Here is a 51,051-nt window from a genome sequence, read left to right on the forward strand (position 1 = left end):
GGGGAAACTGTATGAGGAGTGGCTGAGGTCACTTGGTCTGTTCTGCTTGGAGAAGAGGAGACTGAGGAGAGACCTTGTTGTGGTCTATAACTACCTTGAGAGGGGAAGAGGAGGGGCAGGCACTGATCTCTTCTCTGTGGTGACCACTGACAGGACCTCAGGAAATGGCCTGAAGTTGTATCAGGGGAGGTTTAGGTTGGACATTAGAAAAGGTTCTTCACCCAGAGGGTGGCTGGGCACTGGAACAGGCTCTCCAGGGCAGTGGTCACAGCACCAAGCCTGACAGAATTCAAGAAGACAATGCTCTCAGGCACATGGTGTGATTCTTGGGATGTCCTGTGCAGAGCCAGGAGTTGGACTTGATGATCCTTGATGATCCTGATGGGTCCCTTCCAACTCAGCATATTCTCTGAGTCTATAATTCTAGGAGAATATGTCAGCTTTTGCTAGAGCCAAAACACTGAAATGAATTGCAGACTGGTCAGACCTTTATCTTGATGGAAACAAAGTTACTGAGATTGTGACTTAGTGAGTGACCATGACCTGCTGTAACACATGTACTCAGACCAGCCAGATGTCAGGTGAAAACGACTTATCTCTACAGACAATATGTTTTTTCAAGCTTTCCTGAGGTATTCAATTAGAAGATCTAGAGATTATAATATGTAAGCACAGTCCCTGCTGTGTCAGGCTTTCTACCTCTAATATTCCGTCTCAAATTGTGGATGGTGAAGGGATTATGTTAAGAACAGTACAGTCATGTAGTTACACTGCCTCAAGTTGTCTTCCTGCTTCCTGCACAAATTGTAGCCCAGGAATTTCTTGAGCCATAGGTGACCTAGTTGTCAGTAGTCCTCAGGGAACTTCTATTTCATTGGGGTTTTTTCAGTCCTTTTCTGAGGTGATGTAAAATTTACCATGTACATTATCCAGTGCCAGGAGTGCCAAGGAGTTCCACAGCTTACTTGTGCCTCAGGTGAAGAATCACTTCCATGTACCCATCTCTGATTCATCATCTGCTAGATTCAATTCTTAGCTTTAGTGCTGGAACAGACAGGGCAAAATCCATCCCTATCTACCTTCACTTCATGGCTGATAATACTATAATACTATAAACATCTCCATATTTCCACTCAGCAACTTTTTTTTTTGTTGTTGTTTTTAGGCTAAAGGGTGCTTGTCTTCATAGTTTTTCCTTGCAGAGAAGCTGTTCTATACTTTTGAACATCCTTGTTGCCCTTCTCAGCACTTTTCCACTTCTGCTGCAGCCTCTGTGATCCCTGTGCTGGGGTGCTGAAAACACACAGTGCTGATAATGTGGATGCACTGAGCTGCGTAGGTGTAGATCTCATTTGCAAGTGGTAATGGCCAGTTCAGTTTGCTTTTTCCCATCACTTCACTAGATAAAATTTCAGCTGTTAGTGTAAGTCCAGTCACTCACACTTCTCTTAAGCTCTGCAGTTCTTCGCAGCCAAACCTCATCTTTTTAAACTTGAATAATTTTATGTCTCCAACAGATTTGTTATTTTATTATTCATCCCTCATGAATAAGTCAAACACCCCAGCACAGGTGTCTGACAACTCCACTGAGAAAAACAACCATCTACCTTCATTCTCTGTCTCTTCTTTTAGGCATTTTTTATCCAAGTAGGAACATTTTCTTTAATTTTTTTTAAGTGCCATTGGTGAGACTGCCTTTGAAAGCCTTCTGGAAATCCACATGGGCCACTGTTCACATGCTTATTGAGCCCTTTAAGGAAGAACTGTGGGAACAGCATCTCTTTATAAAAGCCATCATGACTTTTCCCCAGTAATTAGATGTGACCGCATGCCAATCGATTTTTTCTTTATTATAGCTTCTACTAATTTGTTCAGTAAAACCATCAAGCTCCCTGGTCTGAAACCCCCCCCAAAGCCTTTTCTTAAATTGAGTCTGCCTTTAAGAGCTGTTTTAAGCAAAGGTTTCTATGGCACAATTAGTCAGGTCTTCCACCCTTCAGTTATTCTCAGACCTCTGGGGTAGGAGGCATGTGGTTTTAGACCCTGTTGAGTTCATCTCGCTGCTCCATGGTTGATCCTGCTACTGTTTGGACCAGAGACAGTCCTTTTATGAACTTCCCATAAAGAAAGTTTCTGCTGTGGAAATCTCCCAGGCTTTCATGACATGAATACCAATGAAAGAAACCTCTTCATTTTTTTGCCCACCATCAGGTTTTCTTTCTTCTCTGAGTTGTCTTTCCTTACATACTCTAGCCTTTCAGCCTTCAAGATGCTGAACAGCACAGTTCTGAACTGGCAGCAAAGATTGCTGAGAGCAGAAAATAGATTGGGGTTTTGAGGGGATTTTTTTTCGTGGGTAGATGGAAACATAGAAGAAAGAGTCTGCTATTGTGTCGGTATGGAAGCTAAGCTGGTAGTCTCAGACTTGCCAAAACAGATACACATGAGAAACAAGATGCATGCAGACACAGTCATTGCGAAGATAAAGTTGGGGGTGTGGAGAGTTTCTCCAGCGAGCTTTGGAGGTCCTGCTTTGACTGTCCCTCTCTAAAAAGGAAAGCTATGGGTAGGTAAAGCAGGCTGGCAGCAGGGAGACCAATTATCCATTCTGGTTAATGTCAGAGAGTCAAAAGGCACATTCCTTGTGGCTGCCTCTAAAAGAAGCCCAAGTACTCATTGCTCTGCACAAAAGCTGCCAAGAGATCTCAAGCCACCAGCTGTGTAAGGAGGCAGTAGTACCACAGCTGAATAATCCCCCTCCTCACAACAAGATGCTCTCTATAAATCCTGAAGAAACCTTCTCTTTGGTCGCTGACCTTATGTGTCCCAGGAGGTGGAGGAAGCATTTTTCTTCCTCTTCAATCTGAGCCCCTGAATGCCATCAACTTCCAAGACTGTGACTTCCAAAATCCACAGGATTTTGATTTTTTTTTCAGTGGGTGAGAAGCCCTAAATGTACTTTAGGTCCAGAACAGGCAGGCATGCCCTGAGATGGGATGTGTGCCTGGCATCTTGCTGCCTGGTCCTGGGAATCCTCTCTCTCCTGTCTCACTGTCTTACTAGGAGTCACTGCCTCCAAGCACCACAAAAATTATGAAGAATCTGAGTATGGGGCTGAGAAAAAAGATGAGGTGGAGAAAGAGAGCTGGAAAAATACTGATGAGGATGCTGCAGGGTCAGTGTTTCTGTTAGTGGCTTGTCACTAAAACCATGGGGAGTTTTGGGGCTCCTGTGAGAATGCAGAGAGCCAATGTGGCCTTGGGGTGCAGAACTCAAACTGTATGAGCTCGCTTACTTATTCTGAAATCAAAGAGGAAACAACAAAAATGTGTCAAACCTCAGAAGACATACCTGATTTTACTCTAGAAATTGGAGATATATTTTTTAAATAAATCAGGGTGCTTTTTACCTGCTGTAGGTGATATTTAAGCCCCACTTTTCATCTTTTTTTTTTCTACTCAAGAAATTAGATTTTTGTGATGATTAGGACCTTAAAGACATTCAAGTCTTAGGATAGCTTGTTTTTAAAGAGAGATACATGATACAAAAGCTGAGACCTCTGTATTTAACTCATGAGGTTTGATCACACAGCTATTGCCTCCTCCTTAGAGATGCTACCCCTCCTTATCTCCTGAGGGTCCCGTGGAAGAGGGCTCCCATGTGGGGCACCTTGGCAAGTAAGCTCTGCAGGCTGCCCCTGCTTTTAGTATCACAGGCTCCCAGGGAAAGCCTCAGTTTGAATAAATACAGAGACGTGCCTTGCACCTCCTGGCCCATGGGGCCACTGACAAGGGGCAGATGTCCCCCAGTGCCCCACGGCCAGGCTGGCAGCACACACAGAGCAGCTCACGGGGACCCGTGCCCGAGGTGCCAGCCCAGCCGGCTCTCCAGATGTTCCCCTGCCTTACCTCACTGCTGGAGAAGAGCCAAGTGTGGATGCTGGCTGGTTGGAGCTTGGTGATTGCTGCCTCTTGCAGAGGTCTCGGTCTGGGCCCCAAACCCGCAAAGCAGCTTGGATCAAAACAGAACCGGGCAAATCTTCATCCAAATCACAGCTGGCCCCTACCGCGCTGTGGCTGATTCTACATCTGGCATGCTGCAGTTTGTCTCTTCTCCTTTCTCACTTCCTGATGCACTTCTGCCTGGCTACAAAGCATGAACTTTGTTATCAAGGGCTGATAAGCTAAACCACATCCTACAACAGCAAATGCAATCATGAAAGAAGCAGTACCCAGGTGTCCTTGCAACTCAGGAGACCTGCCCTGGGTCATAGTGCCAAATATTTGCTTGTCTTGCTAACTCAGCCACCCCCAGGACTGACAGAGGGGAAATAAAACATCCCTCTCCCCAAAATACTGCTAAACAGGAGGTAGAAGTGAAATATGGGAAGTGAGAGCCAAGTTGATTTAATTGCTAGCCTGCACAAAGACTTGGAGTCCTGTCACTCCCATGGGCTAGGGGGCTTTGGGATTGAACTCCTGCCCGGGGGCCAAGCTGTGCACCACTGGCATGTGGCAGGATCCCAGAAAGAACCAGGCTCTGGAGAGGTGTCATTATCTGTGGCAAGCAAAGGCATGTTTGCCACAAACCTCAGTCCCTGGTGTTCAAGGCTACAGGAGGCACAGTGCTATGAAAGTACAAGGGCTGATTTACCAGCACATCTGTGACCTGGCACTGCCACGTGTAGCTGGGAAGGGAGCTGCCCTTGTGCAGAGCCCATCTGGCACTCTGTTGCTTCGGGTCCTATTTCTGCTTTGCCAGTCTCAGCACACCTGGAAGAAGACACAAGTCATGGCGACACTCCTGATCCCACTCTTGTCCTGCCCCAAGAACAGCTGCCCTGGGAAGTTGCTGTGGGCTCCCTTTCTCTGCAGCCCTTGCCTGCTGCTGTTTGATTTTCTCATTCCCTGCCTCCCTTGTTCTGCTGGTAGTGACTCCTCATTCAGGGAATGACACAGCAAGGGATATATATGCTCCTGCTGCTCATAAATCCTTGGAGGGCACAATAGCACCCGAACCACTGAGCTGCTTCTTTTCAGTGCCTCTCTTTTTTAACCAGACCCCTTTTCTCACTTGCTAGTTGCTGGGATCTTTGTTCTTGTGGCTTTTTGTGTCTCCTCAGTTCCCATCAAGGTGTTGCTACTGATAAAGGCTTGCAGATATGCCACGGGGGTGTCCTTTGCCTAAGGAGTGTCTGACACATTCTGTGGGAACTCCCCCCTCCTCTGCAGCCCTCACCCCTCACACACATGAGCACAGACCTGGCTGAGCCCGGCAGTCCTGACTTTTCCATGTATGAGAAGACAAGGACACAACGGCACCCAGCCCAGTCCATGAGCCCCACAGCATCCTCACCAGCCAAATTCACTCACCTCCCTGGATCTCGGTGCCTCAGCCCACGAGCTCTGTGTCCCCTCAGCAGGGTGGGCTCACACATCTGCCCCTCGCTGTCTCCTGGAGCCTCAGCTTGTGGGGAAGAGCAGCTCAACCCCCAGCGTTTCCTCACCGCTGTCTGAGCGAGCAGCAGGTAAGACCAGATTACTGGGGTGTGTGTTGGAGGCTACACCCTGATGCTGCAAATCCCAACATGCCTGCCACCCCGCAGTGCTGGCTCCAGAAAGCAGGAGCAAGGACCCGGCAGGAGGAAGGATACAGGGAGCCAGGAAGGCAAGGAAAGAGGTGGAATGCACACTACAAGAGAGAGGCTGCTCAGGTCTGAAAGGATGACTGATAAACCACAGTGCTCTTCAGACTTCTTTGTGCAGCAAACTGTGGGAGAGCAGAGCAAAGGGGTGAATCCCTTTATGGAAAAAGCACAACACGGCCAGAACAGCCCTGCTTCACTTTCTGAATGATTCAGACAGGAAAAGCAGAAACCTATGGCTGCAGAGGAGTTTTACCTTCCAGGCAGTGGGAACAGCTGGCACTTCCCAGGTTGGCTGGGGTAATGGCAGTCGTTGTCCCGGGACATTTCAGCTCCCTGGTCACACAGCTCACACTTTCCTGGGCTCCCAGGGGCTCCTAGGAAAGGCGTACCCAATGAGAAGGGGGGCAGCCACCTTGCTGTGCCTCCTAGGAGAAGGGCAAGGGCTGATCTTGGGAAAAGACAGTCCATGGGAAAGAAAATGAGGGAGGTGAAAGGAGACCTGCCAGGGAAAGAGTTAAGAGAGGCAGGGAGCAGCTGGGCTGTGTCTGTTTGCTGTAGCTGTGTGGGCTGCAGGGTAGAAAGAACAATCTCCAGCCTGGAGGAGGCAGATGAGGGAGTGTCTTCAAGAACAGTGGATGTGGATGAGGGAAGCAGCAGGTCTTCCCCTCTCTGCTCCCATGAGCTGTCACTGCAGGGAAACTCTGTGTCCCCAAAAGGTTTGGTGACAAAGCAGTGACGAGCTGGTGGGTCTAACAACAGCTGCTTGGTGCCTCTGGTTCTTCTTGTGCAGAAGGCTCTGTCTGCTGCTGAGCGGGTCTTGGGCTGCCTCCTGCTGAAGAAGTGACTGGACTCTGGAGGAAGACAACCACCTCATCTCCTGACAGAGATGAGACCGTGGCACAGGCCACGGGTGTGACACAGACACTGTCCCCACCCATGTGAGCTCCCTGTGATGGATGCCCACCCCAGAGCCCCAGCTCAGAGCTCTCCCACCATGCTGCCCAGGCTGTAGCATGGGTGTGGATGACTTCTCAGGGCCAACCCAGCAGGGCTCTGCAGGCCACAGGGTCTCTGATGCTGGCAGGCACACCTGGACAGCCCACAGACACTGCCCAGGGCTGGGGCTACCCCTGCTTTGGAGTGCTGGGCTGGAGCTGCTGTGAAAGCTGCTGTTGGGCAGAGGCTGTGGAAAACCACAGGAGGGGATTCAGGAGCTGCAGCGCTGGAGTTGAAGGTAGTGAAGTTTTGGCAGGGACAGGATGGAGCTGGTGTGGCTGTATCTGATGCTGATCCACGTGCAGCACGTCGCTGCCGTGACCTGGCTGTAAGCATGCTTTGTGCTTGGATTGTCTGGGTTGGAAAGCCACCTAGGGAGCTGATGTCTCCAGAGAAAATAGGTTGAGAACAGGATGGAAGAAGGAATCAGGGCAACCAAAAAGCAGAAGGGGCATCTCTTGGAGCATGGGAGGAGAGGGATGGTAAGGCTGAAGAGGTGCAGACCAGAATGAGCAGCAAAAATGTCCAATTCACAGACAACATGGCCACAGCCCATTTCCCTGCCCCATTTCTGCTCTAAGACATGGCTAGAGAGTGTTAGTCCTGCAGAGGTAAGGCCCTGGCTCTAGCCCATCTGCAACTGAACCTCTGCCCTGCCACACAGCTCCCTGGCCCAGCAGACTTCCCTCCAGGCAGTCCTCTGGGACCCCAGGGGCTGTGATGGCCTGACGGGGCTGGAGGAGGAGCAGGTCAGTGTTTGCTGGTGGCAGGTGGAAACCATGGAGCCAGTGAAGCCATGGAGGCGGTGAAGACATGGAGGCGGTGAAGCGAGGCAAGGAGTCCTTGAGTGCCAGTGCCAGTTTCATTCTCGCCGCTGGAACTGCTCCACCCTGCAGGGGCTGCAGGGGCTGTCTTCAGCAAGGCCACCATGCAAGGTCAGCGAGGGCAGGCTTGGCATGGTGTCCCTCCAGTATGCCCACTGTCCCCTTGACACATCAGCCTTTCCTGGGCTAGTGTTGCACTGGACCCATCCCCAGAGTGGCCTGTCCTTCTTCCACATTAGCATTCTGGATAAACTTCTTCCCATTTGGCCAGATTTGCTTTTTGGTCCTATTGGACCATCCTAGGTACCAGTTCTAGTAAATTTACCAGCAGACTGGTAAATTTCTCCCTGACCCTGCCAGCCACTCTGCCACAGAGCCATGTCACTGACTGACTCCCAGCCTTGGGAGCAGCTGCACAGGGCGAACTTCCTGACATATATCTCTCTCGAGCAGTCTCCATCTGAAGGCATCCTTCCTGCATGCAGTAACAGCCTCTTTTCTCACACTCTGCCCCATAAGTGCCTTTGCCCTCTGCAGACTGGTGCCATTGCTTGTCCCACTGCAGGCACATGGGAGTCTCCTTACATCCACCGCTGCCGGCACTGCTTTTGCTGTGAGCCGTGCCTGCAGCCGAGGGGAGCTGCACAGGGATATCATCCCTCATGATGGTACGGCTGCGACCACAGTGTCCGAGGAGTCAGCCCTGAAGGTGAAGGAAGAAGGGGGTGGCAGGGAGCAGGTGGCAGAGGGGAGGGTCCGTGGGGGAGACAGGCCAGAAAAAAGATGCTTTCATTCTCCACAGGCCTTTGGGAGATCCTCTCAGGGCTTCTCTTTCCTTGTCACAAGGCTGCTTTCCCTCTGCAGGTTTCCAGTGGTCAGGCTGCTCTGATAACCTGTTTTATGGGACTGCCTTCTCTCAGGCCTTCGTGGGCAGCCCTAAGAGGAGCCGTGGTGTTTCCTCCAGCCGAGCGCCATGAACCTGCACAACAATGAGACTGGGGGAAGGTAAGGGCAGGAGCAAGGCTGGGAGCCAGCCTGGCTGCAGGGACTTCTCCTGGCTCAGCACAGCTCAGTCCAGCCCCCACACCTCAACAGGCACTTCAGGGCAGCCAGGGCTCCCAGAGGAGTCTGCATCCTGCTGCCTTTCCTAGCCCAGCACTGTCCTGATTACCCTGAGCTGGCACCTGCCTGTGTGGAGGGGGGTCCCAGCCTCCCCTACTCAATTCTGTGCAGTCTCCTTTTCTGCACAGACCCCAGCTATGATTCAGGAAATAATTTACTCTGTTCTGTTCTGAAGGGCTTCCCTGCCCCTCCAGCCTCTCTTCAATAAAGACAGACGTCTGCAGCGGCCGCAGTCAGATCTTGGTCCCTTGAATGTCCTCCACCTCTGGCCAGATCTGGTCCCTTGAACATCCTCCACTTCTGGCCAGATCTGTTCCCTTCCCCACAGCCCTGCAGGCCAGAACAGCTCCCCATCCCTCTCTCTGCCTCAGGGATTTATCTTACAGACCCAAACCATCTTGTTTCCCACAGAGTGGATCTCCTTCTGTTCATATTGGCCTGGATTAAAAAGACACTTTTGCCCTTCCCCTTCCCCTTCCCGCCCCTGATCTCCAGCCCCATGGGCAGATTGTTGGGAGAACAGCAGCACATGGGAGGGAGGTGTTGGGAATGGTGTCCCTGGTCGGGCTGGCATCTGCCTCCTGCTCCTCAGGCTCTCCTGGCCCACATGAAGGTGGAGTGCAAGTGCCATGGCGTGTCGGGCTCCTGCCAGGTGCCAGCCTGCTGGAAGCTCCTGCCTCCCTTTGCCACGTGGGCAACGTCCTCAAGGAAGAGTCTGAGGGGGCAACAGAGGTTTTCCCGAAGAGGGTGGGTTCCCGCCAGCTCCTGGTGCCCAGGAGCTCTCGCTTCAAGCCCTACACGGCTCACGGCCTGCTCTACCTGTGGGCCAGCCCGGACTCGTGCGAGCGGGACCCTCGGCACGGCACCCTCGGCACCTCGGGCCCACAGTGCAAGGGGACATGGCCGGCCAGGGACCGCTGCGAGCTCCGGTGCTGCGGCAGGGCCGGCCCGGGCCGAGGTGCGGGAGCGCTGCAGCTGCAATTCCGCTGCTGCTGCTCCATCAAGTGCAAGCAGGGCCGGCACTCCGTGGAGGTGCTCAGGTGAGTCCCTCAGGGTCGATGCCCAGGGGTGCCATCAGCTCCCGTGTGCTCCCCCCGCAGCCTCCCGCCAGCCGCCGTGGGCTGTTGGCGATTTGAATTATTTTTCCGGGTGGAGGGTTGGAGGACACAGGCCAAATAAACCACGAAACTTGGGGAAAAAACCCAGCCGAAGTGGAAAGCAAAGTGCACACAAAAGCTTCTTGCCCACATGCTGCGTTTGGGATCTGGAGAGTCCCTGTCTCTGGTCCCTCCCCAGTCTCTGGACATGGCAAGAAATGCCTTTTCCTTTGGCTGGAGAAATGTTCCAGGAGGAGTTCCAGCAGCTGCCACAGTGAGGCTCCCCTCATTCAGTCTGATCTCAGTGCCAGGGAATGTTATGGAACGAGTTATCCTAAGTGCAATCACGCAGCACAACCAGGGAATCAGCCCTAGCCTGGATGGGTTCATAAAAGGCAGGTCCTGCTTGGCCAAGCTGGTCTCCTTTTATGACCAGGTGACCTGCCTAGGGATGAGGTAAAGGCTGTGCATGTTATCTTCTATCCGGACTTCAGTAAGCCTTTGACACCACTTCCCACAGCATTCTCCTGGAGAAGCTGGCAGCCCACAGCCTGAGCAGGTGCATTCTTTGCTGGGCTAAAAACTGGCCGTGTGGCCGGGCCCAGAGAGTGGTGCTGGGTGGATTTACATCCAGCTGGTCACCAGTGGGGTTCCCCAGGGCTCCATACTGGGGCCAGTCCTGTGTAAAACCTTTATCAGTGGTCTGGATGGGGGAATTGAGGCTAAGTTCCTGGATGACTGTAGGGTGGGAGTGTTGGTATGCTGGAGGGCAGGAAGGCTTTGCAGAGGATCTGTATAGGCTGGATTGATGGGCTGAGGCCAATAGTGTGAGGTTCAATAAGGCCAAGTTCCAGGTTCTGTTTGTCAGTCAGAACAACCCCAGGCAGCAGCACAGGCTGGGGCAGAGTGGCTGGGAAGCTGCCCAGAGGAAAAGGACCTGAGGGTGCTGGTGACAGCAGCTGAACATGAGCCAGCTGTGCTCAGGGGGCCAAAAAGGACAATGGCACCTATCCTGGATCAGCCATAGTGTGGCCAGGAGGACCAGGGCAGGGATTGTCCTCTTGTATTCTTCACTGGTGAGGCCACACTTGGAGTGCTGTGTCCATTTCTGGGCTCTTCACTGCCAGAAAGACACTGAGGTGCTGGAGTGTGTCCAGAGAAGGGCAACAAAGCCCGTGAAGAGTCTGGAATGGCAAAAGGAGCTGGGGTTGTTTAGCCTAGAGAAAAGGAGGCTCAGGGGAGCCCTGATCACCCTCTATAATTCCCTGAAAGGAGGCTGCAGCCAGGTGGGAGTTGGTCTCTTCTCCCAGGAAACCAGCGATAGGACAAGAGGCAATAGCTCCAAGCTGCACCGGGGGAGGTTTAGGCAGATATTAGGAAAAAAATTTCTTCATTGAAAGGGTGGTCAGGCATTGGAACAGGCTCCCCAGGGAAGTGGTGGAATCACCAGCCCTGGAAGTGTTCAAAAAACAAGTGGTTGTGGCACTTTGTGATATGGTTTAGAGGGCATGGTGGTATTAGGTCATAGGCCTTGACTATCTTGAAGGTCTTTACAAACTTTAATCATTTTTGTGATTGCTTCCTGGTGAGGCTTTGGAACCTCTCTTGCCACAGCTGCACCTCCTTGTGTCCCTCCCTGGCACTCAGCACCCGGTAGGCCATGTTACGGCTGCACTTCACACGAACCACCTGGAGAACCAAGGAGAGCCTGGGTTCGTAGGGCTGCTGCCACTGCCCTTCCTTCCCCAGGGAAAGAGACCTCCATGGTGGATGGCACCTGGAGGCTGGCATGATGAGGGCACCAGGGGGAAGGGGGGAGGACCAGCTGAACTGGCAGCTGCACTGTGTGATTGCTAGGATACAGGCCAGTCCTCTGTCCTGCTCTGGTGATTTGGGGTTTTGCTACTGCTTAGCAGATGGAGGAGATCCTGTCCTTCAGAGATATAAAGGGATATCATCTCTCACATCATCCGTGCAAATCCCACCCAGCAATGACGCCCCAGTTGTGCTGGGTCACTGTTTGTCTCCCCACCTCCCCCAAGCACACCCAACTGTGTCCTCCTAGAAGGAAAAGCGGTGGGCCAGTGAGGCCAGCAGGGGCTTGGGGCTGGCTGTGGAGGGGCCAGCCATGGAAGAGCAGATTGTGCAAAAGGCAGCGTAGCTGCTTCTCACCCTCTCATTGTAGATGCTCTTCAGCAGGCACTGGTAGCTCTTGAACATGCAGTAGTTGGGGTGCTGAACCCCACTCGAGTCACAGATCTGGTGACAAGGGAATGGAGGTCAGAGAAAGAAAAGGAGAAGGAGGGATGGGAGCATCCACTGATGGTCACCCACCTTTCCTGAGCTGTCCACATCTGGGAAGGTTTCATACTCTGCCTTCAGCCAGAGGGTCACAGCAGGGTCGTTACAGCCATAGATGGCCATCCGGCTGCACCAGTATTCCATCCTCATCCCTCTCAGAAAGTTCATGTTGTAGTCATTCAGGGTCTGTGAGGACATGGACTGCAAAGGGTGGGATAAAGTGAGCCATGCTTCTTTCTCCCCCTCCCCAGCTCCCAGTCCAGGAACAGAGCAGCAGGAGGCAGAGCTGGCTCGGTACCTGGCCCTGGATGTGGCTGTGCTGGGCGGAGATCTCGGGGTTGATGTAGGGGGAGAAGGCGCCCGAGTCGCAGTGCACGCGGTTCAGGCTCTCGATGTTCTGGCACTGCTCCCTCTTCAGCGAGCAGAAGGCGCAGTCGGGGCACAGGTCCGCGTGGTGCCGCCCGAGGCTGTCACACACCTGGGGTGCATCCAGCGGGGAGTCAGGGGGGGAAAGGACACTGAGAACCTCCCCACAGAGGAGGCTGAGGAGTTCCCATGTTCCTGCCTCCCTGGCCAGCCAGGTCAGCTTCTCTCAGGAGGTGGCCTGCGCACAGTGGGGGCCAGAGGTGGACACTGGTGTCTTTACCGAGTCTCCGAACCCAAGGACTCTTTTTTCCATCTCCTTCCAAGCCGTGGTGAGCATTGATGAGAGGCAATTTCCCTCCAGCACTGCGTAGCACAGGACCAGCACTGCCTCGTCGTTCTGCAGGGCTAGAAGGCTGAGAGAGAAAGGGAAGGAGGGAGTCATTCCTTGCCACAAACTGAAGAGACGCATCTTTAGTTAAAAACTGAAAACAACTCCAAAACAAAGTAAAAAATCCCTTCCCAAAGAAACCTTGGGCTCTTGGCTAAACTGCACAGAGGAACGGGGCTCTCTGCAGGGTCTGCACGTGCCTGTGTGACAGAGGCTGCAGGGGGGTTGCTATGCATTTGGGGGCATGTGAGAGGCACTGGATGAGGGGCACAGCTCAAAGAGCTTTCCCAGGGCCCCTGCAGCAGCTGCTGCGTAGTTTCATCCATCTGAGTGCACAGTGAGGAGATGTTTGTTAGATGTGTGCTGAGTGTTGAACGTTGGGCAGCCTCACTTGGGTCTGGGGATGTCACGTATTAAGCCTCCCTCCCAAGTATTTGACAGAAATGGGGAAAAACTTGTAAACCATGAATTTACTGTTCATCCAAACTGCCATGGGTAGCTAAAAGTAGAAAATGTAAGGACAATGGGATCAGAGCAATGAGAATATTTGGCATCTCTTAGGAACAATGGAATTTGTAAACATGGTACAGAACTGTTAGCAGACAGGGATGGTTGGTTTCAATCATCATCAATGATGCAGAAGAGGTAAACATGCTCATTAGCTATTTGCCTCTTGTGTCTGGAGACAAAGCCAGTGATAAATAAACAAACTTTGATCTGACAGAGAGTAAAGAAGAGCAGCAACTGCTTATGTTAAAATGCTCTTAAAATGCGTGCATGGGCTAACGTGTATGGACAAGTTTTCCTGAGAATATTTGAAACTTCATGGAGACCTGCAGATTAGCATTAAAAAAAATTAAGAAAAGGTAGAGAACGTGAAGGAAGATCATGAAGATGAGATTTCCTAAGGCCTGGAAAACTTTCACCTAGAGGTAGAAGGTAGTAAAGCATCCCTCCATTAAGCAAAGACATCAGGGGGTTCCCACTCAGTCAGTCAGCCCTTCTACCGAGGAGGGCTTCAGCTGGAAAGCTCTCCTTGTCAGCAGGTGGAAGAGTAATGACTTTGGTGACTGGAATTTGGGGCAAGATCCATTCAAACCAGAAGCAAACTACATCTTCCTGACACCAAAGGTGTTTAGCATGGGAGCAGCTGATGGGTGCTTCCTCCACAGCTCAGAGACTTCAAAAAGATATCCCAAACTTCTATTAGGAGAGGAGTCTGTGGCTCAACCTCATAGCACCGTTGTTTTCTTTGGGACTCACCAGACATGACTTCATGTCCTGTGCTGAGCAGAGCAATTCCTAGACCTGACTGTTAAAAGTGTTGAGCTTCACAGAAAACTGAGTTGTGCCACACTGCCTGAGTTTACCAAGAAATTCTGCTGTGCTCTCTGTCACATTCTTTTCTGCCTCTATCTCTGCTCTCCATCTCTGCTGTGAGGTTTTCTGGCCTCACAGTTGCAAATTTATGAGCTGATTTACCACCTCTGGGTGAGTATAACAGCACTGCTGCCGGTTCTCTCCTATCGCTGACAAGCTGCTGAGCTGTTTGTGGATGCACAGAGGTTTCACCATGCTTCAGGGAAAGGGATGGCTCTATCTAAAGTGAGTTCCTAATGCAAATCCCTCCCCAGATAACATGCACCTCTGCATGTTATTGTCCTAACCACTGCCCTGGAAAAAGCCTAACGGGTACTGTGAGGCAAAGATCCAAAGGGAACATGGAAAAAAACCAAACCAGGATTAAGAAGAACCTGTGGGCCGAGATCAGTAGTTGATCCACGGCAAAAGAGAGAACGTCAGGTAACAGCTTATCATACTTCAGCATCTCAGGATGTGGAAGGACACACAGAGCCTGCTTCAGTGGTATCTCTGAGGAATGCTGGTGAGCAGCACCCGCCTCTCCCACCACGTAATGACAAGGATTTGGGCCATTAGCTTTCGGCTGCTGAGCCTTCCTGATACTGGCTGGCTGAGGTGCAGGGAGCACCTGAGGCGAGCAGAAAAGGAGATAAGGAGAGAACAGCAGCTTTCCAGCACCTGGTAAATTCTGATTTAGGGGGCTTGCTGCAGGAAACTAAAACTGGTTATGAAAAAGCCACTCTTAACAGCTTCAGAAAGAGAAAAAAGATCTTTGACTGCATGCCAGGGCTGGTTATGGGTGATGATAATTCAAAGAGAGGTTTTTTTTTTCCTGGGGACAGTATTTTTAATGAAGGGTCTGGCCTTAAAATTAAAGCCTCTGGGGCTGAAGTAGATAAGCACCACAAGGACTGTTTGGAGGGGTACAGCAGCAGGAGGAGGAGGAGGGGGAGTCATCAGGAGTGTGTGTATCTCCCACTGCACACAAGTATCTCAAGGGTGGGTGCCAAGAGGATGGTGTCAGACTCTTTTCAGTGGTTCCTGGCCATAGGATGAGGAGCAGTGGCCATAAACTAAAAAACAAAGACTTCCTCCTCAACATCAGGAAGAACTTCTTTATATTGAGGGTGGCAGAGCAGTGGAATGGGCTGTCCAGGGACGTGATGGAGTCTCCCTCTCCAGACAATCAAAACCCACCTGGACAGGGTCCTGTGTCACCTCCTGCAGGGGGTTGGACAGAATGATCTCCAGCTCTACAGTTCTGGGATTCTGAGAGGGCTCGGAGAAGCCTTGTGGGGAAGCTGGGCTGACATGAACCACAGGTGAGCATCTACCTGTGAATGCCAACAGAATAAGATCTGGATCCAGGACAGCTGTGGTGCTGAAAGGGGTGCAGGGGTTGTAGCTGACAAATGACACAACACTGGGAAGCTCTGGGAAAAAGGGCAAATGCAATTCTTCCTGCAAACAGAAAGGCAGGGAAGGGAAGCTGATGTCTTTCCATGTACCCAAATGCTGAATCCCATCACTGGGTAGTGTATCCCGAGTTGGAACATGGGCCTGTTTCAAAGGGACACTGAAAGCTGCTGCAGAAAATGAGAGTTGCATGGGCTTTACAAGGTAAGGGCTGCAGAGCTCTCTTTAGCTTGTTGCAAGACTGAATCATGGTTTAGAGGTAATTCCGAGGAGAGGAAATACTAGGAAATAAGGCAGAAAGCACAATAAGGACTAAAATAGCGAATAGGTGCAATAATTTTCATTTCCCCTTCCTGCCCAATGAATGATTCACTGCTACCAGAAAGACCACTGGAAAGTGCTGCATATTCTTCTTGTCTTACTACCCCTGCCCTGTCTCCCTCTAAAGATCTGGCCTCATCAGGCACTATGAAACTGCAATAGCTGCCAGAGCAGCTGCCAAAAGCCAGGGGGTGGATAAGAAGGATGGATGTCCTGCTGGGCATAAGACCCTAGGGAAGACACACAGCTCTGGGATCTGTGCCCATCACAGCCCTGCCCACCTTGTGTGTAAAACCAGACGCTTAATGGCACCTGTGCACGACGACCAGTCCCACCCAGCACTGCTCCTCTTGCTGGAAGGGAAGTGCCTCCAGGCATTCTGCCCCTTTTTTAGGTCATGCTTTGAAGTCCCCGTGAGAGGAGGCGGGATGCAGTGAGCTGCAAAGCCGACAGGCACAGTCTATCTCGCCTTTTTATCCTTCAGTGGGGCTTTAAGCCTTGCTTAGCATGATTGATGGGGCTCAGCTGCCAGTCACAGACATGCAGTCAGCATTATTGGCTTTGAGAAGCTCTGCAGCAGAGCAGCGAGTGTCATCTGCCATCACAGCAGTCCCCCAGTAATCCCAACAGAGCTCAGTCACAGCAAGGCTCAGTTTCAGAGGCAGGGAGAACAAAATCCTCAATGAAACACCATTTTGCCTGAGAGCACATACACCAGGAAAACTTTTTCCAGGCTGTGAAAGCCTCCTATGATATTAGGAGGGAGGATGACACGTGTTAGAGGCTTGCAAGGAGACAGTTATGGCTTTAAGAACACAATGCAGTTCATCTTTACATGCAGAAGTGAATCTCTGGCTGCACTGAGGCAGTGGTGTGCAGCCTGCTCAAGAGAAACCACAGACGTGCAATGAGGCACGAAATCTGTGCGCTTACAGGAACATCACTGGCCTGCAAGAGCATGAAACCAAAATGACTTCTCCATGAAAACCACATCTAGACGCCTTTTTTTTCCTCTTAGTAAGCAAAATAATATTTGCATGTCAGTCAAAGCAAATGGTCCTCAGCCACAAGGTACCAAAGGATCAAAAAGTGACTTTGAGTGAAAGCATAACATCCTTTTGCAGGTCTTTTCTCTGTCACCAGTCCCAGGTACCTGAGGACAGAGGCAAACAGATCCTGGCAGACCAGCTGCGAAGAGCTCAACGTGCTCCATGAGCTCCTCATGCATCCGTAGGCCAGAGGAGCTGAGGAGGATCTGTGAAAGGGCTGCACCTGTGAAAAGCTGGCCTGGGGCAGGGCCCCGTGCTGAACTGCTGTGGTGCTGCCTCCAAAACCAGAATGGGGAACCAGGAACACTCCCCTAGGAAGAGCTGGGCACACATCCAGAGTGCACAGAGGTGCACGTGCTCCAGGAGAAGGAGTGGCCCTGCACAGCGCCCGGCTGTTTCCTGGCTCAGGGCTGCTGTAGCTCCCTTGGGTGAGGACAGAGCATTCCTGGGAGTGCTCCTCAGGCCAGGCTGCTTTGAGAAACATCTGCTTTGCCTTGCACACCGAGAGGCAAGGAGCTCAGCGAGACACATCCCCAGGACCTGTGTTTGCAAGGACGCTGTTTCTGAACATCACCCACACTCCTGGGACAAGTGTTTGGGGGAGGATGAGTGCAGAGGTGATTGCATAGGGCAGATGGCCACAGTGGGGGGAAACACAGGCATGGCACAAAGTCCTGCCTGCAGCTCAGGCCTAGACTAAACTCACTCTGCTCAGGATGCAAGGACAGTGCCATTTTCAGGCACTAACAGTGCTGGATCACCCTCTCCCTGCTCACTTTGTGCTGGAGCGAGGAGTGCCTGGGGGCTCCCCAGGAACATTCCTGCTCTGGATGGGACGGCTTGCTCCAGAACACTTGCCCACCCTCACCAGCTGCTCCGAGCAGGGACGTGGATGCCCTGGGGCTGCTGCCTGGTGTGCAGGAGCACAGCCCTGCACGGGTGGTGTGTGGTACCCAGAGAGGACAGAGTGCCCCTCACCTGCCTCGGGGGGGAGTTCCCTGTTCTGATGCGTGTCCTGGGCCCGAGCTGGTGGAGTTCCAAGAGGAGGCCTTGTTGTCCAAGGATGCATCCAGGGAGAGGGCCGAATGGATCAGCTGCCAGATGCTTTTTCTCAGGTTTTGTTCATCGGGGGATTCCGTCCTGGAGGGTGAGGTGGCAGCCCAGAGATTTGGTGGGTGCATGGTCCTGTTCTTCTGCCAGGGCGTGAGCACCTCTGGTGTGGCTGTGGGGGGCTTCGTGGGCCACGGTTCCTGAGCTAATAGGGCAGGAGAGAACTTGAGAAGGTCTGCCATGCTGTCCTGCAGCAGGGCACACAGAGGGATGGAGCGGCCCAGGGCGGCGTTTGGAGGCTGGACAGAAAGGTGCAGGGGTGCAGAGCAGCCGCAGGAGCCCAGCAGGGGAGCAGGGGAGCCCAGCACAGCTCGGGCAGCCGTACCTGGTGTGACAGGGGAGGCTCTGCCCTCCGGCGAGGGCTGCGCGGGGCTGGAGGGCTCCATCGGGGAGGGGCTGGCGAGAGACTCGCTCGCACATGGGACTCGCTGCGCGGAGGGAGAGGGGGAAACACGACTCTCAGTGGGTTATCTTCCCTTCCTCCTCACCCTCCCATTTCCCAGGAGATGCTCCCCCCAGCCGTGCCACAGCCCGCTCCTCACCTTGATGAAGAACTGCTGTTTGAGGCAGCGGTACTGGGCGAACTGGCAGAAGGTCTGGAACTCCGCCACCTCTGGAAACTGAGAGCAGACTGGCCCTAGAGACAGAGATGTGGGATGGAGGCAGGCCTGGGTGCACCAAGAGATGGGGACCCTCTCGGGTGGCAGCTGGTGGGTGCAGGGAAGGTCCAAGCTGTGTGCCCTGAGGGGGAGATCACAGCCCTGGGCTAGTAGAGCTCCCATTCCAGGCACCACATCCCTTCTCCCTCCAGCCCCCTGAGGGTTCCTTTGTCCTTCTGCCCTTTTTCACACAGTTATCTTCCCTATGACAGAGACACAAACTTCCTGTTTCCGGCATCTGATGCTTCTGTTGTTAGTCCTTGCTGGATTTGAAAAAGAGAAAAAAGGCAAGTAGTGATATAATAGGTTAAAAAGATGAGCAGACCAGGCCTGGGAGCACCAGAGAATCAGAGAATGGTTTGGTTTGGAAGGGTCCTTATAGACCATCAAGTTCCAAGTCCCCTGCCATGGGCAGGGACCCCTTCCACAGGACCAGGTTGTTCAAAGACCCATCCAGCCTGGTCTTGTTGGGTCAGGGTGGGGCTGTGACAGCTCCTCCAGGCAGATGGCTCCAGTGGAGACAAATTCTTCAGGGAAATATAATTTGACATTTATTCCAGCCTTTCAGGGGATGGAGGAGGGTCCACAGGGCCAGGATGCTGCTGGCAAAGCCTGTGCCTGTACACACATAAACTGCAGTCTTGACCAGCACTGCCAGCACGCTGACTCCAGAGCTGCAGCTCTTGCAGCCATTGCAGGAAAGCCAAGGGCATGCAGGAGAGCAGGAAACCCTGAAGAAGTGGGTGGTTTTGTGTTCCCTCTGCTCTAGGAGTGCGTGGCCTGTCTGGCACAGCCAGCCCTGTGAGAGCAGGGGGAGTGCTGCTGAGAGGGAGGGCATTAGCAGTGAAATTGCTCTCCTGGTACTGCTCGTGCACCATCCTTTACCCTGTGCTGAGCAAACAGCTGCACCATCAAAAGCAGGATTTCAGGTACACACCAGTATCCCAGCCCAGAAAAACACCCAGCTTGTAGGAAAAACTCCAGAACCCCACCCCATGCCTTGTTTAAAGCACAGGGTATTGCAGGGAGCACTCCAGCTCCTCACACTGTGCTTTGTTTAAAGCACAAGGTGACTGCCTCCCTCAGCAGCACACCTGAATGGGCACAGCCAATGCTCATGGATATCTGGGTGTAGACAGCACTGCCACAGCTCTGTGAGGACAGCAGAGGCTAAACATGAGAGGGCACACACTCTGCCACATCTGTTCCACCTCTCAGCCTGGCTGAAGCGTGCCAAAATAGCCCCCAAACTGGGAAAAAAGGTAAAACAAAGAGGAATAAATGCTGCTGGGTAGGTGTGTGAGGCTGAGGGGTGGGAGAAAAGAAGGTAAAGAGGGAAACCTGCAAAACTGTCCCATCTTCTGGCATTTCCAGATGCTTCTGTTCTTGAGAACTGAGTCTCTGAAGGCAGCAGCGGTGGGAGGGTGGCTGGACATGACAAAGAGCAGTGCTGGGAATTGGGCACCACGAGGAGAGGAACCAGGGACAGAGCCTGGGTGCACAGAGCACCAGGGCACAGTCATTGCAGGTGCCCAAAAGTGAGAGAGGAGCACAGGGCCCATCCCTGGGTCTGGTGATTTGGGGTGGGACTCGTTCCCCCAACACAGCTGCAGAAACCAGCAAGAAATAGTTGCCCTCAAGCTGCAGTCCAAATAAGCACAGTTGGCTGATCATTCAGCTCATTGACGTTCACATCTAAATATAAAGACATATTTTTTTATGAGAAAATTGCTCCTATTTTTTTTTTCCTCTGAAGAAAAATACAACAGAAGTAGTCCCAAGTTTTTCAGCTGCACAGATATAATTATACCACTTAAATTCTCTGATGCAGGGGTGCAGGGAAAATATGACTGCAGAGATCTGAAGGGTGCTGTTGCTATGGTGCTTTCTGAACTGGGATGTTTCTTGGCTCCTGAAATGTTAAACACTTAAAAAGGCAGCTTATCATCTCAAGTTTTCTTAAAGATCTATGAGAGCCCATGAGCCAAGATTCTGCATTAACCCTCTGATGAAGTTGGGAGGAGCTGGTAGGAGATGAGGAGCTACACTGAGCTTGAGAAAACTGTGGCCACTTTCTCCTCCTGCCACCCCACCAACAGAGATGGGGAGAAAGGAAGGGCCACCCAAGTGCCTGTGGCTCCTTTGGCTTTCCATGACCTGTAAAGAGTGGCTGGGACAGCTGTGCTTGCTCAGCTGGCTGAAGAGGAGCAGTCACAGCAGCCCACAAGGGCTTGAAGGAAACCTACAGGAGGACAAACCCTTTTTGGTGGTGCCAGACAATACATGGAGGGGGGGAGGAACCATGAAATTCCTGCTTAGGAGACTAGGGCTGGCCTTTGGGAAAAGGTGTTTTTTCCTCCAGGAAAGTGGTGCAGCACTGAAAGGGACGCTCAGAGAGGCCACAAAACCCCGTGTGCTCTTGTTCTGCCAGTGTCTGCTCCAAGCTGCTCTTTGGGCCACAGAGCCCGAACCAGCCCATCCCATTCCCAGTGCCTTGCGGCATTTCGGGCGAGAGGAGCATCCAGGCTGCTCCAGCTGTGTCCGTGTGCTGCCGGGGCGGGCGGTGCCCTTACCTTCGGGGATTTCTCCGTGGTTCTCGGCCTGGTCCAGGCGCAGGATGCTGGGGCTCAGGCAGCCGTACGCCTGCCGCAGCAGGCAGAACATGTTGGCCTGCCAGGGCGGGTGCAGCCTGGAGAAGAACTGCTCGTACTCCCGGTCCGACAGCGGGCTGCCCGGCACCGCCGGCACCGGCGCCGCCGCCGCGCCCGCCGCCAGGGCCAGCACCGTGCCTGCGGGACAAACACACCGGGATGGGCTGGGGTAGGATGGGCTGTCCTCGATGGGAATAAGGGGGTGGAGATGAAGGAGCAGCTGGCAGGTTGGCCGGCTCCTGCCCACTGGCACAGAGTGCTGGGACAAACATTGCTGATGCTGGCCTCCATCAGCCCTGCCTGCAGGGTGCTGGGGTAATCGGGAGCCCCAGGAAAAAAGGGGGGAAAGAATGAAAAAGGAAGGAAAAAAAACCCCAAAAGACTTTAAAAGTCAGATTTTATTGTGAGCTTGGTTTGGACGGGGTGGGGTGGGGTGGGTGGAAGTGTTTTTATTTTGGTTTTGTTGTTTCCTTTTTAGGTGTATGTGTGTGTTTGGGGTTTTTTTTGTGTGTGTGTGTGTGTTTTTGTTTTGTTTTGTTTTGGTTTTGGTTTTGGTGGTTTTTTTTTTTTTCTTTGGGGGTGGGGTGTTGATGTACTTTTTTATTCTTCCCCTGAAAAATCCCAGCCTGCAGAGGCACCCACAGCGGTGGTGGCTCCCCTGCCCTCTGTAGCACCATGCTCCGGGCACATCCCTGTGCAGGGGGACATCCCTCCATCTCCTCCCTCCCCTCTTTGCCTCCGGCTGGTGCCCCTCTCCTGCTGCCTCCACCCCCTGGAGGCGCCTCCAGCTGCCCCGGAGCGGGCGGAGCTGGGGGCTGGCATGGCCTGGGGCCCGGGTGGGGCGGCCCTGTGGGGCAGCAGCAGATCGGGGGCTCCCGCCGCGGGCTCGGAGGTGGCCCGGCAAGGGCGGTCACTTACTCAGCAGCCAGAGGAACCACCTGGTGTGTGCCACACGCTTCAGCATCATGGAGTTGCTCGGCGGCCAGGCGGGAGTCACTCACACCGCGCAGGGCAGGGGCGGGGGGTCCGAGCGCTCGGGTTCTGCCCTTGGCAACGGTGGAACCATTCCCGGGCCGCGGCACCGCAATCGGAACCGGACCCCGGACCCCGGGCAGCGCTGGGGCTGGGGAGGGGCTGCGGGCGGTAGCCGGGGCTCGGGGGACGTGGCCACTCGCAGGGAGGGGACACGCCAGGCTCATGGGGACAAGGAGGAGCGGGAGCCAAGCTGAGAGCTTCTCCTTCTGTTTGGGGACACGGTGGCGGCTGGGAACGACCCACAACAGAGTCTGAGGCCTGGCCAGGCTAACCTGAGGCTGAGGGTACCCCAAAAGTGGTACCTAAATGGTACCTGTGGGGTACCTTAAACCCCAAATTGTTTTATGCGGGGGAAAGGAGGCAGCATCTGTTTCATCTGCAGGGCTTTGGGAAGCACCCCGTGCCTTCCCAGGAGTGTCCCAGCACCAGCTTGTTCAGGGTGTGGTGGGAAGCTGGCTTGATCTCTCCCACTTTGTGAGCTCCCGAGAGTCAAGGGAGCACCAGCTGGTCTCCCTCTGCTTCTGGCGCAGGTGCCCTGAGCCCCTCTCTGTGCGCAGCCTTCCCAGGAAAAAGCAGGAAGATTGCCGCCAGCAAAAAGGGTTTAGGCACCACCAGAGCCCCAAGGCCTGGCTCTGAGGCAGACCCACACCCCTGCCCGTTTCCGAATGCCGAGACACCCGGAGCAGGGCACGGACCCCGCATCCCTGGGATGGCCCCGCGGGATGCGGAGTGGGGGCACCTCCTGCGCCACGGGGAGAGAGAGACACGGCCGCAGCCGCACGGGTGAGCAGCTGGCAGGAAAACGCCTAGCACAGCAGCTCCGGGAAGTGCCGGCATCAGCAGAAGTCAGGCTGGCACCGCCTGTCACCCCTGTCACCCCTGCCACCCCTGTCACCCCTGCCACCCCGGCTGTGCGGAGCGGCTCCGGCGGGGCCGAGGAGGAGCTGCGGGCAGAGCGGGCAGAGTTTCCAGCCCCGCTGCGGGAGCCGCTCCTGCCGCAGGTCCGGGGAGGTTCCAGCGGCTCTGCCGCGCTGCAGCTGCTCCGGCTGCGGTGCCGGGCTGGCACACCGCCTGCCCCTGCCCTGTGGCCATTCGGGATAGCAGGGTGACAGCTCACATCACTTTTACGCAGTCTGGTAAAAGGCGTGTGCGATCAGAGGGGCCTGCCAGGAGAGGAGCCGATTTGCTCTAAGGCGTCTTGTTGGAAAGTAGCGTTTCTGAGAGCCTTGAAGCCTGACCATTTATAAACAGCACACTGAATTTTGAATGTTTTTGCAGCTCTTTAGAAAAACAATGATCAGGAGAGTTTTTCCAGCTAGCTCTTGCTACCCATATTAAAACAGGCAACACTACTGGAGATTGCATATTTTTGGCAGCTCCTAGTCTTCCATTACTTAGCTTGAGACATATTCTTATTCGCTGATTTTAGACAATTGCAAGGCCTCCAGCTCCCTAGCTCTGTTAATCACCTCCACTTCTCTGCAACGAAACAGCCAAGGCTGAGCTGTCACCCTGACTGAGCAACTTCCCAGAGATGTTCAGTGCTGACCTCACTGGCTGATGGAAATGTGGGACTAAGGAAAGCACAATGATGGGGCATGTCACAGAATCATAGAATCATAGAATGATTTGGGTTGGAAGGGACCTTAAAGATCATCCCATTCCAATCCCCCTGCCATGGGCAGGGACACCTCCCATTAGATGGTGGCTCAGGGCTCCATCCAACCTGGCTATGAACACTGCCAGGGATGGGGCACCCAAAACTTGTCTGGGCAATGCCACACAGTGCTATTGATGTCTGGCAGGTGCTGGTTACACTGCCTGTGTCCTCATATGCCAGCAAGAGATTTATTTTCCTGAGGACAGGAAAGAAGAACAAATGCAGAAGAAGGGGGACCTGCCAAAGGAGTGCCCCTTGGCTGGTGCTCTGGTAGCAATGCCTGTGGGGAGCTGCTGTTTGTTTGGAAAGGTGGGTACAGATGTGAGGAATGCTGGCTACCCAGCACTTCTCATGCACTGTGGCACATCCTGGACTTGGTTCAGGTTGTCAGAATCCTTCAGAAAACTCCAAGTCCACAAGTGGACTCTCTAGAAGCCAGGGAGTCTCTGGCATGCACCCAGCAGGGCTGGGAGCTGCGGGAGCAGGAGGCACCGCTGTGCTGTTGGATGAGGTGTGTGCCAGCTGGCTGTGGGCATCTGCACTTCAAGTCTTTGCAAAACCAAAGTCATCTCTGGGGGAGGGAGGAGGAGGGGAGGAGCAGCACCTTGTACATCAATGCTGCAGGCTGGGGGAAGTCTACTCCACACTGCTGCATCGAGCAATTACAGCTGTCAGCAATGCGGGGGTGATGCTAATTCCAGCATTTTCTGATTTCTGAGGGCTCACTTGGCACCTTCAGGGCTGTACCCTCAGTGATGCATTACAAGCTGTGTGATTTTTGCAGTGAAGCAGATTTGCACCCTTGTTTTCAGGGCTGCCACACAGCAGAGTTTCCTGCAGGGGTGCTCCTGTGCCAGCCGGGACCCGGCGGGCTGGGGGACACAGCTGTCACCCCAGGCCCACGGAGGGCCTGAGCCAGCACAGGGAGCTGCAACAGCGGGACAAGAACTCGCTGGAGGGGTGTTTTCCATGTTCTTATCCAACTGCATGTCAACCCTGAGCTTTGTAAGAGCCTGTCTTGTTTGTGAGGGACCACCCTTCAGCAGATGAGTTCCTCTTCCTTGTTGTTGTCTCAAATACTTTGGCTGTTTCTCAGCATTTTCCGTGCTGCATGTTCCACCACAAGCACCACCAGCAGCAGCAGTGACTGAAAACCTCATGGAAACTCCAGGACCGTGGCTCACAGGCCTTGTGTCAGCTCAGTGAGTTAAACTGGGGGGTTTGGGGCAGGGAGAGGATGTCTGGCCAGCTCAAAACCCCATAAAGATGGAGGCCACAAAAATCAGGTGTGAGTTCCAGTGGCTTGTCAAGCAGCATCCCCAGAAAGCGTGTGTCTTAAATAATTTGAAATGTGAGCAGAGATGATAGAAAAGTGCTCCCAAAGCCAGCTGGATGTGAATGTGTGCTGCTAGAAGTTGACCAGCAGGCTGCTTGGGGAGGAGGCCACGAGCAGCTCTGCTTGTGTTGGTGTTGGGGTGGTCTCAGGACAGAGCCCCGAGACATGCCAGGCTGTGCATTCTGTGCAGTGCACCAAAGGAAGGGAGGTGTGATTCCTCCATTCCCTAAAACACACACCTAAAGGAGCGGAGAGAGAAGGGGGACACTCACTCTGTTCACAGGAGGAGTTGGACAGTCCTGAGGAGCCTCTCAGCAGAGGGGACAGCCCTGCCAAGAGGCCCCAGAGCCATCACAGGGCAGACAAGCAAAGAGCCCCTTCCCCTTCAGCACCAACTCCTCCAAACACTGCTCCAAGATCCCAGTGCTGGACACCTTCAGCCTGTGGGAAGGACTGTAGGTAGCAGCCCATGCAGAGCAGGGCTTAGATGCCCATCTGCACAGACAAAAGCACCTGGGAGTGGTCTGATTCAAACCAAAATTCTCTAAATTGCTGACTTTATTCGCAGGTTAAATCATCTTCTTTCTGCATTTGTGCTTTATTTTGGTGGGTTTACTGTCATTGGCTGAGAGCTATGCGAATATGCTGATAAATATAGACTTTACATTAAAATTGGCACTCTTTTTAACCTGGTAGATATGTTAATCTATTCCCATTTGTACAAGCACCACACAGTTATAACGTGCATTAATTCAAATACTTAATTTACATTTTATTTTGTTAGGAAATAGTGAATGAAGCATTTTTTACTTGACATTTAGAAAATGGAATATTTAATTGATTGCAAAAACAGCATTTAAAAATGGTTTCTTGAATTATTAATACAAACTAAAATGGAGTGGATACATAAAAGCCTGCTTGAACAAACTGCTGTAGCCCTTTTAGGCAGGTTAGTTTCACGCAAGAACAACCTGATCCAACCACAGTTTTATCCCTAATGTGAGCAGGGGCTTGGAGTACAAAGCTCCAGAGAGGCTTCTTCCCACCTCAGTCTTTCTGTGGTGAGTAAATGGGTTCTTCCAGTGACTGCATCATTCAGGCTTTCAGAACGAGGAAATGCCAAGGTCTCACACTTCTTTTCCTTGCTTGTTGTAATGTGTAAAAAATAATCCCTTTGCTACTCCCAGATGGGGTTTCAGTTTTGAATGAGTTGTTTCTTCAGTGGCAACAACCCAGCCCACTGAAATTAAATGGCACACCTGCAAAAACAGACCGAAGGAGACACCTTGCTGAACGTTTCTGTCACACCAAGATGTAGGAGCTCAGTGTTTGTCACAGCTTTGCCTGCCCTTAAGCCTTGGGCACAAATGTGTTTTTCTAAAACTAACACTCCTAGTTTCTTTTATGTATTCAGGAAAATAAACATAAATTAGCATACATTAATCAAGATGTTTGACTATTTTTATAAATGAAATTCATTTTATTAGATAAAAACAGCTTTATTTCTTCTGATACTGTAACTAATAGGAAGCAGAGTTGGAGAAACTTCCTTCAGTTGTCTTTGGAAGGAAAGGTAGGACATTTCATTTCCTTCTTTTAGTCTTTAACTCTTTCAGTGCTGCAGTCTCCCTTGCTTACAGCCAGATCTTTAGAGCAGATGTTGCCACTCAGGCTCTCAATGTCTTCTCACTGGCAGGGAGGAAGCAGAGCTGTGGTTGATGATAAAAAGCAGAACAGCTCAGAAATTTTCAAACCAGGCAGGTCTGGGGGTAGATGGGCTTATCTTCACTCTGTAAGAGTAAGCTGTCTCTTGGGAATGTCTTCCACTACCAGCTTGAGACCTCTGGGCTGATTTGGGCAACATTTGAACTGAATATATGTGATGGTGAGAGAGTGTCCAGCACACAGCTCTGGGTGGTGGTTGGGTGAGTAATACCTTAAAAGTGCTTAAAGAAAGGCTGGGTGTTGCTGAGCTGTGGGCTGAGTTTATCCACAAGCAGGAGAGGAAGGTGGCCCTGCTGGTGGGAGGTGACAGTCATGGCTGGGATGGCTCCCATGCCATGGACATGGTGGTGGCAGAGCCTGAGGGACAGCAGCCTGAGGAGCACGTCTGCTCCTTGGAAAGGGGAATACTTTGCTGAACATCCTCGTCAGCACATTTGCCCAGCTACTCAGGAAAGATGCCCACAGATGGGGCAATCAAACTGGGCAAGATAAATTGGTCCTTTGTGTGCAGGACCAATTATTATTAATAAAGGGGTTTAACAAGGCTGCAAAATTCTTCCCTCTTGTCACGCTCTGTGGCTCCAGCCTCCTGAAACTCAGACTTGACTCCACTCATCAACTAGGATATTTCCAATCACTCTAAAAGGGCAATTTCTCCAGCACCATTTTAGAAAGTGTTTATGTTGCACTGACAGCTGTTCCAGGAAATCTGCAAGCTAGCCAGTTCTGTAACAGAGTTCATGATTACTTTAACTGAGTATATCCCTGCTTTAAGCACTTCAATTCTAGGAGAAGTAAACTTCTCAGATCCCATTAGCACTACAGTGATCCAGGTAAATATTAACAAGGATCTTAAAAAAAAATCAAGTAGTTTTTGACAGATTTTTTTGGCTACTTCCTGACAATCTGATTTTATTTTGTTGACCTGGATTTCTTGCTTGTTTTAGAGAGAAGCAATTTACTTCCCTGCTGTTCCAGTACTTCACATCTGGACTGTTGTGGCAGCCTTCTTGACATCATTAAGGACCAAAACAGAGCTGGCTCTTTTCCAGCCTCATAGGTTTTCCTCAGCAGTCCAGAGTCTGACAGAGATCAACCCACAGATGCCTCCAGGTGGCTTTCACAGGACGACAAACATCATTTATTGGGGACTGATGATCAAAAAAGTCTTTGCCCCAAGAGGTGCCATTTAAAACCCTTCTTTACTGTTTGCCTAGGAAGTACACCATCGCCATATGACACCAGCACCAACACAGAATAAATATTTACAGAACACTTCCCCTCCTCTCATTACAAACCTGCTATCTCCAGTCAGTAATGGACAAGTGCCATGTTCAATTATATCAAAAACAAAAGGCATTCTAAAAAAAGCTGCTCATGTTTCCAGCCTTGTCACTTACAGGCTTTGTTCCCACTGGCTTCATTTTTGTACTTTGTATTTTCTAGCTTCTGCTGGTCCTTTTCCTCCTCTGGTGATTAAATATCGCACAGCTATTGCCCTTATTCCCTCTTTTCCAAGGTTAGCTTTTAATGTGCTTTCATTTGCATTTATACTTCCAAGCCACTGAAAAATGCCCAGGTTTTATCCAAATTTTGGTCTAAGTTGTCTCATTGTGCAAGTCAGAGCATTCCCTCAGTGGCAGCAGAAGTCCCTGGAATGCTCCTTGCTGCTGGCTGGTGCTTCAAACACCTCTCTGGCCCACAGTTCCTAGAGAGCTTCCTGCTAATGCTGGCCATTAAATCCTGTGTCCCATCCATCCAAACCAAGCTGCTTGGAGCAGTTTCCATCCTTCATCACCCCTGCCCCCTGCCCCAAGCCCACTTTCCAGTTCAGGGCACATCCACCATTTCTTCTGTCAGTGGAGCACCAGGAGGTGTCTGAGTAACCCCCAGCTGGAGAGATGAGCTCTCCTGGCACAGCCTGCTCACCCACTGGATCATGGCAGAGTCTCCCTGTCACTAAAACCATACCAGAGACACAGCCCACACCTTCCAGAATTTGCTTCTCCCCTCTTTAAGAAAGGAAGCCCCAGGAAGTGATGCAATACGATCTGGGGATTGAGATTCAGACTGCGGCAGGGGTACCACAAACCAGATAAGCCACAGCCTGGGGAAGAACTCATCCTTTTTTCTGTGCAGAATGAACAGAAAAACAGAATGAACATGCCTTCTCGAGGCAAAAGCAAAGACTGACTCGGTGCTAACTCACTTGAACAGAAAACAGCACCAGCTTCTGAGCTGAGGGCTGCCAGGGTGCCCGTGCAATGACAAGGTGGGAGTAGCACTGATCTTAGCCCACACTGTCCTCTGAACCCGAGCAGAGCTTTGGCTTCATAACTAAACCAGCAAAATCCTCCATGGATCCTCATACAAGTAATTTGGGTGAGGAAAACATTCCATGTTTCAGGTGAAAGGCTTAAACCTTCCTGGTGAGCAGACCACAGGGAGGAAGACGACTTGGTTTGTCAGTCTCCAGGCTGTGCCAATGGAATTCATAAAGAGGAGCTCCAGTATGGGCCATCTCCTCACAGTTATCTGCAGACACTGCAGATCTTCTGGAATTGTTTTGGAGCCCTATAATGTTATGTTAGTAACAGCAGCCAGAGTTTCTGACAAGGTGACTGTCACCTTCTGGGAAGCAAGCTATCAGTGTGCCTGGAAAACCTATCCACCTTCTTGGAGGCACATGGTTTGTCCTGATGGCTTCTCAGCTGTGCTGCCCAACAGACAGTGAGGGTTGGCCTTTGCCACCTCCACTCCTCCTCATTTAAGAGAAAGCAACTGATGAAGTAAATGATCAAACAATAGTGGGAATAAACGTTCACCTTCTTGTGAGGGCATGACTGCAGGGGCAGGAATTTTTCACAGCCACCAGAAAGCTCAGTAGCTTTCTGCAAGTACATTAGGTACATTTTCAAGCCTGATTTATGCAGAATGTCACCTTTTAGTGACAGGATTGCTACATGAAAAAGCTGTACCACATTCACCATTTACAATAAATGCAGAGCTAAGAAAGAAAAACTAGAGAGCGATTGCTGCAGTTAATTTTGGAAGTGACATCAAGGTGACAGAGCATTGGTTTCAATGAATTTTATTTCATTCTGTATTATACAAGTGGGAGCTGAATCCCCAAACTTCCCACCATCAATGCCAAGGAGAAGCACCGCTACACAAGAGGAAGGCAGAATTTTGAGGCCGGAAGACAGACTGGACCAAGCTGTTTCTCCCCACGTGGTCAGAAATTCTTCCTCCTTCACACAGAGTGCTTCCCAGACCAGCAGGTTTACCCCAGGAATAAGAGAGACAAAGCTAGCTCTAAACATCCCTCTGCCTCCTCCTCTCCCCAACAAAAGAGGCTGCCCAATGCCAGCAGTGGAATGGTTAAAGACAGGGAGCACATCAGGTTTTCAGTCTCTCAACCAGCCCACTAGATTAAGAAGTAGCCTGGTTACTCCCTCTCTCCTGAAAAAGATCCAGGAAAATGAATGACCTAAAATGCTGAAGACTTACCTCCTTTCCTTCCCCCATCCCATAGCCTTGTTCTCTAAGCAGAGAACAGGCAATGAACTCTGAGGAGGCTGAAGGAAAGCCAAGGAAAATCAGGGGCTACCTGAATCCCTGGGAATCTGGTGGCTACCCTGGTGCCCTCATTCATTCCCTTTGAGGTTCAGAGACCTGTTTGGAATAGTACACAGAGAGGGCCTCCCTTAAGGACTCAGAAGCAACCAGGGATACAGAACACACAGGAACCACCGTGAGGGTACACACCATTCCAGGGATGGCCCAAACCACAAACAGGGCAAGACTTCCCTTCAACCAAGGCCCCAAGGGCTGGGGAAACTGGGACGAGGCCCTGGCAGGGGGAAGAGAGCTCCTGCAGCAGTACTGAGGTCTCCTGTGAATTTACTTCTTCTTCCTCTCCTGGGAACAGCGAGGGCAGAACCTGTTAGAAAGGGAAGTACAAAGCCAACATTTAGGGCATGACATGAGCCTCAAGTGCATAGTCCCAAAAGACCTTTTCCAAGGTCCCTGACAAAGCCTTAATTCAAATTTTCCCTTTAATAATATCTTCTCAGTGGGTATATATAGTACTTTTTTCCCTGCCACCAAGGACCTCCCCTTTCCAAAGGTCAAATGGGTCCCCCAGGTTGCTTCACTCACCATTTTCCTCTTGGTTTTGTTGTCAGACCCACACAGGCAAAATGAAACCATTCAATGGAACACTGTTGGGATGAAGAGCAGCCAGTTAAAGAGCAGTTTCCTTTTGAAATTGTTGGTTTTGGGCTACCAGAGTTTCCCAGCATTTAATCACAAACTCCAAAATCCCTAGCAGTGATCAAGGATTGAATGTTCACACCCAACCTACACACTGTTAGCAAGGAGAACACCCCTTCTTCTCCCTTGCTAAGTTTAGGGACAAGAAAACATTTTAAGGAAAACCCTGAAGAGAGAGGCACTTCAGAGGTCCTTGCGAGCCACACCTCTGGCCATCCCAACTACCTGAGGTAAGCCCTCTCCTTGTCACTGCTTGCTGTCCCAGGGCCCACCCAAGCAGGACAAGACTTTCCATGCAGGACTCATCTCCACTCCATTCCCCCCATTTCCACCATGAGCAGGCTCTTACATCTGGGTTGTCACAGCCAATCATCTCCCCATAGGAGACCTGGTGGCAGAGGCAGTAAGTGGGCTCATTGGGGTCCACGGGCATATCCAGTACATCCGAGGGGTGCACATTTCCAAAGGTGACAGAAGGCATCCCGTACTCTGTGCTACTGCAGAACAGGAATAAAGCAAGTCAGCAAAGTAACTGGCTTTGAGTACCTTTGTGTGTCCCAAGACAGTGCCCTTGTTTGCCAGAGACAGATACTTCTCTTATTTAAGTACCTACACCCAAGGGGACCTGCTTTTCCCTTCAACCCACACTCCCCTGAAAGAATAAACAAGTTTCCTTCCTCTTGCTTCCCAAGAAGGGACAGAGGACACACATTTCCAGTCTGGGGATCTCAGGGAAGCCTAGCTAGGCCTGCCTTGGTCTGATTTCCAGTGCTGCTTCTCATTCTCTCAAGTCCCTTCAACACTTACGTGCGGACGAGCTTCAGTTTCTTTTGGGCAGTTTTTGGTGCTTCCTCATCAGAGTTTTTCCCTTTGGAGCGAGCACGGGCAGCTTTTTTCTCTTTCTGGGCTCGGCCCTCTGGTAAGAAGAGAAAAAGGTGTTGCATCTGTCACCCCACCAAAACAGACACCTGACAGTGACAACCCCTGCAGCACCAAAGCACACTCCTGCTTTGGAATGCGTACTGGCTTTGGGCCATGCACCACATCTCCACATCACCACACCCTTATCTAGCAGCCTTGAATAAGCTCACACAAGAAGAGCCCAGTCACCATCTTTTTACCTGTCCTTCAGCCTCCAGCGCAACAGTCTTTGATCTGCACCACTCCAGAGCCTGCCTTCATCCCCACCACTTCCACAGTCACTTGGCTGCCTCCTGAATCAATGTGCAGCCCAGTGGTGCTACTCACTCTTCTTGCCCTTGCTGGAAGAACTGTCATAGTCACTCGACTCTATCTGCTTCTCCTTCAGGTCTGCTTCAAAGCGAGCGAGGTCTGTGTCCAGCCGCCGGATGTGCTTATCCACCTGCAAGGACACCAGGGAAGGGGTTACCACAGGACAGAGCCCAGGAAGGCAGAGGGAGGACAAACAGGGGACAAAGGGGCAGGGGGCTGGCACTAAAGAGCTGAGGAGCAAGAGTGGGCATGGCCTAAAAATGAGAGCCCAGGGCCTTGCGAGATGGGCGGCTTTAGTGTGGGCGTTCACATGATAAGCACGAGGCACTTCCCTTCATACCATCTCGTAGGTCTGCATTGCCAGCTGAACCTTGTCGTCCCCAAATTCCTTGCACTTCCCATAGGCCTCCTGGATCTGCTTGAGAAGCCCCAGTTTTTCCTCTGAAGACAAAGTCCGTGCATTGCTGATATACTCCGTGGCCAACTTATCGATCTCTGACTTGAGGTCTGAAAGAAGCGAAACATTAAATACACAAACACCTCACCCACCACAGTGCTCTCCATCAGGAGAGAGTCAATGACTGGAGCAGCTCCAGGCCTCCTCCCCTGCCTGGAGATCCCTATGACAAAGGCAAAGCAAAGAATAGCTGGTCAAGCTACATACTCCTTGTCTTGGCAACAAAACCATTCCCAATCCTCACCTTCTGTCCTCTGATCCAGATCTCGCATGAGCTGGAAGTTTCTCTGTAATTCAAATGGCAGGTTCTCAATACCTGCAGAGAAAGGAGAATACATGGAGAAATCAGATCCTTGTTCCTTGCCAAGGCAGGAACAAGGCTAACCAATAACACACACACACACACCCCCCTGGTGCACATCAGCCTGCTTCCATTTGTTGCTGGCCCCGAAGGAGACAGACTATAAAAATGTGATACATTTAATGCAGAAACATAGTTCTAGAATACATATTAGTTACCAGAAAACTGCTGCTGAGCAGAAAGGTCCACACTAAGAAAGCAGAAACCCAAAATCTCTAATGAGTGTCACTCATTATAACACAACATCTCCATCCGAAAACTCCACTCAGTAATGAAAAAACACCACAACAGCTGGTAAATAAAGCCATTTAGTTATTTCTACACAGGCATGTAAAAATTAGGTTGATCAAATGCTAATTCACTGAAAAGTGAGTCTGTTTAATGCATTCATTTAACATACAGGGGACAGCAGACACTTTGGGCAGAGCAAAGATCAAGTCTGAGATGGGGAACAGAGAGCACTCTTAACCCCTTGTGACTTGTAACTTGTGGTGCCTTCTGCGCTGTCATCTCAGAGTGGTGTGTCCAACACCTGGAAGGATGCCACACATCGTGAATAATAAACGTTTGTAGGGCTCTGAATGAGCAATGTGAGGTTGATAGTCAATTAATTTTCAATGCACCATGCTACTCACCCCCCAGGCATCACCAGATGCTCAACTGGCAAAGCTGGTAAAAACAATTCTCATTTTTCCATGCCTGCCTAGTCAAAATGAGATCTAGTGTCACTGCATTAACCTGAAGTCTAAGCCTGATTACTGTCACCTTTATACCTAATGAAAATAATAAATCTCTCTTGAAGGTTTAAAAAAGAAGATGTTGGGGAAAACTCTTCACAGACACAACAGAAGCACGTCTGAGCTTCCTGAACTCGCTCTGCAGCTCACATGGAGTGCAACTGGAGGTGTGTCTGGCCATCACCAAAGCTGTCCAACACATAGTCCAGGCAGCAATCTCCATTTTGTCTGATCATATTTCTAGAGCAATGAATGCCTTTCCACTTCCCTGAAGAGCAACCAGTTGACAGGGAAGGTTCTGCATGCAAGGGGAAGGTTTTAACAAGTTTTAACAAGTACTACATAACAGGACGTGAAATTAATTCCTATAAGAGGTAAAACCAACTGTGGGCCTTGCTGAGCACTGAAGTTGTTCCTTTTACTTAGATTTTTGCCCAAACAGCATAATAAGAAGTTACATGCACAATACTTAGGAGCAATCAAGCTGTTGATTTAACAGACTTCTGTTGCCATTTCTGATTTAGTTACCTGAGAAATGCTCAGGTGGTAGGTAGGTGTCCTTGAGTACCCAGATACATAATCCACAGCACATACACATCACCTCTCTGCATTCAAGGACAGTTAGCAGTGCAAATTCAAATTCTGAAAAATTACTAAGCAGCAAAATGAAGTCTGTAGGCACATCCTGAATTTGATACTTCCATGTTTGTTCAGCATGACAGACTTCACACAAGGTTTAAGCAGCTGACTACTGGATTACATCCCTATGGTTCAAAAAAGCATCTCAGAACACGACGGGGACACAATGCTGAAAATTATTATTGCTTATAGAGGGAGCTTGTGGCAGGGATGAAATTCAGCTTGGGAATCTAGAGACCATGCCTTTTTCTCTCCTGCAATCCCCAGCCTCATCAACTCTAAACCTTTCAATTTATACAGCAAATGAAACATGGGTCATACTGCAGCACGCTGCTTTTCATTCCTCTCCAAAGCACCCGCTGCAGAAGACAAGACAGGTATCCTCCAGAGGAAAACAGAAGCTCTTCCTGCACTGCACACAATATGTCAAATTTATATTGAGTTTATTAATCCTGGAAGATCACAGCTTCTAAATTCTGGACTTTGTGGTTTTTAGAAAAGATTAATGTAATTTCTTTTTCTCTTCTGAAAAGGACAGATGGTAAAAGCACAAATTCCACCAGGTACTGTCAGCTTTCCCTCAGCAGGGCTAGAAACCTTTACATAGAGCAAGCTCCTGAGCCAGCACAAAAGCCAGTAGGACGCTGCTGTGCGGGCAGAACAGCCCCACATGAGGTTAGGGTCACATTTCACAGTGACATTCTTGCACCAGGAGAAACTCAAGCAGGAGTTTCATTCGGCTACACAACCTGAAAGGAACTGTGCTCTAGTTTTTACAGCCATCACTGTAAAAATCTGCCACCACCACTGATGCCAGCACATGCCCTGGTCTGGACAACATCTGTCTGTCTGTCTTTTGCCTCTACTTGTCTGTTCAGCCTGTGCCCCCACCCTTGAGAGCCCGTCTCTCCCCAGAGCCTGCTCCCCTCAGTGCCAGCCCCTCAGCCAGGCCAGTGACTCCTTTCCTGCCTCCAGGTGTGCAGAGCCCCCTGCTCCTGGGGACCCTGGCAGTGTGGGGAGGGCTGTCACCTGGCCCTGGCAGTGTGGGGAGGGCTGTCACCTGGCTCTGGCTCTGGCTGAGCAAATGCTCAGCTCAGGCACCATGGGCAGATCATTTATGCACATCTGAGCCATGATCTTCCAGAGGCTCATTAGCTGGGCAGGCTTCCACTGGGGCTGACGAGACAAACCCCTGCCAGTTGAATTCCTTCCCTGCTAAAACCAGCAAAATGATTTCCTAAAACCACAGCAAAACATTCCACTCTGCAAATCTATTATTGGACAAATGTTCTGCCACTGCTTCGTCAATAAATGGAGAAAATGAAACAAGTGACAGTACAGTGACTTTATAATCAGAACTGCTACAAAGATACTTTATCTGTTCAACTGAACGTGGAAGGAAGCTGAGCAGACCATTACAAATTATGATCCAGAGAGAGTCTGGCAATAACAAAAAGCATAACAAGATAAAGCTGCAGATAAGCAAGTTATAACTGAGCAACAAACTATTTGTATGGTACATAACTTAATCTAGCTGTGGGGATGTTTTCTACTATCTGCAGCTTAACTCCAAAGCTCTTGCATAGCCTTAAACAGAAGTGATTCTCTGCCTCACAGAATTTATCACAGGGGACAGAACACTTGCTGAAATTGCTTGACCTGTGCTGTGCTGGCTACCAGACATTATCACTCTCTAAGTGCCATTAAAAAAAAAAATTAGATTTGAGTCTCCATTTCCTCATTCCTACCACCATACTTTTCCTCGCTATTTCTAAAAAAATATTCATCCTATTTATGTAATTTCATTTCCTCCTGCTTTTCTCCTTTTTTTCCTCTCAACTAATTTTGTTTTCATCTTAGTAAGATTCACCTAAAATCATCATGACTAAATACTATCTGTCATAAAATACCCACGTAATTCTCAGATTATGAAACTGATAATTGTAAAGAAAGAACACCCTAGAGACATCTTTGATCACTAGAGAAGAGTGATGATATGCAACAACAGACAGAAAAATAAAGAAAAGTGAGGTCCTCTTTCCACAGAAATGGCACAGCAGGAGGAGAGGAACAGGAGGATGGCGAAAATGTACAGGGAATAAAGTGCTAGCAAGGCCAGCAGCTTGGGCTGGCAGTAATGCAACTGTGTCACAGAATCACAGAATGGGTAAGCCTGGAGGGGACCACAGAGATCATGGAGCCCCACCTCCCTGCTCAAGCAGGGTGACCCCAGAGCCTGGGGCACGTGGCACAGGATTGCCTCCAGACAGTGCTGGAATATGTCCAGAGAGGGAGACACCACAACCTCAGTGGGGGAATCTCTCCTTGGTCACCCACACAGTAAAGAAATTCTTCCTCATGTTCAGCTGGAGCTCCCTGTGCGTCAGTTTCTGCCCACTGCCCTGTGTCCCAGTGCTTGGCACCACTGAGAAGAGCCTGGATCCACCCTTGACACCCTCCCTGCAGATGTTTATAGACACTGATGAGCCCCCTCAGTCATCTCTTCTAAAGGCTGAACAGGCCCAGCTCCCTCAGCCTTCCCACACAAGAGAGATGCTCGTCTCCAAATCATCCTCATTCCCCTCTGCTGGACAGGCTCCAGGAGCTCCAGGTCTCTCTTTAATGAGCCCAGAAGTGGACACTGCACTCCAGAGGAGCCTCTCCAGGGCTGAGTGGATGGGTAGGATTCCTGCCTCGACCTGCTGGCAATGCTTCTCCTAACGGACTCATTGCACAGATCCGTACAGAAGCCTGGTGCAGCCCTACTGATTCCTCTCATGGTCTGATTATCCTGAAAATCACTGGTGCAGCTCTCTCCTGCTGAATGCATCTTTTTCATCCCTTCCTTTTCTTACCTTGTTTCCATTTCTGATCACAAGGTAAAGTCTCTCTACCTACCTTCGTTTTTTCTCTCCTCACATGTTATCCCTTCACTAACCCATTCTTCTGTCATCTCTTTTACTCTCCTCTTTCCTTGTCATTCTTTCCCCTGTTCATTCTTCCACAGGCATCCATGACCATGCTGTCTTCTCCCTTCAGAACCACACACTCTCTCTCCAAAAGTCAGAATCCAACACCACCTTTTTTTCCCTCTTCAATAATTATCATTTTATTTACTTCTTTTTAGAAACACATGTGGGCTGTCAGGTGCAGGCAACTGACATTTAAACTTCAGCTCCTTAACTCAGATGTTAACTGTGACACACAAACGCAGAGAGCAAGCCTACACAGCCTGATAACTTCAACTGTGCTTCAAACCTCTGCAGCATGTCTGTGCTGTGCCAAACAATGGATCTGTGCTGCCCAAAGTCCTAAAAACAGATCAACAGCACCAAGGACCATCCAAACACAGTACCTTCCCCAAGACATCTGTTCACCCACCACATTTAGAGACATGTTTAAATTTTATTAAAAAATGGGAAAAGACATTTTGAAACATAACCACAGTTGCTTTATTTAACAGCTTTGATTTCAGCAAACACTTTAGACACCACATTGCTAAAGGCAATTTAAAAAATTCCTTCTTGTGCCAGGGACTGCTACAATGAGAGGGTAAGTTCTTTGCCCCCCAGGACTGCAAACTGGCTGGGATCTTGCTGGGGAACCACACTGGACTTTTTGGTACTCCATGATTCTCATAATTTTGCAGCACTTGAAGTACACTGCAGGACAAGTGGCTTGCAGCAATCTTCAGGAGCTTCCTTGCTCCCTCATTAGGGGGCAGGGTGTCTTTTATATCCCTCCTTTTTCAGAGTGTATCACCCTTTTAAACTATTGCTGCTACTCTGTCTTGTGCTCTCAAGTAATCAATCACCTTCCTACACAGGTATTTATTGAAACTTTTATACAAGCACCTTTATTGAAATTGGTCCTTGAGCACAATTTCCCTCGATTCAGAGATGACTCAGCCCTGCTGCAATAAAAAATCCTAACCTGTACCGTTATCCTTAACACCCTGGCAAGGGTTAACCCTACCTACAGTTTTACAGAGAGGGTGCTTAGGTGCATGGCAGGCTGATTTAGCCACAGGCACCCAGGAATTCCGTGGCCATAGCACATATCCCAAGCTTTGGGGCATTGCACCGCACACCAGTCCACCCAAGCACATCTGCTTCAGACACTGTCCAAAGAAATGGGCACCAGTCAGCAGTGACAGTCAGCCATGGAAACCCAATACTCCCCCAAAGTGTGGGACTGTTTCTTAGGAAGGAAGGGCTCTTTTTGTTGTCTTATTACAGTAGCTCAATGCTACAGCGTCCACAGACAAGATAGCAGGGAATGTTGTTAAGTGTCAGAAAAGGGATCTTTCTTATCAAAGATGAACCTTGAATTTGAAAAGCTTGGAGGGCTTGGAAGACTGACACAATGAATGAGACTGGCAACACTCCTGGCATTTCCAGCCTGCCACAGACCTCCAAAGGCAGGGACAACCACCAAAGAGACCGCAGGGCTGTTTGCCAAAACAATGACATCAGATTTGCAGTTGGGTAAGTGAAGAACTACAGAGAAAACACAGCAGGCTTTGCCACGTAAAGCTATCTTGTATCAGCTCCAATAAAAATATCAGCCAACAACAAAACCAATTCTAAATGAATTGGTCATTAAATGTATCAGCTCAGTGTGGGCTGTGCCAGTAGCTTTCACAAAGAAACAAATGATGCCTATGAATCACCAAATTCTCTCCCCTGCATGAAATCTTTTGTAATTTTCCATAGATCATGTGTGGTGCATCACAGGTGTAACTAATCCAAAGTCTCTGAAAGGTGAAAGGCATCTTTCACTACACCAGAACAGTGACAAGCAGAGAAATGATTTATTAAGAGACTTGCATTTCTAAAGAATGATGTGAGAAACTGTAGAGGCAGGGCCAGGGGTATGGCTGCATGCTACACTGGGGAGGGGATAAGAGTAATGGAGGTAGGGAATGCAAGGGATAAAAGAACTGCTGAGGAAACTGGAACACAGCCAAGTCTGGGAAGAAAACAAGGGCTTGCCTACAGCAATTTCCACCATCACACCCAAGCCCTCTAAGAGCCTTAAGATGACAATACTCATCACACCCTCATTTGATGAATCTGTACAGAAGAAAATCCAGACAGATGTGGCCATTCCAAAAGAAAAATCCTATTTTACTAGGTTAGCTAGTTATCAAGGAGCAAAAGGACATTCCCATGCCAGTTGTAGAAGAAAGATGACTTCCATGAGGACATGTGCTGCTTTCATTGCTCTGTGCTTGTGCTGGCTTAAGTTTTCTAGCAGTGACAAGCCCCGTGGGGGTGCACCTCTGTGTGCCTACTGACAAATGCAGAGGAGCAAAGGAAACTCAATGCCTCCCTAACCAGTGTAAAATAGGGAAAAACCCAAGGTATATTGACTACATTGCACCATGTTACCTTACCAGCTGAGGTCTCCTCATCTCAGCCTGCCATCTCCATCACCTCCACAGCAGTATTTCTAACCTCCTTCGAGGGCCAACACTGAGCCAAACACAGGAACTCAAACTAAAGCAAGCACAAATTATTCTCATGAGTCTTTATGCACATTCCACCTCTTAATCACAAAATACTGTTTTCTTCCTTCTTCTTCCATCCTTTTCTACATCTCTAACTCCTTTGCACCCATAGGTTTTCCTTTACTAAAGCTGCATGGTGTTACTGCTTGAGGGAAAGCACTTTTTTATCCACCTTTCTCCCCTCTCCTTCTGGATTTTTAGAAACCAGAAGGAGAACAATATTTGAAGACATGGAAATCTTTTTATGTTTAAATTCAGCCACTGGAGAGAAACACTCAGGAAGAAAAGTGGAACAAGACACATTCCTCTTCTCCCATTCCCTGAATCCTTTGGCTCAGTAAGCAGGATGAAGGAATGAAGGTGATCAGAGTAGACAAGATATGGAGTTCCTCTGTCAGGATGCTCAGCACAGAAGGAATGTGTGTATTTTTCTGCTGCAAAAGTATCTGCCAAGAGCATAACACATTTCAGACAGATTTGCTTTGTAATTAACAGCTTAAAGCTAAGGAAAGGGCATGCCTAATCCTAGGTCTAAACCCAGTTTCAAATTACAGCAAGACTTGAAAGCTGCTGTAATACCTGACCTAAGAAGCTTCTAGACACCTTTTACTAAGAGAACTCTTCTTAACTTGGCTAGTCCACAAAAAAATCAACTTTAGATTTCTAAAGTAGAGGGCTCAAAATATATGAACTGAAGCAACTGGGGCTGTGTGCCTAACTTTGTCAGACTGCTTATGCATTTTAACATACAGTTTTTAATTACCTACTCACATGATGTTTCATGCAAGGTGTTTCTCATTCCCAGTGACTGAGCACTGATTCAAAGTTTTATTTTATTCTCTTTGCTCAACACAGAGTCACAAGCTCAGACCCAGAGCTCAAACTGAAAACTGACTTTGTAGCCAGCTTTTCAAGGTGCTTCCTGCAGTGACAATAAAGTGTTTTCACAATGCTGCACTGGAGTGGCCCATTGCCCTCACCAAGAGCATGAAGGCCACAACATTTACTGAGGCCAAGAGATTAAAGCCAAAAGGCCAGCTAATTACAAACTCTCCTCTTGAAGTGTGCAAAAATGCTTCAGAGCATGACTTTTCAGAATTATCTGTTCAAAGCAGACTCCAGCTGCAGCTATGAGCATTCTCCACATCTGCTCCCCTGACTAAAAATTTCCACTCATAATCTGAGGGAAGTACAATCCAAGCAAGGAAAACCTGTACAAAGTGGGAATCACAACATAAAAAAGCCCCACCAAACTCACTTTGGCAGAGTGATATTCAGTTGCTTCAAACAGGAGGCCACCTTTTTTCTCCCTATAATTTTCACTTAATTCCTTACACACCTTCCTTTATTCAAAGATATGAAGAGGTCCTACAAATAACTGCCCTCTTTCATCACACATTCCTCATTCATTCCCTGAGCAGATCCAGATAGAAAAACACAGGAAAGAGAATCTCTACGGGAAGAAAAAAGACATTCAACTGAAAACTGGATCTGCAAGAGCACTGTGCTACTAAAAGAATTCTGTTCCAAGACACAGGTGTAAATTAAGAATTAGACACTTTTTATAAGAGATTACCCAAAGTTCTGGACCGTTTATCAAATTTCAGGAATTTTTAGGATATTAGTGAACTACTTTAAAATGGAACTGAATGTTTTTAAAACACTGAAATAATGGGGGGGGGGGGGGGGAAAGTGGAGCAGCAAGTAGGAAACTGAATGCTGTCAATCAGTTAGCATCAAGAAGATTTGTGTCTAAAACACTGGATGCATTTCGACAGAGTGAGGAGCTCAGGCAGAAGGCCAGGAGAGGAGAGCAGTATTAGGGGAGAGCAGTGTGGGTAATTAGAAATATATGCCATTACCTATGAGCAGCCTAACCTACTGAAGACTGTGATGGGTGCTCTTTGATGCCAAGTTTCATAACACATTCGTGCTTTCCTGAATGAAATCTGGAATAGCACAGCAAGTATCTTATGAGTGGCTAATAACAGCAAGTAATGTTGCACCAGACAAACCTGAAAAAGGCCTTAGAGATCTAAGGGTAAGCAAAAAAGGCTAAACCATCACAGGAATGAATGTTTTGTTCTTCCTAAAATCTTCATAACCAGATGGTTTTAAGGGCTTTTAGATTGTGCACATCAGTTTCATTATTTTTTTAAGCAAGACACCTCAACCATAACAGTGACTCTCCTGTATTAATATCCACCTTCACCAGGATGAGACTCTCTAATCCAATCTCAGGACCACAAACCTCAGCTGAGAGAGAAGACTTTGCCATTTCCTCTGCATGCCTGTACAGGAGAGGAAGAGGAGTTCCCAGGCTGGCTGATTTCAGTTGAGTGTGATGACATGATCCTGAGGTGTTTGACTGTGGCAGGAGCATTCTCAAGCCACCAGCCTTCCCTTCTCTCCAGCTGTGCACCTGCAGTACCTCTGCCCACTCAGGGATGCATCCTGCTTGTCTCTGCTCATCAACTGCAGATCCCAGGCTTCTGCTCCTTTAGCTCTGCTCTGCAGCTCTTACCCAAAACACACCTCTGCCCTCCCAGCAGGAAAACCCTGCATCCTCCCTGTGCACTTATTCTTTGCCCATCTGCTTCTTTCTCCTCTTTCCCAGCCCTTCTCCTCCCAGCTGAGGAGCCTCAGTCAACTGCAGCCTTCTGCAACGCAGTGAGAACTGCACAAGAACACAAATCTGCTCCTCTCCAACCTGCCTCCTCATTCAACTCTTCTTCCTGGCTTTGGCCTCCTTCCTTGCACTCCTAGATCCTTGCCTGTCCAACTGCAGCTTCTTTTCAGCTTTCACTGAAATTTATTATGGTTCTTGAACATTCTTAGAGAGACATTTTCTTTCCTAAAGACAAAAGGAGCACTGATGATGCAAGGAATGAGACACTCTGCGTCCATATCGGCACCTCATCATTTCTGTGCTGGAAGAAACCCGGTGTAGCAGGACCTCTGAGGAGCCAAACTCCATTTTTTCCATGCATATGCAAGCAGACAGGGAGAGATTTAACTGGCTGGGTGCAGTGAAGCAGAAGACACATTACCAGAACCACGCAGCTTTAAGGACACCATCCCGTGAACATCCTCCCCTTTCTCTAGTGCCAACACCAGACCAGCAGGAACACGTGAGAACGGCATTCCTCAAAGAACAGGTTATTCAATCTTAACTCATTAGCCCACTCATTGAGAAACAACTCCTCCGGTGGATCTGCTCGGCTATTTAAAGAACGCGTGGGTAAAACATGCACTGAAAGTCTCATCCCCAAAAGGCAGAGTTTGAAGTTTTAAGCACCTTAAGGCAGGATGGTAAAATGGGAGGTACTATAGGAGGGCTCTGATAACCTTGCCAACTTCATTGGCATTTACAGAGCTCCTCTTCGGCCAGAAAAGCGGGGCTGCATTTGTAAACTGACAGCGTAGAAAAATACCATAATTACCGCCCCACAGATCCAAAAGTTATCTGTGCTCGATGTCTATCTCGGGAAACCACTGACAGCCAAGCTCCCGCTCCCGAGGGGCAGTTGGAGCTGCACCGGGCTCCTTTCTCATGGGACAAACCAGCCGCGGGGCTGCGGTATCAGGGCTCCCGCGGCAGCTGCAGCCGAGCCTTGCCCCACGGACGGGGCCTCTCCGCACGGCCCGGGCACCGGGCTGCGCCCGAGGGGGAAGGAGAGCCCGCGGGCGCCCTGGGCAGCGCTCGGCCCCCGCGGGGCCCCGCCCCTCGGCCCGTCCGTGCCCCCCGGGCCGGCTCAGCCGCGGCCTCGGCCCCGCCCCGGCGGCTCTTACTGTCCAAGTAGTGCTCCAGGTACATCCCCGCCGCCATCTTGGGCCCCACACACCGCCGCTTCCGGCGGGGAGCGGACGCGCGCGGGGTCCGGAAGCGGCGCTGCCCGGCTGCGAAGCCGCTTCCGCCCGCCTGCCCCGGCACTTCCGCCCCGCTCCCGCCGCCATTTCGGGCTGCGCGGGGCTGCCCCGGGCGGTCCCTGCGGAGGGCGGCGGGGGTGACCGGGGCACTGGGGCATCGCTCCTACGGGAAAGGCTGAGGGAGCTGCGCCTCTTCAGCCCGAGAGGCTCAGACGACTGAGAGGGAATCCCATCCATGTCTCTGAGTATCTGAAAGGAGCATGTGAGACTCTCCTCGGTGGTGCCAAGCACTAGGGCAGAAACTGATGCACAGCAAGTTCCACCTGAACGTGAGGAGGAACTTCTTCACTGTGCGGGTGACTGAGCACTGGGACAGGCTGCCCAGAGAGGTTGTGCAGTCTCCCTCACTGGAGAACCCTCTGGAGGCAATCCTGTGCCGTGTGCTGTGGCTTGAATGACCCTGCTTGAGCAGGGAGGTTGGAGCAATGACACCCTGGGGTCCCTTCCAGCCCGGCCCATTCTGGGATCAGGGCGAGGAAGCGCTGCCGACTCGTTACCGTGATTTTCCATCCACCTCGGAATCCGCCAGTGCGGGGCAGCTGCTGCTGTATCGTGAATGGAGATGGTCTCTGCTGTACGGGACTGGTACAACCTAACACTTGTAACAGACTAACAAAGGCAATTAAGCTAAACATGTGACCGTGCTCTTTCTCTTCATCATGCCAGAACGACTCTTGTGACCATACACCAGGAGCCACTTGTAGAGCCCCTCCCCAGCCGTCCTTAGCTACACGCACGGTGTGGTGTTGAGAAGTCACGTGTGATTATGGAGGAACTGAGACAAAATGATCTTACTTCTGTTGATCCTTAGGTTCCAAGATATGCAGGATTGTTTTTCAAGAGGTCAGCACGCATTTAGCATCCTATACAGTTTAGGAGGCACTGGGCTTGGTAAATACACCATTTCATCCACCTTTCTCCTCTTGCCTACCCACCTACACCATCCTGGTTTTTCTTGACAGTCTGTGTAATGACAGCCATCACTCATGACTGAATGCTCCCAGATTCTGGCCGCAAGGAGAAGTGATTAGATTTATTTTTCTCTCTTTTCCTCACAAAGATCTTCCAAGACACCATGCCTTTATCTATATGGATATACTAGGATTAAGTCTTTGAGCAGCCTGCACTTGCACTGCAAGACTAAGGAGCTGTTACATAAAGGAACTGCAGCTGTTTGAACTATGAACCATCTTGCTGTTAAACTACTGGGTTAATTCAGAGAGCCTCTCTGTTCTGATGATGGAGTTTTCCATTCCTCTTCCTACAGTCATTTAAGTTATTTATGACATATTTTTAATTATTCAAAACACATTTCTTAGTCTTTTCAGTTCCCATGTGGAGCAGCTGGCTTCAGTTAGCTGAACATTATTGTTAAGCCTCTTTGAAGTACTTCAAAATTCTCATATAAATTGCCTTATACTCTTAATTAAGGGGAAGGATGTGGCTGTTACATTAAAAAAAAAAAAATCTGCTCCCTATACCATGTCAGAGTCCTAAACCAGAATCTCCCAAACACATCCTGCCTGGAGCTACCAAGTTGAATCGAGCTGATGTTAAAAATTACACATTCTTAGACATCACTAGTTTGTTTAGGAGACCACCTGGGAACCCCATCCTATACTCCAAGTCAAGGCTAGGAGGATGCCAGAAAGACAATTTCCCTCTGGACTTTTTGCCATTGCAGATACAAGATAGGGCAAAGAGTCACTTGCCTAAAATCTAAATAGCAAATCTCAGTAAGTGTACAAATGCGTCTCTAACTGCAGGAACTGCCACTGTGAATTTGCAAAATAAAGGGGAGAGGCAGTTTTGTGTGCCTGTGTGGTCTCACAGCAGTAGAAACTCTACCATTCCAGCAAAAACTAGTTCCTGAGCTCTGAGTCCTGGAAAGCTTGTTTTGCTTTCTTTACAAAGTCAAAGAAAGGGTCTGCATCGCTCAGGGCTCCAGAGGCAGCCTCACCCACAGAGGAAGTGTCAGCATGGTAGTTATTTGTCGAGAGGAGGAATATTTTTTAAACACTTCTGCCCGTTGCAGTCGGAGCATGGGCGCAGATGGCTCTGCAGGAAGGTGCTTTCCAGCTGAAATAAGCTCTGGAGATCCAGCACCACTGATGTCTAACCCTCATCCAGCCTCACACACTAACCCCCTCAGCCCAGGCTGCTGCTACAGCTCCATCCTGCAATTAATCCTGTAGGTAGTTCCTGGTCCCACACACGACCTGCAGGATGAGTGGTGCTGCCTAGGCCTCGGCACATCCCACAGGGAAGCTGCATGGCCTATGGAAGCAGTCTGCAGGAGTGGTTCTCAACCTTTATTGATCTACAGATGCCTGTGTGTTTTCCCTTGGAAATGTAAACATCTGCATACCAAATTCAAGCCTCCAGATTTTAGTTACCTTAGAGACTCCTTAAATGTTGTCCAAGGACTGTGAGGTGAAGGCCAGTGCTTGGGAGGGATCCTCATGCAGAACCCAGCAGGAGAGCTGTAACTTCCGACCCTTGTTCTGTTACCTTTTTGCTGTTGAGGTACGTTCAGCTCTTCTCACTCTTTAACATTCTCAGTTCAGAGGTGCCTGAACTTTTAATTTCCTGTCTTCAGGAAACACGAGAGGTACCCACACTTTTTTCTCACAAACGGCAAATGATTGATCTGCAGCACTTGGCCCCGAGGGGGTTAATTAGCTTTACAAATGAAAGAGGATGGCAAAGGCCACAAATTATAACTGTGTTCATGTTTCAGAAACATGCCCTACTTCAGCAGCAAAACTAGGCGTAGACTCTAGTTCTTTGGTGTCACGATTTCTTTTCTTGCAGTTTTTTTCCATTCATTACACAGACACTACATGAAATCGAAATGTTTGTTGGACCAAGTTACTACATCTCTCTAGTACTTTGGTGTTCTACTATACAGAAACAAGAAACCATGCACACAAATTTAATCTGTTGTACCTGAAAGGACGATTGAACAGGTACCTATCTTGTAGTTAAGGAAGTGTACAGAGCAATTTCATTCTATGTTCTGAAACTGCACTAGTAAACTTGGGCAGCTTTCAGGTACATTACCTGCAAAATATCAGAAGAAAATCCTAAACATGATATATATCCTTTAGTTGATATAAAGATGATAAAATAATCAATAAAAATATAGAAGACAGACAGAATCTCATAATTATATTCTATATTAGGAAGAAAGTTGGATGATGTAGACACATCCATGAGGTAATGAAATATTACCTATTGCCAATGAGATTTAGGAAGATGTTTAGTTCTACCCATTAAATAAAACATCCTAGAAGTTGCATAGCTAGAAACTGACAATCAGTAATTTGAAAAGAATTATCTGGCAAGCAGATGGAAGCAATGGGCTTTCTTTTCCAAACAACTTTGAAGTTCTGAATGTGTTCCAGACCAGCCAATACTTTTACTTAAAAAGTATTTGTAAAGCAAGTGGGCTCATCCAGGTTGCTGTAAGGCAGTTAACTAACACTGATGTGGCAAAATCACAGTGGCATTGACAGGGCCGGCACTCGGCTAAGGAAAGGGACATATTGTTGTTTTAATTTGAAGGAAAAGATCTAATTAAAATAACTGGCTATCTTTGTATGGCAGTCTAAGTTTGGTAGCTGAAGATAGCCATCTAGGCCTAATGCAGCAAGACTTTAACTGAACACTACACAGCTGGGTTGCTGAAAGGGAAAAGAAAGGCAACAGATAAGAACTACATGATGGAGCCAAGCCTTACTGTGAGACACCTCAGCCAGCTCAATTTAATTCAGCTGTTTGGAAAGATGAATACAGTGACTTGATCATGGTCTGTAATTTGTTACACAAGAAGAAAGACTTCTTATAGCAGAAGACTTTAATGTACTCAACAAAGGCATAGCAAGACCCTATGGATTAAAATAAAAAAAATAGTAATATAGAGTGGCAGTTTCAATGGCAGTGATAACTAACAAAAAAACTGTAATAAGGGACATGGTTGATTAACCATAAGGCTTTCAATTATAAAAGTCTTAAATCTTTCTTGAAGATTTAACTGAATTATAGACCAGCAATACTATCATTAGTCACGGCTGAGATTCTGTTACTGTTTGTGGGTGACTTTTCTAAATGATTCCAGCCTACATGATGTTTCCTTTTAAAGCAATGATAATTTGTAAAATTCAACTAAGAACAGAAAATCAGCTTGGAAAAGGACAAGAAGAAAAAGTGCTATTGCCTTTCAGCAAAGATACAAGATGCAACCTAATACAGAACTCCAGAGTCATTGTCAAGTCTTCTTGGGTACAAACATACAGAAACAAATGGATTGGCAGCACAATGAAAATGCAGGGTCAAAGAATTCATGGAGCTGAAGAAGGACCATGGGATCTTGTTAAGAGAATATTCCACTCTTGTGAGTGGGAGGTAAATAACTGAACCGTTGTTGGCTTGAGCGCACAAAGCTGCAGACTGCCGAACCTCAGGCTTCATCTCAAGAGGGAAGAATTTTGCACAAGTTGATACATTTTGTGTCTCGCAGGTAGCAACTGCACTTTTTAAACCATCTGGGGCACTTTCAATATATTAAACAACCATGGGAATCCAAAGAGGAAGACCTAATCCAAACTCAAGTAAGTGACAGAGATAATGAGAGTAAGGTATCTTCAATTATTTCCACATCAGCAACAGGACTGGGTAAACAGAGAAATTCTCATTGATAAGGAAAAAAAGGAGGCCCAGAATAAAGTGGCATTTCTGAAGCTCAATGGGAAAGTCCCTTAGTAAGAAATAATTCGTTTCTTCCTGGGCAACAGTAAAAGCTACAGGCTCAGCAGCAAACTGCACAAACACGAACAGTAACACCTTTGAAATGACTGGTAACAGGAATTGTACAGCCTCAAATACAAATGGATGCCCATGCTAGGTATCAGATTCCAAGAAGGGAAAGGGTAGCAGACATCAGAAAACACCACCTCAAACCAGGGACCAGGAAAGGCGTTTTCAAGCACCTTGAACATATAAAATGAAAAATCATTGCAAAGAATTTTAACTTGTGAACCATTCCCCGGGGAATTCAACCAGTCAGCAAGGTACTACTCTCTTCCCAGCTTAATTCAAGACACTAAACCAAACCAAGTCATTTTTCAGACTTCAAGATGATGCATTCAAGAGAGAGAACACCTAGAGTGAAGTTGGCAGTTTTGTCCTGTCCATGTGGAACACAGACAGGCAGAGGAGAGCCACAAGTAGTAATAAACCTGTGCTGAGTCTGATAACTTCCAAGGGGAGCAAAACTATCAACAGAGCTGTCCATGGGAAAAAAAGAAAGAAGGCAGAGGAATATGAATTAAACTCTCCTGTAAGAAGAACATAACGGAAAAGGTGAAGGCCAGACAGCAACCAACACAAATTAGACACAACAAAAATAGAGAAAATTTTCAAGAAAAGCTTTACCACTAGAAAAACTAGTGGTAAGAGGAAAGGAATATTTTGCTCTTTCATTGCTTTCAATCACAAAATAAAGAAAGAAATCTTACTAATAGTACTGAACTATGCTAGATAAAAATGGTGAAAATGCTAGTGACATGGAACAGGAGAAACCACTCAAGAAATACTTCAAATTCCATCTGAAGAAAGGAACAGAATGTAGCAGTCATATGAAAATAAAAACTTCTATCTAGTACCATAGTATCAAAGTAGGTGAGACAACACCTGCAAGGGATGTGTATTTTGAAATCATTAAAGAAACAGGAGGCCTGAAAGAGTTTAATAACTAGCTCTCTAGCCCAGGGATTCTGATATTTAAATTAAACTTGGAATATTAGACAATTACCTTAATGCACTCATGACAATACTCCCAAAAGGCAAATTAAATTACTCAATGACAAATTAATGGAAAAACTATAGAGATGAAGAATTAGGGAATGAAAAAATAAAATCTATAACACAAAGGTTTTACAAAATACAGATTCTGTAGTTAAAAAAAAAAAAAAGAAAAAACCCAAACCCTAATTTCATTCTTAGATGACATCATTATACATTTGGTTTAACAAAGGGGACTGCATAGGTGCAACATACTTAAATTTTTATAAGGCATTGACCTAGCACCATAAGTTAGAAAGATAAACTGTACATAATCAAATACTAAGAAAATTAAGAAATGCTCAGCTTGAAAGTCTCAAATAAAAGCTAATGAGAAGTTGCACTCAATGCTTTTCAAGTTAGCAAGATGCAATATTGCATTTCAACCTGGATCTGAAAGTAAAAATAACAACTGATACGGTCTGGGGGTGACAGAGCAATGAAAGCTGTGAGTAACCTGGTCCATCAGCCAGCCAGGCCCATTCACACAGGCTGGACTTGGACACAGCCCCATGTGAAGCACCCAGGAAACAAGAACCCAGAGCATTCCTGTAGAGAAGGGAAAACACTATCATGGAAAGCTGAGACTTTGGGTGATCAGCCTTGACCAGACAAGCAGCCACTGTGAGCTCCTCTATCATGCTGTGAGAAGAGGGAAAATGCAGTCCTCTGCAGACTTAAGGCAAAGAGCCAGGGGACCTCACCCATGGCACTGGGGCTTCAACACTCAATTCCAAAATGAATTTGTTCATAAGATAATGAAAAATTTGACAAGATGTAGAAAGAAAAGAATAATTCATGGACTAGAAGAAATCCCTTATAGTGGAAGATTTACAGAGTTCTATCTGTTTACCTTGTCAAAAAGTGGATTGAGAAGAGACATTAGAGTGTTTAAATGCAAGTCTGGGGGGGAAAGTCCCATTTAGGCTCTCTGAATCAGAGAGATTAATGTTTCCAGAACTAGGAACCAGAAGCCAAAGCAAGGAGAAATCTGGCTT

General features: G+C 49.1%; 2 protein-coding genes and 1 pseudogene across 3 annotated transcripts; 1 reads left to right on the forward strand and 2 right to left on the reverse strand.

Moving 5' to 3' along the window:
* The first annotated feature begins 6,906 nt into the window (after positions 1 to 6,906).
* On the forward strand, positions 6,907 to 9,768 carry LOC136571374 (protein Wnt-4-like; annotated as a pseudogene).
* A 1,481-nt stretch (positions 9,769 to 11,249) lies between these two features.
* ACRBP (acrosin binding protein) lies at positions 11,250 to 22,276 on the reverse strand. Its single transcript, XM_066571754.1, is given in 11 exon segments — positions 11,250 to 11,375; positions 11,859 to 11,945; positions 12,021 to 12,188; positions 12,286 to 12,465; positions 12,634 to 12,766; positions 17,868 to 18,144; positions 18,325 to 18,427; positions 18,542 to 18,636; positions 21,232 to 21,560; positions 21,562 to 21,619; positions 22,228 to 22,276. Coding segments are annotated over 11 exon segments (1,605 nt in total).
* A 7,864-nt stretch (positions 22,277 to 30,140) lies between these two features.
* Positions 30,141 to 44,127, reverse strand: ING4 (inhibitor of growth family member 4). 2 transcript variants are annotated; one of them, XR_010785341.1, is made up of 9 exons: positions 44,072 to 44,127; positions 33,275 to 33,346; positions 32,914 to 33,080; positions 32,589 to 32,703; positions 32,148 to 32,256; positions 31,690 to 31,837; positions 31,227 to 31,288; positions 30,834 to 31,008; positions 30,141 to 30,740 (listed from the first exon to the last, which is right to left on the reverse strand). XR_010785341.1 is itself a non-coding variant. In XM_066569776.1 (8 exons), exons 1-8 carry the CDS (start codon positions 44,106 to 44,108, stop codon positions 30,969 to 30,971), a joined length of 750 nt encoding a protein of 249 aa, XP_066425873.1. In that variant the 5' UTR covers positions 44,109 to 44,127; the 3' UTR covers positions 30,141 to 30,968. The 2 variants fall into 2 exon arrangements, 1 of the variants encoding a protein (XP_066425873.1); XM_066569776.1 differs by having other exon boundaries at positions 30,141 to 31,008.
* Positions 44,128 to 51,051: the final 6,924 nt, after the last annotated feature.

This window comes from Molothrus aeneus, chromosome 2 (assembly GCF_037042795.1).
Source record: "Molothrus aeneus isolate 106 chromosome 2, BPBGC_Maene_1.0, whole genome shotgun sequence".
NCBI lineage: Eukaryota > Metazoa > Chordata > Aves > Passeriformes > Icteridae > Molothrus > Molothrus aeneus.

Bases quoted from the DNA above. Each gene is read 5' to 3' on its own strand.
- ING4 (XM_066569776.1), bottom strand. From the start codon at position 44,108: ATGGCGGCGGGGATGTACCTGGAGCACTACTTGGACA. The intron at 33,347-44,071 runs GTAAGAGCCGCC...CTTTCTCTGCAG, and splicing joins CCTGGAGCACTACTTGGACA to GTATTGAGAACCTGCCATTT. The intron at 32,257-32,588 runs GTGAGTAGCACC...TCTTCTTACCAG, and splicing joins TTCCAGCAAGGGCAAGAAGA to AGGGCCGAGCCCAGAAAGAG.